Below are 72,089 nucleotides of genomic sequence, written 5' to 3' on the forward strand. Positions count from 1 at the left end.
TCGTAGCTATCGTAGGATGTCAAAACACCAAAACCTAATTAAAATAACGTCTATACAATAACCTGTTTAAATATAGATATTCGCACTGGTCTTAACAGTCTGGGCACGCAGATAACCGAAAAAACGTTTAATCTATCCTCGGAGATTACCCTCGAATTCGACGGATAGACGAGAGTCCGACTATTCATCGAATCTGTGTTTGTATCAACTGCCCCTCTATAGCTGAACCCTTAACTACCGCGTCCATGGTTAGAGATGAGCAACTATTTCCAACGTCCCAGCCAGAATGCTAATAATATATAACTTGGATGATCTTAACAACACCATACTGGTTGTGATAGATGTTACTGGCATAATATAGTTCTTAATAAACACTAATAATTAATCCCCTAAAGGGAAATTCGTAAGGCAGTACAGATAGCAGACAAACAAAGGGCCAAAGTTTGGCATTAAAAGAGCTTCCCATATGAATTAAAATAAATATGAATGCAATCTCTCTTGATGTATTTAAGATTACTAAAGTAAAGAAAAATGGTTTAATTTCTTCAAGCAACATTACTAAAGTAAATTAAAAAAAATATGTATTTACCTCCACCATAAAAGGAATAGTCTTTATATGCGATCACCATTGCACATAATTAACAATTCAGTTGGTTGGTTGCGTAAATGTTTTCTACTTTTTCACTTCCACTGATTTATCAAATTATTACCCTTTTACCATTATATATGTAAAGCTCGAAATTCCGTATATTGAAGGAATTTTCAATAAATTTCCCACAATGGGTAATTGTAGCAAGCCATTTCGGTCTAATACTGCACAGTCCAAAAATCTTATGACTTTTATATGCCCGTCACCATCGTAAATCATTTCTTCTTTCTTAGTGTAAGGAAACACGCTGATAGGCAGAAACAGACGCGGAACCTTACACTACAAGATATACGCCACTACTACAAGTAATAAAAAACAAATGCCGTTTTCAAACAACAAAAAAGACAAAAACTTAATATTTCATAAACAAAACAAAAATAAAGGACCATTATTTCGAACCTTGCTTAAAATAAATACGGTTAATAAACACCGAAGACACTTTTAACTGTAAGTAATTTGGTGTGAAATTAATTTTTATCATTCGTTGTTTAGCGCCATCTTCACTGGACCTGAAGTATATAGCACGGGCGACTTTCCATAAAGTCCGTTTCTTTCACAGGAAAACCTAAGTTTACCTTGCACTGGGCTGGTCACTGAAGTGTGGTGTCTGCTCAGATGCTTCACTCAAATTAATTGTCCTTAGCCAATGGAGGGGGAACCCTCATATAGTTAGGTAAGTTTATTTTTGTAAAATGTCCCTTTTGATGGGAGCTAGTTTTCTCCCACATTAAACCGACCTGGTATCACATTTTGTTTCGTGGGAAAAAAATAACCACTCGGGAGCTAAGAGAACTCCCATCTCGTGAAGTCGGTGTAGTCGCCGTATGGAACACGGGCGGCGAAACGCAATGCACACTCCACTTTCTACTGCTGCCTTCTTCCTGGATCCCCCCACACGCCCGTTACGTGCTCCAGTAGCTACTAACGCCCAGCTACCTACCCCAGTAATCAAGGTACCCAAGACGACATACTATATATGCTCATGATACTTCTTTAATGATGATATTCTTTACGGATAACTACCTCCAGTCAAAAGACGCAATCGTTGCGGTAATAACTTCATGCGCTTGATGCGTACAGATAAATAAAGCTTGTCTTGTACTGGTCGCTTAATGTTAGCACTTAATAAGGAGATGCCAATATAATAATTTTTTCGAGATACTAAACAAGCAATAAACAAACATACTATGTGTTAGAATTTTATTTTAGTTTCATGATATCGTAGAGTGCTGGAGGCAACGACAAAAACGTTATTACTATGGTATAGCCTACATGGTTGATCGTCCGTCGTTCACACCCGTGACACTTTGAGTAATCTCGATTTGTCGTTTAACTATATAATTATCTACTTGCTTTGACCTTCAAAACTTTGATCTCTTATGACACTAGATAATTGCGTCATTCTTTCATTTTTTAACGCAGGGGTTTTACGGTGCTAATGTTATCGATGACACATTCCCTTGTTCCAAATATTGAGTTCGTGTGTGTCTGTGTGTGTTTTTTTTGCGTTTGGCTAAGTATTCTTTTATTTCGGTTCGACTGTCAAAGTTTTTATATTCGATTTTGACGTCTAATTCTCCATCCGTATTTACCTTAAATATTTATATTTATTTAGATAAGCTATGCAATCACTACCATACGAACATGCTGAAAATATATTTATAATCAACTTTTCTTAGAGCAAGGTATTAAGCAAGCAGTCTTTTCTGGGAGTTATCGTCAGTATAAATTTTATTCTCAAATTAATGTTCACTGCAATGCATATTTTCTAAGTGTAATTATGTTTAAATTTGATAAATAATTTCCATGATCAATGTATTCTTAAATCAACTTATGTTGAGATTAGTTCACCTAACAAGCAATGTATTCTGAGATCAATGACTTCTATGAATATAAAATAAATATTTTAAAGAAATAATTCCATTTTATACCTTTATCTTAAGCAGCGATGTTTGGTATGCGGTAAACCAGATCAATCGAAACCAAATTCTGATATTAACATGAAAAGATTTTACGCTTCCCGTGAATTGTAACCTTTGATCATCATACATGGAAATATTTTCTAAAAGGAGGTTTGACCTCGATACTTAGAACAGCTGAAAGTACGTGCTAAGCTACGCTCAACGTATCATATTCTTATGCATAGCGTGTCAATGCTTAATTTTGTCCTAACACATCAAATCGAATAATTGACACCCAGGAAAATTTATAGCTGACATCTAGTTTCTCAATCTACACAATGATATGTCCCTTGCAATTTTCAGTTCTCTCGTGATATCTGTCATCTGCCGGACCGTTACCTTGGAGAGGTGTTAACCCAACAATTACACGTATTACATTTATTTACATAGTCGCCAGGAAGCATTCACTTGACATTTTACGTCCAATGCGTTAGTACTACATTGCTCTCGAGTGGTATCATTCGTTTATATATGGCTTTCTATTCATATTAAGGATAATAAAATATTACACTACGTTTTAGAATTATTAGGAAATACGGAGTGTCTTCATAAATGGAACAACTTGCAATACGAACCTATTTTGTTACTAGTGTGCCAAGTTAATAGTTAACACGTATTTAACGTATTTGAAATCGAATGTTAATTATTTGGTATAACATCCAGTATTCATGAGATGTAAAAAGCAAGAAATATTCGTCCCAGAATAGAGTTCAGAATATTAAAGAAATGTTGCGTGAACTACATAAATAAAAACTTATTTCGAGAAAATGAAATTTGAAAAAAAATTGCAAACATTTTTTCTTATATCTATGAAGAAAATTTTATCGGCATATGACATATTTGAATATTACTCAGTTTTACTAAATATGTACGACTAAAACTGTAAGCACGATCAATGTGCGACTAATTTTCGCTGCTGCAGATTAAAAGACCTTCGACACAGAAAATCAGATTGTTCCATTAGCGTAAGATGCCGTGGAACAATCGTGTAATACACAATAATACGAATTTACTCAGAAGTTTCGAAAAATTATTTTTTGGAAAATCTATATAATTGTAAAACTCAAATGAGCTTGTAACGGGTGCTGTAACCCAACATCCGGTGTACGACTTCCGGTTGCGCTTAGATAATACACATAAGCCCATAGCAGCGTAAAGTAGTAAACATAAATCGCTGGACCGGTTTCGTTCGAACAATCAGACGTTTTTAGAAAAACGAATATATTCAATTTATTGAATAAAAACTTCAAGATATGGGAAGCAAACACAAAATGTGATTACAAATAATACGCATAATTATCGTCCTGTTTTATGCATACGATATATATTATACTACTTAATGAACGCGACAATAAAACATATTGTTTTACTGTGTACGTTTTCAGCGTCCCAAGTTTTTTTTCGCGTTTAAATTATCCAAATAAACAATTGTTAATACTTTCTGCTTTTTTTTACAGCGGTCATTTCCATATTATGTTTAACTTAACGTATTTTCTTACAAATAAATCAACTTTAACCTGTTGATAACCATAAGCGCATTTTACAACGGCGATTTATTCACCGCCTTCCTCTTTTCAATTTGTTCTCCAATTTTAATAGTTCTTTCGTAAAAACATTCATACATTTTCTTCTACAGTAGCAACATAAATAAATAATCCCTAGATATATATATTTTTTTAATTTGCGATACAAAACAATAATCAACTCGTAAATAAAACATAGTGTTTTACTGTGTACATTTTTAACATCCCAATTCTTTTTTTTGCGTTTAAATTAAAAGATATATCAACATTTGAATTTAACTTTAAGTATTATGGTATCTGTTCAGTGAACATTTACCTATTAGTATGGCAAACCGCTCATAATTCAATGGCTGTAAGTTTGTATTTTTCAAAAATAAAAAACTATAAACAGAACGACTCATAGAACTCTATTTATATTATTTGCCATTTGAATATACTTTCATAGAAATGTTTCTGTTATGTCACAAAAAACGATTTTCTTTACGTCACATCTGTCCCGCTTAATTCACTAGCTCATATAACATACTGACCTAACAGGTCACGGGTAGTCCAGTATATTATAATGTCCATGCCTAAAAAGATAAAACTCCCGATTTTTATTAAATATTTCCTCCTATACGGGCGATCTTCTGCGTCCGTTTGCTCAAAATATATTATTAAAATAAACAATAAATTACTTAGGCACTACTATAGTCGGTAAATCCTGAAGGACTGAGACATTTTAACCCAGTATGTCATATTTTGTTTATATTTTGTAAAAAAGTAATGATCAATGTTTTTATTATTATTATTAGAATTAAAAAACGGATTTAGGAACAGTCAAAATTTTCAGCTGAGATTTGTTTGTTTTGTCAAATTAAATTTTACAAATGATGTTTTCTTAAAATCGTGAAGGTTGTTACACAATAACAATGAAACACTAAACAATTCTTTGTAAAAAGTAGAAATTATTATCATTATTATCGATTATTGCTTTGATTTTGTTTGCTAGTTTTTTTTTTAATTAAACTTGAAACTGTCCAAGTTGTGTTGACTAATTGACCCCGTAACGACTTCGAATTATTGTTTCTAATACAATGTGCAAATAATTATCTCAGTTATTTAAGGATGTGATTACACTATATAAAATTGTGTATACTTGTTCGTCGTGCATAATTTGTAAAAGAAAAACAGTAGCACATCGAATTGGAAAATTAATTGTTTCAGCAAATAAAGAGTTCATTATATAAATAAATGCTTATGAATGTATTCACTCTCTTCCATACCTGGTAATATTTAAAAAAAAAACAATTCATTTTTATAATTACTTTGTATCTGAATTTAAAATATATTTACCAAAAAATAACCTCTCGACTGAAACGTGTGAGGGAACTCATTTTGTTTTTATTTTAATGATACCAGGACAGATTTTTACAATATTTACCACTTATAACCCCAGTATTTCGCCTGTGTCGAAGTTGCTTTATTAGTAAATCGACAGCAGAAACGAATAATTGTACATTGTTTAGTCGTATAATTTTAGTAAACCTTGGTATGTACGAGCAAACTCGTATTTTTTTAGTCCTATCATTTTTGTAAACCTCATTATGTACGACAAAAATCCGGCACAACAAATGTCTGCTTCGGCTCCTGCCGATTCAAGCAACTCTACACGTTCTCTTTATACGACAAACAGCAGGAGCAGTCAGTCGTACATTAATCGGGCAAAATATTGATCGTAAATTTATAGTAAAAACCTATAACTACCTATGAAAACTTGACAGCTCTTTTAAATAATCTCGATATATTGAAATTTGGAAATAATTATTAAACAGTGTAATGGCTTACTTTTTTATTAAATAAAATATAACACGTTTGTGTCGTGTGTCGTGTGCCCAGACGAGCGCAGCCCCGATAGATCGCCGACTCACAAGGTCGACTATCGTGGATTTTTTTTATGGTCGCGTCGTCATTTTTTCGCTAGCGACTGTCGATGGGAATACACGCGGTTTCAAAAAAAGAAATATAATAATTCGTAGAACAAAGAAAGGAAAACACAAACGCCAATGTTTCACATATAATTGACTGTTGGACTTGTAGGTGTGTGTGTGGGGGGGGGTCTTCTCCCCATTCTATTGATGTTACGTTCGTCACTATTTTTGTTTCACAGTCAACTCTAAAACTGTCCAACTTCCATCCGCCGCAACGGGCATCTAGTTGTAAACTAACTGTCTCCTCTACGTTGGTTTCTGAGGTCGCTCCACCCCACCCCGGCTACCGGAAACTACCCGCCCCTGTTTTTTTTTGTATGTTTCTATTGTCCAGTCAACTCTAAAAAAACTCGATCTAAAAATACCTAGAGATTCATTTTTTGTTACTTTCTATGTATTGTCTCCTGTTCCTTTGTCTATTCCCCCCTCTCAGCACTTTGTGACTCAAGTCCACCAAAGGCCCACTTTATATTATCACAGTGGAATCATCTTACTAAACGACATATTTTTGTATGTGTAATGATTCTTAAGATATATTTTTTTAAGTTTAGATAAGTAAGACATGATTCATATATTAACTAGTAGCGAGATACTATGCTGCTCGATATAAACTGTGGATCAACAGATATTTCACACTTTCAATTTTTTTCAGTATCATTGAAACCAATGAAATCGGACATTACTCAATCATATCTTTTGTTTGCTCACTTTTGTTTGCGACCTAACGCAGTGCATAGAAGGAAAGTTTCCACTTCCTCCTCGCAGTTCTTTAGTATATAATTGATTGTAGTTTGCATCGTGATGTAGAAAGCTTATTCTCTATGTAATTTAATGGATTCAATTAAAATTTTAATGCAAAATTCAAGTTCCGTGATTCGATTGTGCTCATAATAGTAACATTCATTTCGAACGCGTCCCACTTTTATTAAAGAAAATACGGTGGAATTTACACACCGGGTTTTTCTACTCTGCTTCATAAAACTTCTCCAATGCAATTGTGATGTTAGGCTGTATAAGTATGTCACGTTTGTCCCAGTCGAACTATTCTTTTAAATCGGATTATTTCGATTATCGATTTTCGATACTTTTCCCAGAAATCCTGATACAAAGTATATCTAAGAATAGCCACAGACTGTGAAATGAATAAGAAAAATCGTCTCCGCCATTTCGAATTCCATAGAAAACGAACTCATGCACAGAGACACATACATCCATCTACAAACAAAAGGGATTTTTTATATATAAACGGAGATAAGCTATGGCGGTGTAATGCTTGTACGTACGTTATCACCCAGCACATATTTTTATAAGACAGAAAAACTGAAGATGCAATGACTAAATACTTATAAAAGTATCTAATGTCGTTGCTGTATTCAACGTGAAACCGTAACAAAAATAAACATTTATTAAGCATATGTTATGATTAAAATGTAGTATTTTCCTGCACTAAAATTGTGCAGTAATACCTTGATGATTGCATTCTTGTTTGACATTCATGGAAATGGAATATATCGTGAACTCCTAAGTAAGTTGTAGATAGAACCCTATTACGTGATATCTTTTGAAAGAATCACAACTATATTATGTAAACAAGCCATGCCAGATTAAAGGGACGCCAATTGAACATGAACATGTAACAAATTATGATTAGCATGATCTTACACTAGTCACGGTAGTATCTATTTTTCAAATTGTATGCTAACCGTATATATTTTAATTTTCAAAAAGAAAGTCCACTACAAATGAGGATAATTGAGGATAATAGACATCAAAAATACATAACATTGATATTTTGCCATCGTTCTTAATTAACAAAAGTGTTTCGGCAGGCAACTAAAATTGAATATTTCAAAAACCAAATGCAAATAATGAAAAACTTGCTTATCATGACGTGAAAAAGTAAAAAATATACTACTTTTAATTATAATCTTATAAACCTAAATTGTAATGTAAGATTCTAACGAGTTTTACCCGGAATAGGAATAAAATATATAAATACAATAAAATGCTTAGAAATTAAAAGTGAAAATTATAAATTAAAAAATGAAATCACTGGAATGTATTTATTATCCTTAATATTTATAAAATAAATATAAAAATATATCCAACATCTGAAAAAAGAAGAGATGTAAAAGAAAAAAAAACTACTAGACTCTATATATATACATACAAGTACTAGCAAGACAAACAGTCCTACCCGGTCATCCAATATGCATAAACATCATTTATATAAATTGCGTATGTATTATTATAAAATAAATCCTCTATATATTACTGTTATATAAAAGTCAATTTGTCTGAGTGTGAGTTCCCTTTTCATAGATTCCGAAATAGCTGAACCTATCTGCTGCAAATTAAACATAAATGCAATTTATATGTTTGGCAGTGTGCTAAGATATGGTTGGTAGATAGAGTCTTTTTCGATTTCGATACTTATCGGATGAATTTCTCTAGAATACATGTATAAGAACACTGTCAGACATATAAAGTAGGTTTGTATCAAGATTGCAAATATAGACTCAGCCGTTTCGAGGTCAATGAGAAAAGAACTTTCTCACACACACAAAGTGACTTTTAGTATATATATATATATATATATATATATATATATATATATATATATATATTTCTAAGCGATTAATGCTAGAAACGTATTTACGTATATGTGAATCCAATTTATATGAATGGTAAAAAGAAGTTGTGTTCCCTTATACTTTCGTATTTTATCTATGGACACGTCTAAAATTTAATTTTAAAAATTATTATCCATTGACGTATGTATTTTTTTCAACTACGGCGTTTCGGTGTGATTGTCAATTTGTGGATACGAAACACAGATCATAGTAATTATACCCGGGATTTATTAATATTAGGCTACGTAAACTCGCAGAATTTTCTGGATATGTTTAGTTTATAAATATTTGCACATGCATATAATATATATATATATATATATATATGTATATATATATATATATATATATATATATATATATATATAACATCAAGAAGTAAAAATTAGTTTACCAGCCAAAAGTTTTTGTAACACTAAAAAACATATAAATATTAATATTTATATCGCAATGCAAACCAAAATAAATCAGGTCAATACCACCAAAATGATACGTTTAACTGCGTTTAACTAATGTTGCATGGTAAAATCTAAAACGTAAAAAAATGGGTGTCTACCCATGACTCAGTATCCCTTTATATGCCATTTATTTTGTCTTCAAAGGTTACGTATTAATCACTCTATCTCAGTAACTATAACGTTCGTTAGTGTCAATTTTGCCATGGGACATTTAGTTTATTTCAGAATAATATAATTATGTATACCAAATCGTTCCCAGAAACGTTGGACATTAATTTGAAGTTGCGGGCAGAAGCGGTATACGAGACAGGAATCGAATAATGACGTACCAAGAATGGTGTCACGTTTATCGGGCGAGAGAAAACAACGGTTTTTGGAGAAATCTCTCGGTTGAAGTTATGCGAAGAAGATATGATCAACGATGTAGAAAACCGAATATCTCAGCGAATATTACCATGCCTCTGATGTTTGGCGGCACTCAGTTCATTTAATTAGAAAAGAAAGCTTAAGAATTACATAATTAGATGCAATAAAACTAGCCTTCCGTCGAAATAAATCCATGCAAAAAACTGAGCGCACCTCTCGCTTGTACTTTTCCTGTGTGAAAGGTGTGTTTCTTCTTAGTAAAACAGACGATACTATCCACAGTAACCCACAGAACTCGGTGAAAGTAAATAGTTGCGTACGGAAAACAGAAAAGGGACCACGTATAAACATCATACACATACACGCACCCCCATATATATATATATATATATATATATATATATATATATATATATATATATATATATATATATATATACACTTTTTGTGCTATTTTTAAATATTAAAAATATTTCCTCACCCGCTGTAATTTATCATCGTGCGCACCTTATGTGCATAAAAAGTCACATTGTGCCGATATAATCTTATTAAATATGTATTGTCTTAGGTGATTTAATTTGCTGGCCATTGAGCGGGATTACAAAAATTATGCATCTCCTTACTATGTATTACCACATCAATTTCACTTCTTTACATGCAATGCTTTTTGTTTACAAGAGAACCGAAGACAGACATTTAAAATTTAACAATGTAGAGTAAAAAAAAGGGTGATGGTTATTCGGTGATTGCTACTTCATTATGAACTTCTGGTAATGTACACATATTTCCAGGTCGTATCTATATTTTTGTGAAATAAATAAAAAGCAAACCAAATCTTTCCTCAACAAAATTAATCATCTTGCCGACATGATTTCAGAATAGTATCGATTGCGTTTTACGAGGGAAAGGGCCCGTCAGTCAATGATAAAAGCTATTCAAGCGTTAGCAATTTTAAAACCTTCTTTTGTTCTCTCGCAAAACGAATACCGAAGAATTAAAGGATATCTAAGAGCTATGTGATCAAAGTCGAGTTGGAAGTTGGACTGTCAATTGCCAAATCCAATAAAGATTAGTAGAATAGAGTTGTTCTATGATCAGAACATATTCCGAATATTTCGTTTTATCTTGCCAGTGTTGGGCGTTAATGTCTCAACCTGATTTAAATTCCATTGGTTTATAGTCTCATAAGGAAATATTGAAGTGTCTGTATAAAGGTGTTCTATTATCGTCTCGTATGCGCATCGAACTGACCTTCCTCCATTTCCGCCATAGGAATATGATCTGAAACAAATAGATCGAGAGCATTACAAAGGTTGCTGCAAAGAAGGTGGACTTTCTCGCTCTACCCTGCTAGAAAGTTACTTACACATGAAAGCATCCTTTACATCTACAAGGCGGCCATTCGCCCATGTATGGAGTATTTTGTCACATTTGTGCAGGTGCATCTGCTACTAGTTTCTTATTCCTGGACAGGGTTCAAAATATAGTCGCCAATCTGATAGATCCTGAACTGTAATCTAAGCTTTAACCTCTGTTCCATCGACAAAATGTATCCCTCGGCCTTTTCTACAAGTATGTTAATAAAACCTTTGTACCCTCTGGACATAAATACCCCCCGAAACCCCGACAAACAGCAAATCCCATCCCTACACCATAAAGATATCTAAATACAAGAAAGCTTTCTACTTTAATAGTTTCTTCCCCAGAACTGCTAGACTTTGAAATTCCCTTTGGAATTCATGTTTCCCTTACTATACTGGCATGTAGAAGTTTAAATGTAATGTGAAGAGCCATATTGCTGCTCAACTCCTTACATAGTATCCATGCAAATTATGCCCCTGGTAGTATTTCACTACATAAAAGTGGCGCTGTGGCTAGTTGTGGATGAAAATGTAATTTTAAAAAACGCTCTGATAAATCAGACTTATTTTTTTAAAATGTATTTTGAACGAATTTTAATGTTACTATCAGTAGTAAGGTCAGTCAAATGATCAGTTTTGCTTACGGCTAAAAATATAATTCAATCTGTTTTTCATGAGTTTTAACGCGTATTTTTATTTGAAATTCCTTTAAAATCATAAAACTATGTAAGAGATTCTGTTCGATTATGGGGCTGTAAAGTTTACGGGGAAATTGATTTAGGAAAAGTATTTTTATCGCTTGGCCAGCTGATCTAACAAGAAAAAGTGTCTAAATTTGAAAGAGTTTAAATATTTATGGTTGGTCAAGATTAGTTTTTAAGAACTTTGATAGATGAGGCCGAGTATTTGTCAGTGAGCATATCGTCTATTTTTCAGCTTTTGCTGGTACACGCTTATATTAAACTTAAACTTCCATTTATGAACACATACATAAAATACTGCCATGCATTTAAATATTTCAAAACTGCGTTCTCTCTATTCAGTTTGGATTTTGAACACGCCTAACTTTTCTTTCGTAACAGATGCAGCACACCAGTTACACCCAGTATGGTAATCATCCCTAATATCAGGGAAGGTTAACAGGTGGCATGTCTTAGCGATAGGTGACCTTAAACTATGCGAGAAGGGCGTTCATCTCTCTGAGGTATAATAACCGTTAACCCTTGTGGATACAGCGCCGGGTCTTACCAACCGGCTCTGTTTATTGCTTTGATTTTTAATAGAGCCCTTCATTTTCTTAGATGTATAGACTTCATAATAGATACGGAACTATATAGTTTCTCTATGGTAACATTCCAGAATATCAGGATAAAGTTTGCAGGTACTATACCTTGATCAACGGTTATCTAGGAATGTGCCAGACAGGAACGTACATTTTCCTGAATTATTACAACCCCCTTTTATTCGAATGCATGCAACGACTATAATCCAAAAGTGTCACTCATTATGCACTGGCCAAGCGGAATGTCACTCTCTCCGTGGCCCGGGTGACAAGATGAAAGTGTAGTATCTGTTCCGGCAGATGCTGCACTTAAGATAATTTGTACCAGTCAATGGAGGGGAAACCCTCTATACTGGGACAATTATTATTTTTGGTAACCAGAGTGACCCCTTTTAGGGGAGCTGGTTTTTACCTCACATTAAAAACGGCCTTGTGCCTAATTTGCTCAGTGGGGGAGCAAATAAATACCATCTGTTCCGGCAGATACTGCACTTAAGATAATTTGTACCAGTCAATGGAGGGGAAACCCTCTATACTGGGACAATTATTATTTTTGGTAACCAGAGTGACCCCTTTTAGGGGAGCTGGTTTTTACCTTACATTAAAAACGGCCTTGTGCCTAATTTGCTCAGTGGGGGAGCAAATAAATACCATCTGTTCCGGCAGATGCTGCACTTAAGATAATTTGTACCAGTCAATGGAGGGGAAACCCTCTATACTGGGACAATTATTATTTTTGGTAACCAGAGTGCCCCCTTTTTGCCTACTTTTAGGGGAGCTGGTCTTTACCTCACATTAAAAACGGCCTTGTGCCTAATTTGCTCAGTGGGGGAGCAAATAAACACCATCTGTTCCGGCAGATGCTGCAAGCTATGACTAGCTATGACTAGCAAAGACTAGATGTGGGGGCAACCCCACATGCCTGACCATTAACCAGCTCCCATTTCCCACCTCTCGGGAGCTGGTCCCCTTTTTTCCCTCCCCCCTCCCTTCACCCCTCACATTAAAAATCGGCCTTGTGCCTAATTTGCTCGGTGGGGGAGCAAATAAATACCATCTGTTCCGGTAGATACTGCAATCAAAGACAACTGTCTTTGTGGCAATGAGCTACTGGTCAATGTAGGGGCAATCCTATAAACTAAAAGACGCTCTCATTACCATTTACCATTTTCCACCTCTCGGGAGCTGGCCCCGTTTCTCTTCCCCCCCCCCCCCAACTCTACATTAAAAAACGGCCTCATGCCTAATTTACTCTCGAGGAGAAATAAATAAATACCCACTCTACTTCGGTAATATCTCGAGAATCGGTGTATCAACGCTATTATCATGTTTTTCTTTTAGTTGTCTTGCAACTGTTTGTTAATTCGCGTCATGTATTTGATTGACACTTGTTTGTTGTATGTTCTTCGAGTGTTTGTTTTCCGTTCACTGGAAACATATGTTATTTTTTCTAGCTCTTCCATAATAGTTGCCCTACATTATCCATATTAATGGAAGTTCTTATATTTTCTAATATGTCTGCGTGCATATGGTTGTTTTTTCTTGAGCTAAAACATAAAAAATATATAACTGGTGTTTTGATTGTCTGAGTGTATCATATGCAGAGATACAATGCTTGTTTCAATTAATTAACGGTTTAACTTTGTGCGATTATCTTACAGATATCGTTAGGACGTTTATTTTACTCTTATTCGTCCCAAACCAGGTACAATGAAAAAATAGAAGTAGGGATATACTGTTTGGGGAAAAATATATATAGGGAAATTATATGTGACTTAAGAAACAAAATTTATGTTCATATTACTTTTTAATTTCTGCATGTCATTACAATCAGGGAAATAGAAGACAATTACAATGCACAGTCGTCCGTCGAAAAAAAAAAAACTATTAGAGGAGAAGTCTTCCCGGTATCTATGGACGCGTAGATTGAATAGGAGAGCATTTTTTAGGGTTAGTGAAAAATATTTATATCACTAAATACATAAGTACTACGAGTTCGTCAAAGCGCATTCGTTAACAAACGTGTAGCCTAATATTACGTGTAATTATTAATAACAGAGCTTGTTATATTTGCTTCATGCATATTCGTATGTATGTATATTCTATTTACCTTGACGACAATCGTATACGTTTGAATTATCGAATATAATCATGCTCCCCTTGTTTTTCCTCGAATCATTCTTAAAAATATCATGGTTTATCGAAAAGTAAGGTTCATATATTTCGTTTTTAATAAATTGTAAACATTACTATCAGAACATTAGTTCGGCATAGTTACCTTTCTAGATATTAAAAAACGCATTTAACGAAACACACCTATTGCGTAGGTGCTATCAAACCATTATGTTAAGAATACTCATGCCGATTTTAATAAAGAGCTATACAATTATATTTATTCTGGATAAATATTTAAACTTGGGGGATCAAAATCAAGTGTTTTCCTTAAGTCTATATTTTGATCAATTAGTTTTACATAATAATTAGTCGTATGGTTTTTACATCGGGCATTTTTTAAATTTGTATCCGGCATATATTAGTGTTCAATATTTACAATGTTTCAGGTGTACATTTCTTTACATTACTACACTATTTACTACGAGTGATGAGAAAAGTTATTTATATTATTTTAAAAAATTATTATATATATCCTTAGCTTGGCTACGCGAACGAACGTGTAGGAAGGGATTTGTTCACGTTTACGCAGACACGCTCGTGGCTGACGAATCCAATGTGGTATAAGCGGCTATGGTCTGGTTGTGGTTTGGGTTTTAGATAGTAGGCGCTCATTACTCCTGCGTCTTCTGTCCTCCAAGAATGTTCGCCGAGTGTTCACGATTAAGAAGATTGCTTGATGAATGGTATACACCAAACATCTTAGTCGCTGCAAGGGTTGACAACTTGTGGTAGTCAATGTGACAGGTACCAAGAAGTTTCTTCAGGCAGATTTTGTACAGTTCTTTGCTGCTCCTTTGTGGCGGTGGCTAGTGGAAAGTTCGCGTTACAGGATTATTTGAGGAGCGCGATAGATGTAAATTCTGGAAACTTGCCAGCCTAGTGTAGTTATGATTTCCATAGCATGGCCTGATGATTTTAGCTTGCCCGACCACTTCAAGCTTGATGATGGAATCACTCCAGGGAAAGTTGAAGATGGTACGGGGTCAGCGCTGGTGGAAACGCTTAAGGGGCATCAGGTGACGATAACAGGTAACCAACGACACACACATATACACACAAACACACACAAACACACACACACACATAGAAACACTCACACACAGAGACACACACACAGAAGCACACACACACACACACACACACACACACACACACACACACATATATATATATATATATATATATATATATATATATATATATATATATATATATATATACTTTCTTATTCATGTGTCTGGAAATGGATTTTTAAACACAGCCTTACATATAAGTCAAACACAATATTTAAAAAAGTAAGATGTAATAAACATTATATATAAGACGTTAATAGTATTATGTTATATTTAATGTTTAATCGGAATAAAACTAGGAATGATACAGACAAAAGCCAAATAAGTGTTGATATGCTGCCGAATATACAAAGTAACCCGACAAAGGAAACTTTAAAAAGATACTCTTTTGCAGGCGTTACTTTCACTGTTTTATTTTATTTTTCGAATTTAAAAAAAAAAACATTATTTTGAACGCGTTTTAATGGTACTATTTTCCGCAATTAAGTATTTTTGCTTAATCTGTTTCCTTTACGTCTGCGTCTCTCGCCATTTATTTTCCCATTCTATAGCTCCCAATCTTAATTCATATTGTCTTTTGCCACTTTTATCCACTTTTGCCCTTCCATAATAATCAAATTTTACAATCATCCGAGATTATAGATGTTTATTCTGACCACAGCAGACGAATTCACCGTGTATTCTGTCAACACGAATCAACCTTAAAATAAATCAACTTAGGATTAAAACAACAATTCACGAAAGCGTGCCTGTTTTATTTAAAATTGTATCATTCTTTCCGAAGTTGCGCTTGTAGTTAACATGTTATACTTAAATGAACTAGAGCGATTATTATTAAGATGCATTCATTTCATCTAGACGTGTATTGTTGTAAATTAGAGCAAAAATCTTTATTGTAAACTGAAACACAATTAAATGTTAAAATGTCTTCATTAATGACTAAGCAAAAAAAAAAAAAAACGAATAAAAGTGCTTCATACATGCAGGGGGTGTTTACACTTTGACCGTTTTTTTCTTTTAAACATCGCCTATTTTCTGTTGAATATTATGTGTAATCATTGATCGTTTCCTCTATCTTATTTAGATGAACAAAATGTTTCATGCCTGAAATACATAAGGAGACTTTCGCTGAGTTTTCCTCCAATTATTTTTGAGAGAATAGACATAAGAAAAAGGAGGGAGCTTTTTAACTGAATAATTATACTTTTTTATTTTTTTATCTAAATGAATGAGTGACGCACACGGATATACATAATATTAACATTCGCTCAGATTATTAATTTTCTAACCTCTTGGTTTCCACCATGATACTTACCTGGAAGCCCTCAATTTCTTTTCACTTGTACACGTTATCTCAGTCTTCATATTTTTATATCGCTCGGCGACTGTTTTGTCTACAGTGTTCCATCACTGCTCACCACATCAACCCTCCTCACCAGTACCTGAGAACAGTTCTCTCTGCATATAAATGCCATATTGGAATGCACTGTATGTACCCCTTGTTAAAACTCACATTCAAAAAGTCAACAGCTACTGATGCATCTACCCAAAGATGTGACACAACGATGACTTGCTACACAGAAGCTATAGATCAATAAAATACATTTTGTGGTCCAGTACTGTTCAAAGCTAGCTGGTTAGATAATTCTAGTGGCGAAGTCTGTAATTTACTTCTAAAACTCTGAATCACTTTAATATATATATATATATATATATATATATATATATATATATATATATATATCAAAATATAATCATCCATACGTATTGTTTTAATAATGCAGAAAGTATCTTCTATATTGGAAAATGTTATATCCACTTACGGGCAATGAGAATCAGGCATATATGTGAGCGACATGTAACGGTTCAAATCAAATGAACAAAATGTAGGTTTACATAAAGATAAATGAATATTAAAATTACACATGAACTCACAAATGGGGAAAATAACCGCATATTTCAATAAAAGGTGGGCAATTTGTGAATATATAACAAGAAATAATAGAATATGTAGAAAAATATTAATAAAATACAATCAAATAACCGGGAAAATCAATGGACAAAACGGTCGTAGCTTGGCATCATTATAAGTACAGTCGGTATTTAATATGAAACCGATATCTAACTAAATATCACGTGTGACAATTTACATAGGTGGGTGAATTACGTCAATTTAAGCCGGAATTTTGTAAGAATCACATTTTCCCAAATTTGAATAGTATCGTAAACAAAAATTAAGTCGGAAAGAAAATTAAAAATAAAACTAAAACATAAACCAGCAGAATAGATAAGATAAATTACAGAATTTGACTGTCAGAATCAAATAGTCACGGTGGTATCACCCTCATTTGGTATGACAAAAATGGGCATGCAGGATGATGGATGATGGAAAGACTACAGAGAAAAAGAATAAGCCCGTCACTCACTTTAAGGCAAGTAGAATGTTATAATCTTGCGTTTAATTACCGTTACTAAGATTCAACAAAACTCAACATTCAATATGAGAAATAATATCAATGGTAATTAGATGTTGTTAGAACGCAAAACAGTTTAAAATAGTGAAGCTACGCGTGTTGCCTAGGAATGGGGTCATATTTAAGATGACGCAGATTTTATATTAACGATGAGGGAGAAGATATTTATAGCAGTGAGATGGGAATTCCTTATTGAAGGGGAGTGTGATTAATGTTCTTTTACACAGAGGTGGGAAGACATTTATATATATATTACAGTTCTGTGGATTCTTATATCACATATTAGCGAGGAGAGAGGGTGATCAGTTCTTTTAACACAGGAGGGGAAATCATTACTTATGATGGAGGAGGAGACACATTACTTAGTAGGGGTGTATACAAAGTTCATATTAAGATGATTAACACATTATCTTCAATTGTTTAATGACGACACGAAGACAAACAGTTACAAATATCGATGGTTATTACTTATTTCATTTGACCGGTCGAAATGATTATGACGTTAAGAATTCAAATTCGGGATCCACATAAGTTAATGTGGTTTTCTTCTTTTCCAAAGGACCCTGACTTTAACTCTCTCTCCCTCTCTCTCTCTCTAGCTCTAGCTCTCTCTCTCTCTCTCTCTGAGTAGCAGACTCAATGTTCTGCCTCCTCTGCTCGACCGTCGACTATTCTAAACTGCTAATCCTAGCTCCTATTATTGAGAATTCCCTTTTTGCTATGATGTCATATGTGTGATTCCAAAACGTGACTAACTCACGTGGCTCAGCACACGTTCTCAAACACACTTTCGACAACAAAGAATTCTCAACTAACCTGTTTTTAAATTCACTTTTCATGAAAGAACGAACAATTACATTCTTTTTACAATACAAACAATATATATTTCCAAAAAATAGCTAAATTCTCACATTCAAATATTTGAATTTATTCTGAACCTTGCTCACAAGGTTCGCGTCTCGGCTGATCATAATCTAATTTTACATTTATCTAATGTTCTTCTTATTTACATGGAAAGGCGGCCGCATTTCCTTGTAAAACAGGTAGTGACGGGCATTTTAGAACACTTGGTAATTAGACTCCATGAAACGAAACATGTTATTATCAGTAACGGCTCACTGTGTTTGAGCTACTAGTAAGAAATAATGATGGCAATAATAATTAAATAACGGAAACATTTGAACATAGATGCGAAAAGGACACTATACCCGAGAAACTGAATCCCTAATAACGGCAATACAAGACAACTCGATAAGAATTAACCTCAGAAAGATCGACAAAACACAAGAAAACAGGCAATGCAGACTATGTGGATAACGAGACGAAACGATAAGCAATGCAATAAGTGAATGCAGAAAACTGGCCCAAAATAAATACAATAACAAGCACGACCAAGTGGGAATGATAGTATATTGGAAATGATGATAATAACTGCATCTCGAACCCATAGAAAAGGGGTACAAACAAAAATCGACAACAGTATTTGTAAACGTGAATCATAAAGTCCTATGGGACATGGACATACAAACTGATAAACATATTACAGCAGGAAGACTGGATGTCGTATGAATTAACAAGTAAAGAAAATCATGTCAAATCGTAGACTTTGCTGTTCCAGCTGACCACAGAGTGATTATCAAAGAAAATGAGAAACGGAGTAAATACACAGTGTTAGCCAAAGAGCTGAAAGGGATATGGAAGATGAAGAAAATCAAAATAATACCTATAAAAGTAGGGGCACTAAGAACAATCCCGAAAAAACATTGCAAAACGATTGGGAGAAATTGGAATCAACGCAATGACTGGAAAAACGCAAGGAACAACAAGCATGAAAACAGCTGAAATATTAAGGAACAACTCTTTATTGTGGAAACTAACACACAGGAGCAACAACTGCGGGCGAGACAAACTGCTGCAAAGGAAAAAAAATTAAACACTACATGAAAGCAGGAACATTGAAACCACATATGTATAACTTCTGTAACCCAACCTTACGCCCATTGCAACATCACTGCCCCCCCAAAAAACACAGCGGGACTAAATATCAAAATAGAGTCAAGGAGGAAGTAAAGACCGATGGACTGACACCGCTATTTTAATTTTTTTATCAGGTTAATGCAAGTTTCTCGATATCTTTGTTTTTATTAAATTGTTAGGTGGAAGCAGAGAATAGTTACAAAACACCCTCCTCTCTCCATGTTAAGAATGGCTTGCGAAACAATAACGTCATTATGTCAGCATGGTACATAAAGTACATGACTACTGAACCTTTTTATAATAAGATGGCGACTTTTTCGGGTTTCAAGTATGCTGAAAACGAATATCACATTTTAATTTTCCTCAATTAAGTATTTTTGCAAATATTAAAGAGTATATTTTTTATGTTGAAAGTGGTCGCCATAGTTGTTAAAGAGAATACACGGTAAAATTAATAAATTACCAAATAATTGAAAGAGAATACACGTTACAATTATTAAAAGTCGCAATAGAATACTCGTATTTAATATTAATTTGTATCGTTTATAACTACTCACACGAATTTATTATAATTATGTGATTCAATTTCGAATTAAAAATAAAGCCTTTTACATTGTGTAACATAATTATAATTCTATTTATTTTGTTTAAACTTAAAGATTTTCATAGTTTCAAACGATAAAAAGTGCTATTTTTATATTGCTTTAAAAAGTTTTCATAGTTTATAATTATGGAAACATCTATCAATATTGTTTATATTTTTAAAACGTTCTGATAATTTTATATTTCTATTTATATTAAAATTGTTTATAATTAAAAAAAGGTATTCATTGTTAACAATTACTTTTAAAATATGTTCACATTGTTTTCATGTTAACGTAACTAATCAATTATAATCTTTTGCAAGAGTTGCCAAGGTTAAAGCATGCTTATCCGTCCATTGATATTGTTATTTACGACGATCATGCAGTAGAATTCCCTGTAGAATTTTCAAATTCACTACTACCCCCTGAAATGCCAGAGCATAATCTCATAGTGAAGGAAGGAACCCAGTTATATTAATAAGAAATATTGATCAAACTACATTGTGCAATGGAACACGGTTAGCAATAAAATCTTGGAAAAAAAATTGTTCTGGAAGCCATTATAATAACAGGAAATTTTAAGGGTGAAATCGTATTAATTCCTTTGATTCCTCTTATTCCTTCTTACATGCCATTTCAGTTCAAGCGTTTACAATTCCTAATAAAAATAGTGTTGGTATGTCTATAGATAAAGCTCAAGGACAAAACATAAACATTGTTGAACTAATCTTCATATCCCTCTCTTTTCTCATAGCCAGTTTCCCACGCATTGAACGTTCTGCAACATTTACACGCGCGTTGGTGGTCACATCAACAATGTTGTTTATGTAGAGACTCTTCAAAATTAATGCTACAGGTTCATTTACCAGTTTTCCTGGTGGAAATCGAATTTTTATTATTTCATTAACAGAATAGGTTACTACTGCCATGATTGCACATATTGTCCGTTAAATAGCTAAAACAAAAAGAGATTTAACCTTTCCAGATATGCACTATGATATAAAATAGTAATTGCAACTCTTGCCTCATATTTTGAAAGAATGACTATAAAAAATGATTATGCCAACTAGCGAAACCGCTATAAAATAAAATGCACTGCTGCTCCCACCACAATGGGTGTGTGGAAAAAGAAGCCATTATGAATTTATTTTGTGTAATCTATTTTATTATAATGTATGAGGACAAACTATTCAAATATATCATATACAACTTGGCAACGCCGGATACTTTAGCTATTATTAGAACAAAGCGTGGCAGGCAAATGTCAATGCTAGATAAAACTTAACGAGAAACATAATGGCAAACATATCTGGGCAGGAGCTGCTATAAACAGCCTATCCTGCCTTGACAGAGTACAACATAGACTTCGTGGCTTAGTGGGGGATGCCCTTTTCTCTTCCCTGCAAACTCTCTCCCACAGAAAAGACGTTGCGAGCGTATCCTTGTTTTATCGTGATTTCCATGGCAGGTGCTTGTCTAAACTCCAATCGCTGGTCCCTCCTCGCCAATCTTTCACGAAAAACACCCGTCTAGCTGAATCCGCTGTCAAAAGTTTTCGCCACTCTTTATCTGTGCCTAAATCAAAACGTAGATTCCATGAACAAAGCTTCTTTCTTAGAACTGCACGCCTGTGGAACTCTGTTCCGTCATCCTACTTCCCACCTGACTACAACCTGGATGCCTTCAAGTCCAACGTAAACGAATTCCTAATGAACCGCCCCCTTAAGTAAACACTTCAATAAATCTCCACACTAACGTACTGTAGTTGCAATAACCCTTATCCCTGAGTGGATCCCAGTCCTTGATAAGTGGTGACCACCGTGTAAAAAAAAAAAAACTTAATTGTAACAGAAACAAATAGAAATGTTATTTAAAGCAAAATATCAAAAATAAACACGAGACCAAGGCAATGATAGCTATTTCAACCTTATATGTAATATGGTAAACCCCCGGCATTAAAAATTAGTAACAAAATACAGTACAGTGTATAATACACATGTATATAATCAAATAACATAATAAATAACACTGTAAAGTGGGGCAAAAACTGTTACAAATGGACGGGAAAATATTATATTCCTCATCGTAACCTGAAAAACAATATCCTAGGACCACCTTATTTTGAGGGTTCTACTGTACCTGTTTATTTCAAACTTAGACACAGCGCTATTTAAAACGAAACAAAACAAAGTGATATTTTAAACTTTAACGAGACAAACAGAATGCTATTTAAAACCAAGTCTGCCCGACAAAAATATATTAACATTCTATCTCTATTTTTTAACTTAAACATCACTAGCAGTAAATGAACAAAGCTTATACAGAAACACATACGAATAATCTAAGTGGTTTTGATTACTGACAAAAAAAAAGTTGATTTATAAATCAATGTTTAGTATAAACCGACCGACAGAGGCTTTTCTAAATATCGATGGCCACATTTAAAGTAGAAACAGACAAAAGGAAAAAAGTAAGATTAAACAAAAACACTAGTACAACATCAATGCATATTAAATGTAGTAATAATAAAGAACGTCACGATTTTAAAAGTTGTTAAAATATGAATAGTGTTTGTGCATGCGCTGTCGTGATAGATTGCTATTATAAACAATGATTTCAATAGGACATGAATAGAAGTGAAGATGAAAGCGAAGAAAAGAGGGGAGCCCAGACAAGCAAAACACGTGGGTGGATCAATGAATATGTCGACTGATACACAGCTTGGGTTCTGATCAAAAATGGCTGTCCTGTCATGTTTGATCGAAGGCGTATGGCCGGGCATTGAAAACATGTTAGTTGCGATAAACAGACGGGAGTAGTGTCAGAATCAGATCTGTCATTTTTAGAATGATATATTGCGTTTGAAGAGGATTATCAATGGAATGCTACGGCAAATTATGGAAGACCGACGGGACAAAAAAAAAGAAAAGAATAAAAAGGCAAAAGTTTACAAATATAAATCTGTCTGCCTTTTACGCCGAATAAAATACTATTTTGTCTTACGATGTGTATATTTATGCGCAAGAATGATTACTATAACACGATACCTTTTTAAAACTAATGCCTAACAGACAGAATAAATCCTGTTAACATTAAAATGATGAGATAATAAAAGATATATGCGTATTTTATTTCCACTTTTTTTTAGATAAGAATTCATTATTCGTATTATTTGGAATATTTGGCTTACTGTTCTCATCTGGAGTTTTATTTTTACAACGTTTTAATAGATGCTACGCCCGACCTATTTTAGGTGTGTTTTGTCGAAGTCGGGAATATTTCTGTCGAACGTAGAACATTTTGGGAGAATTCGTGCATTTAGTAAAATTTTCCGACACACCGAGAAAAAATTCCAACCAACAGAAATACTCTCGGGTATGACAAGATAAACCTATGAATGCTGAAGCTTATATCGGCCCAAAAGGCATGATATTAACAGTCAAGATAAAATCGCCAGTCTAAACTTCACATATAATATCAATGGGAATTTATTGGTATACCAGCAAGGAGATCCGATGTTGGTCGAGATTGAGTGTGGATTAACGAATGTTTCCCACTCCTATATTTTATTGTCATCGACATTGGATAAATCATCAATTTTTTAATCAAATCCATTGACTGACTGCTCTAGTTTGAGGCCCATCACGATGCACAGTGGAAAAGCTTCACATACCTCCCTGCGGTGAATTTATCTACAATACATTTTAGTTTACAGTTCACTATAGACAAACTACAATTGATGTATGAAAATTATTTTATATATAATAGCTTGAATAAAAGTTTACAATGCAAAAATCAGGTATCATGGTTTAATAGTGTTCTAAACAAAAACATTCATTTCGGACGCAGCCTTGTTATATTAAAGAACCTACCGGTAATTTTATGGCTGGTCTTACAGTTTGTGCTGTTATAAGGGCTTGAATTTTAATTTAAAATGAAAGAACAACAAGTATCATGGATCAAGTGTGCTTTGAAAAGAAACATTGATTTCGATTGCGTCTCCTCATTTTATATACCTAACCATAAAGCTTATGTAGCAATAACATTTCTCAAATGACTTTTATTTATTTGCAGACTTCATTTTTGTTGTTTTACATCGTTCGGCCCACGCATCCTCTGGCCTTCTGAGTGGGTAGAGGTGTTGTATCGCTACGGTTCCAAGTGAGTATTGTATTAGCATAGCGTTTTCAATCCTACCTAAAGCAGGCCAGATGGTTAGTTAACCAAAACGTGGCGAGACAGCAACAACTATGGAAGGCAGTAATTACTGGAAACACAGTTACAAGACTCAGAATTTCTATCCCGTCGCAGTTAATCACCTGAAAAGGCCAGAGGATGAGTGAGCAGAAACGTGGTGAAACAACAACGGACATGAAGATAAGAATGACAGTCTGTAAATAAATAAATAAATGCACAACTTATTCATCTCAAATCATTTCAATAAAATAAAATAATATAGAGTTATGAAATGCACTTGTGATGTTAGATTGTATAATGTGTTTATTTTAGTCAAAATCTACTGTTCCTTCTTTCATCGGATTTCATTGATTATGGATTATCGATACATATCGAAGACAATCTAATAAAACCCTCTCTTGCTTAGTAAGTAAATCACTTACATATATATATATATATATATATATATATATATATATATATATATATATATATATTTCTTTTAACACAATATATAACGTCTACATTTCACATGAAAACGAGTACCTGCTTCACTAGCCATATTAAAATATTTTAATTCAATACATTTTCCAGATTCTAGCGGTTCTGTGGTTAGATGCGGGCGCTTTTCTTGAAGACGTCGAGATTTCTGTTGTAAGCCCTTTCTTTCGAAATCAGCAAGGATGTTGCATTTGGTAATTTATTTCTATTCCGTTCCCCTTTTTTATGTTTCTTTAACTAAAAGAAAACAAATAGGCGGGGCAATATATGTTCTATTTATAATTTATCTTTCCAAGGCCATTATAAAATCATACAAACAAACTTTTCCCAAATAAAATATATATATATGATTCTTTTCATTTGTTATAACAGAAATGTATTTTTGCCCTCAACAAAAACAATGTGATTGAAAAAAAATTAGTAGTTAGTTCGGTTTTATCTTTTCCACACCCACATAGACACACACATAGACACACACACGCACGCACACACACGCACACGCACACACACACACACATATATATATACATATATATGTGTATATATACACATTCATGGGTTAATAACACCATTTTATTTTTTACATTTCTCTACTGGTCATAATGTTTTAATGTTAAATTTAAACTTGTTAAGTCTGTGGTATATGCTGTGCAGATCATAAGAAATCAAACATATTTTCTTTAAATTTTGGCACTCGATTAAATTCGCAGTTTCTTCTAAATAATCATTTAGGAAAAACATTGTCTATTATGAAAATATATAATCAAAAGAAATGTATATAAATGATATGTATTCGTTAAAATCTTATAAAACATAATTTTATCTGCCTATTTCTATGTCTATTTGTTTGAATTTTATGAAAATATTGTAAAAAACGTGTTTTCATTTTTATTTATTGGCGCTTGGTATTCATTAAATGAAATAAATGTGACGTTTACTTTATTTATATCAACAGTATTGTTAGGTTTGCCCTAGCTATTGTTCTTTATTATTTAATATATATGCATTAATCAAGTTTCCATAGAGGGTTATGTTATCTTAATTTGAAATATCATTTTCATAATTAACTACGCACATTTATCTAACACATACTTTATATTATTTCATAATTTAATCCTTAGTCTTTTTTCTTCTCTGGTTTCTGATTTTGTTATAATCAAAGCAGTCTAGATTATCGCCAAAATATTATAAGCAGTAAAGTATTGAAGTCACTGCAATATTTTACTTCTAAGGAAACGTCAACATACGTTTTCACCTGTGTTAAATCTCCTTAATTGGCTATCAGGTCTATTATTACAGACATCGATGGTCATGGCTCTCCAGTCCCTTCATCATTTCGTATTTTTGTAGTCATAGTCCTGTTTCCAGTTACTCCGTTCAGACTTTCAGCGGATTTTCTTCGTTGTCTGACTTTACATTATATCCGAGGATTTTTCCTAGTATCAATGGCCGAAGAAGTATACTTGTCTGGCATGGACGGTATTGAGTAGTGATCTGCATTACGCCGTGTTACGCATGGCTTCTTCGTTTGTTATCTTTTCTGAGCACGAGTCTCGTAAAATTCTTCTTAAAAACTATATTCTCGATTATCTAACATTCTCAACCGTAAATGAGAATTGACCATATTTACCTCTTCAAAATTCTGACTTTTGTGTTCAGGGTTATGTTTCTATTTTGTATGATGGACTTCATGCTATGGAAACCGGATAAGTTTCATACATGAATATATTGTTAAATATTGCATTTATTAAGCAACGGTCACAAACACAGTTGATATATTTTGTTCTTGTAACCCGTTTCATCCACACACTATTTTCTGTTTGCATTAGTTATTTGGCTAACTTATGATCGGAAGTACCATCATCGTCTCTCTATTTCAAAGTATGCAGAACGCCGACTTTAAATCTCTTATTTCAACATAAATCTCGTATTCTGCACGTATATACCATGGTTACTGATATATAAATATTTATTTGAAGTGATGGAAATATATCATGAGTGACTAACAGAAATATTGTTTATTTTTATAATAAGAAACAATAAAGTTTATAAAGAAATGCCATATATCTAACTTCTTACACACACGATAATTTCCTTAGGCTTTATGACATTCATTATTTTCAAAGTATTTGAACTAGGTGATACCAATAATTGTCTATTAATTGCTACAACATTTCCTAATCAAAAAGCTAATAGATACTGTTAACGAAATACAATCTTATTAGTAGTGATAGCAATAAAAGAAATGTTTACGTAATATGAACCAATAAGACGAATAGATGTGGCGTTTTTATGTAACATCAAAAGCTTATGCCAGGAAGAGCTATAAAATTAATATATAAGCAAAAAAAGGGGGATCAGAAGTGAAAGAGGGAAGAAATTGATTTTTCAATATTTGTCCATAAAGTTTTATTAATTTTAACTGAAGATTTCTATTTTGCAGATCATTATTATTATAGCATATAATAATAAGCGGAGAGATTGAATCTAAAAATGTTAAGGCTGCATCTTGAGGAGGATATAAAAAACCGAATTGCAGGATTAAGGAAGTCCAAAATTATTTACAAGCAGAATTTTTGATATTTTAAGAAAAGAAACTTTTTGGAGTGGAGCGCATTCGAAATCGAATTCTTGATAAAAGGGAAATCTGGATCTGGTCGCCCTAGAGCATGAACTCTGAAGGACGACCATAGGCTTAAATAAACTGTTTTGAAGGATTGAAAGAAAACTTGTGTTGACCATAGCAAGGAATTAAAAATAGGGTATAGAAATTCTCTTTCGAGATATACAATATCTAGAAAAATGAAAGAAATGGAATTTTAAGAAGCCATTTTTATCCAAGAAGAACATCAATGATAGAAGGAGATTTTTCTCGTGTTATGGTAAGAAAGATACAGACTGGTTCAGGAATGTTTTCTGGTGAGATGAATCCACATTTTGTCTTGTTATTGATGCTCCTGATGCTCCAGAATGGTGCAATCGAAGAACTAGGGAAATATTTTTACCAAATTGCATAAAAACGACAGTTAACACGGGAATGGAGGGATAATGGTATGGGGATTTTTTACTGCCAGAAGAGGTAGGGAACTTATTAGATGTGCAAAGTCATAAGAATACATTCGAATATTAGAAACAAGATTGTTACTAAGTATCCAGAAGCTGTGAATATCTCCGAACATTATTTTTCAACATAATAAAGCCCCTGCACACACTGATAAAGTCACAACAATGGTTTTCTGATAATGCAATTAATGTGATATTTCGGTCAGATTAAAGATCCGATTTAAACTCAATCGGGAATATTTTGTCCATAATATCTCGTGCATGTGATGGAAGAACCTTTTCGAACAATGTCAAACTGTAGGAAGCTGTGTAAAGCGCATGGAATAGCATCTACTATTCACAATGTTCCAGTTTGGTTGAGAGCATATCTTAAAGGATTGCTCTTTTAAAGAAATCAAACGGGAATGCGATTCCATACTAAGTCTTTATTAATGTAAATGTATTGTTCTGTGTTATTAATATCGTTTAAGTTTCCTTGTTCAATTGTTCTTTGTTCAATATAACTTTTAAGTGCGATAAAATGTATAAAATTTGTTTGGTCCAGGTTTTTTTGCTTACGAGTGTATATGATGAACACTCCTGTCCAATTAAGAGGTACGAGCTCAAACTCTACCACGAAGTTGCTCGGTAACCCAAAGTGAAAATGTGTATAGTAGTGAAGATTGTGTGTATAACATACAACACTTTTTAGTCCAACTTCTAATTTTTCTTGACAGTCACAAGTGCGAACAAACAGTAAAGCGTAGCATTTTACATGAGAGTGTTTGCAGCTTCTAGATATATGTCTTTATGTAGACTGAAGGTTTATCTCTCTCAGAGATAGCAATTTATACGTCTCTGCGCGATACATAGAGCGCCTAACCTACCCAAATTGTTACCCATCTTGGTCAAACACGTTTGCTTCACTTCGCTATATATATATATATATATATATATATATATATATATATATATATATATACTCCTAAAATATTTATTGTATATTGATATTCATATAAAAACAACCCTTTTTCTATTTATTTAAAATGAATATACACCTTTCTTATATATGGGTCGTGGAATAACATATACTAACAAAAAATCTAGCTAATTTGCATACTCTTTTAAACATTCATTTTATTATATTCCCTGTGAGTTTTTTTTTCAGTTTATCATGAGATGATCAGCTTTAGTTTACTAGTACGTGTAATTATATTAATGCAGATATTCTAAATAATTTATACTTGCATAATATTTGCGTAAAAAGTTTAGAGTAAAGATAAGCTTCTTTCTTTATGTATACGCGTATGTTTTTGCTTAAAAAACTTTTGCCAAACAGACTCATCGTAAATTTTTTGGTATGCAGACATGAATCTCCATATATGATTTATTTGGACGTGGTTATAGAATTTTTTTTGCATTTATCAGCTATTCGTTAAAAATAATTAAACGTGATTCAATTTAATCCGTCCGCTAAAATATGAAGTTGTTTTAAAAGAGTTATTTTAAACAAGCCGCCATTGTAAAAACAATATGCAATGCTGCAATCATTCATACAGAATGCCTTCAACATCGTAGCTGACATTAGCCATAAAAGCCAAAAAACCGGAAGATCAAGAGTTGAATCCTCATTTGGCACAGTAGTGGGACACTTCCTAACTCTCGATTCGAAACCCGAATCGCTTGCATGCGAGACGAGTAATATACCTACCAAACAACTGCGCGACACACAAGAAATTCTATCACCTTATAGAGATCAAGCAAACCACGTCCCAATCCGATTATGAAATGTACCTACTTCGTCACAAACAATGAGTGCGATCATCAAACTATTGAAAATCCAAGACTTTATCTCAAAATTAAGATTATTTTGCTTTCATGGCTCAAGTAAACTGCAAGGAGTTTTGGACTCTAGAAATGATTATGTCAACTATCATATCCTGAGAAATTCAAACATTTGCTTGCGAAGATTGCTTGCTGGATGCCTTCCTAGCAAGTGTATTTGCGAGACATAGGCTTGTGTTCTCAGTTGTTGCATGATAAAATCTCTTGTTTGAGACGAAGTAGGTACATCTAATAATAGGAATCCGGCGAGCTTTGTTTGACTTTTGAGAGCTGACAGATTTTCCTGTGAGTGGTTCAGTTAGTAAATTGGTAGAGTACACGCCTTTCATGATAGAGGTCCGTGTTTCGAACTCTAATTCGGATGTACCTAAGTGGTGAAACTAACTGAGGGCGAAACTCGAATCTTAGTATCGCTTTTTTTGGCTTTTGTTGCTCATGTGATCTGCAACGTTGTTTGGAAACAATTATGTCATCTCTTACATTTTAAATATTCAAATATATATATATATATATATATAAGGTAAATTCCACAGCCAAACACGTCGCAACCCACAAGAGCCATGACAGTTAACGAACCGGAAGTCCAAGACTCGAGTTTCGCCCTCATTTGGGCTCATCAGTTAGACACATCCGAACGCAGGATTCGAAACCCGAACCTATTGCATGCGAGGCAAGCACTCTACCAACTGAGCAAACGCCCCGCACACAAGAATTTCTATTGCTATTAACCAACACATTAGTTAATAGAAATCCTGAGTTCGGATGTGTCTAACTGATGAGCCCAAATGTGGGCGAAACTCGACACTCGGACTTCCGGTTCCTTGACTGTCATGGCTCTTGTGGGATGCGACGTTGATTGGCCGTGGAATTTATTATATACAATCTCTCACATTCTGAAAAAATATATAGTAAGTTATAAAAATATGTATCGCAATTAAGCTACACAGGATATTCCACGTTCCAGTCTCGTGAGAATTCGTCAGGCTTATGCAAAGGGTTGTGGTTTCTACATATTATTTCTTTCCACATATTTATATATAAACAGTACAGTCTACATCAATATATGCAATCAAGTGTTATCTTTCCTAATTTACTCTAACATATCATTGTCTTTTCTTTAAAAGTATAGATTCATTTTTATATGTTCTATTTGTTTGTTTTGGCGTTTTGAATCGACTATCATATCAGTTTATGTTCATTTATTACGTATGCTTATAGGGCTACACTCCCCATTGGGCGGTCTCGAGAGGAAATGTACGGACCAGAAAAAGATAAACAGGTGCGTTATTTGACGATGTTGAAGTTATTTCATTTATAGCGGAATACAAATATATCTGTTCGAGGCAAATGTGATTCTTGTAAAACATGAATATAATGTCTGAAATTAAAATGTGGGAAATAGCCTGACATGGATTGCTATTAAAGCAATTATGCGTATAAATATTAATAATTATGTTGGCGATTAGAGCATTGAATTTTTGTGGTTCCGTGTATCTGTATCGCAATATTTGTTTAAATTCCACGCGCCATTTTGTAATTTTAAATTAAATAGTCACATTAATTTCCATCTTGAAACAAATTTATCTGGACATTTCTCTAAGTTAATCACAATAATGATTTTATGAAAATAAATAATTGGTGTTATTAATACAGATAACCGTAAACTCAGGAAAGGTGATGTAAATTTGTGACAAAATATTTTAAAAGAATAAGAATCATTTAATAAATTAATAAAAGCTTATATAAATTCCGATATGAAAAAAAAAAAGCAAAGAACGTGAAATAATAAAGACAGGGGGCGTGCGCTATCAGAGTTGAATATTGAAGCCTTATCAAGAATTAAATGATAATAACCATTCAAAGAGGTCGTAAACGCCATGAAATGATCTGTCATAAAGGCTGGAAAATTGCCAAAAGAGAAAAATCATGTTTGCACAAATACACCATTATAATCTTCCCGTGCTTATTACTTAAAAAATTGCACATTTATTATATACTGGCAAGAGTATCCCGCATAATTGTTTAGAGGGTGTAATATCCGCATATGTAACAGCATATTATAAAGAGGTGATTTTAACAGCAACTTTAATGATTTCAGTAAGATATCTTAAGCACTGAGGCCTTTGCATGCGTGCAAATACTATAAATATATTTGTGTCCTGATTAAAAAGTATTAGAAGTGTTTTTAGAGGGAGAATTAAATTAGGTGAAATCCCCTGTTCAGAATCTTATGAGTCTACAAGATTGGCATAATCTTCCCACATTCCCGTAACGTCTATCTATCTATCTATATATCTATCTATTTATCTATCTATCTCTTTCTCTGTATATATATATATATATATATATATATATATATATATATATATATATATATATATATATATATATATATAATAAACATGCTTAGCATATTTTAGTGAGGCCGAGTTTATGGGAGTGCGAGACCGTGCATCACAAACCCTGTAAATTTTTGGTCTTCAGATTTGTAACTTACGTCATAGGGCATTTGGTCATGTGGAAAAAATCCGATTTTGTTTTTAGTCGAGATAAATAGCTGCTAAGCGATTAAAATTTTTAATTTAGAACTCAGCCGGTTGAAGTCGATTATAGTGTTCTTCTACGCATGCGCAAATATACACTTATACGTTCATTTCTACAGTGTTTATATTCATGTGCCCTTAAATAATATGAAAGCAGATATCGCTTGACAACTAAATGGCATTGGTTTTTATTCAAGGTAATGGCACTCAATTCATATATATTTTCACTTAAAAATTATTACAGTATATTAGATACAATATATATTCATACACTGACTTTTTCTATAATAATAAATGCAATAATAGATCAAATTATCATACATAAGCGTACTTTACGGTGGAAGCAAAGCAGATCAGCCTGCTAGAAAAAATATATATTCATGGAAGTAATACACTTTAATATATATATATATATATATATATATGTTTCTGTGTGTATATATATATATATATATATATATATATACATATATATATAATCAACGATGAAGAATTAGATAAGGAGAAAGAGGTACATTTGTTATTATATAAACAATTATATGAGTACGTATTTGAGGTTTTAAAATAATTCTAACTCCCATTATTCACGTAGGTTATGGGGGCACCAATAATTTTAGGATCAGCTGTACACTATCCCCTAGAAAATTGCCTAATACGCTATGAACTTAATTATCACAGGCTCCTTCAGTCCTTGACAAACTATGGATACCCACGTAGGGGTGCCCACGCGTGAAACTTTTGCGGCAGAAGGTGCGCAATCTCCAACCACACCTCTCCTGGGTCGGTATTGTTTGATACCAGTGGCCAGTGAAGTTTCTGTACAGGACAACTGGAAACAAATGCCGAGATAAGCGCAGAGCACATACAGCGCTTAGAATTCCTACATAGTCATCCACCTGGTACTAACCACGCTCAACATTGCTTAACTTCGATGATCCTACGAGAACCGACGTGTCAACGTGATTATACTGTATATATGAGCTTAATTAAACTAGTATCTAATCGGAGTTTGGAAGCTGTTATGGCATTATGACCCACTGACCAGTTCCCATATATGCCGACAGACTTCCATTCTCTTTTTCTGTAGATTTTACATTGGAATATGACAGAAAAAATTAAATTGAAAATAACATTTTAATTTTATTGAAATGCGCTAAAATTATTTTATATACTGAACACATACACATAGCACACATATGGATCTTTGTCTCCGTTTGTTTTTCGGGCATATCAAGCGTTATTGTCTAATATTATATTGAAATCCTATCCTACATATATTTACACGATTATTTTACAGATTAGTATGTTGTGTGGGTGTTTATTTTATACAGAAATAATCTGAAACAATACATTCTGTTTAAACGATAAATTTTGCACGTTTCTGTCCAGAGCGATCAGTAGTCATTAATGGATACTGATATATACTTAACATAAAGAGATTTGAAATCATTCTTGAAGCTTGCTTGCTAAATATTTAGCATCTGATCAAAAGTATGGAGACTTTTTGCAAAACAACATGAATAAAAATATTTATGAAAATGTCATCATTGACATGACGTCCATTTAGTCAGTTGGCATTTTTTTCATGTACAGAGACTGCGAGAACACCATTTCCATCGACAAATCTTAAACTCAACAGGAATTGTAAGGGTACACGGGTAAGGAAGTCAGGAAATTAAATGGTAATTGAGTAATCCCACACCTCTTCCTGGATAATCTAATGCCAAGTGTTTGAAATTGTTGGGTTGAAAATAAAAACCATTTAAATACTGCTATAATTGATAAATAAATATTTCTGCTGTTCGTTTTTATTCAAAATATATTTTCTGCACTAACATTTTCATAAGTTTGTTTTTAAAGAAATATTCTACTAAAGACGAAACTTCCTCAGTGATTAACCTATTACTCCTCTGCACTAGAACTATATATCAGATTGAACTAAGAATACTGATAACTAATGGATCTATTTATACTTCCTTAAACTCTTAATTTAAAAGGCAAATAGTTAATAAACTTTGCCTTATACAGTTCACACAAATTATATTAGGTAATTCTATAGTTAATGGTTAGTTGTCCAAATATCACGCGTGAGTTTTAGATTAGGCGTAAAATAGATATATAAATAGGCATGTAAAATATACAGTAGATTCTTTGATACAAAGGTGCGTCTGGTGTATATTTTTCTTAGAGCTTAACTAAAACATAATACTTGGCTTTGCATTTTAAAATGTACTTCAAGCCGTTATAAATAAAAATAATATTATAAAGTCAAAAGTAATTCTTTACATTGCAATGTAGACTACAATATATGTAGGAGGAAATGACTGCAGACAGACATGTAAAGCCTCTACCAGGTGCAACGTTATAGGTTCTCATCTAGGCAGCAATCGATTTGATCGAAAAATGAGCGATTTCATCGATTTGGATGACAATAAAAATATAGATGTATGACACCTACGTTAATCATATGCATATATATGTATGTATGTGTGTGTATGTGTGTGTCTGTGTGTGTCTGTGTATAATCATTCACAAACAGTACTGTTTTTCGTTCTTTTCACTGCTTATCAGCTACCTCAAGTTCGGATCTAAACCCGATCGCCCAAACGACAGTCCAAGCTTCTAACCGTTGCGCTATACGACTGCTGCTATGCGGGCAATGAATTAACAATGTTTCGACTAAGATCTATTTGTTTACACAAAGCGCATCGCTTCATAGTCTAATAGTAATTTCTATATTACTTCCCAAATGCTCAACCTAAGATAGGGGAAACAAAATACATTATTGCAATTTCATCCTATTTCTCGCTTTTTTTTCTTTTTTTCTATTTTTTCTTTTATTTCTCTGTTTCAGTTTTGTTCTACTATGCTCTTTTATTATCAATTTTAACAGTGTCCATTTTCTTTTTATCTCATTTTCTCTCTATTTCTCTAATTTTACTCTTCCTATCCATTATTTTATATTTCTTTCCGTTATCTCATCTTGATGAAAACAAGGATTTTGTCGATATTGTAAATCAAAATTACTTTATTGCATAATCAGTGTTCGTTTCTCTAGATTCCACATGTTCCTGAATGGATTTAGACATGACTAAAAAAATAAATATATCTAGGGTGTCAATGGAGCAAATTAAAAGAAGCACAAGTAATAAACAAATCTGGTTTGGTTTTGCAGAGTTTCCTTAAAATCCTCGAGCTAATTATTTTAGAGTTGGGTGATGAAAGAATTCGTGTATCGTGTTAAATAATGATTGATTACGCATACACTTCAACATTGTCAAAATTTATCGGCGTCTGATTAAATAAGTATGGGCTGTGAGATGGATGCACACCATTCCCAAGTACACGTTTATTAATTGTTCAAATATTTCACGAAAACATATGAACTATCTTACACACAAAATCTTATACACCACATCGTTTAATCACGAATTTGAAAGCACGTGTAGTTCTGCACAAGCATACTCTCACACTCACGCATATGCATATATTGTATCCATATATAATAAAGTAAAGACTATTATTCCCATCTACACAAAAACACAAGATTTGCAAGCGCTGATGCCATATATAAATTACAATTTCCCTACTATTACGCAATATAGGATGTAGATGATGCAAATATTACCAGTCGCTTTCATTCTGTATCATAAATTAGTATATTAATTTCTAAATGCGTCGCTTTCATAAACATGTAATCTTCACAAATTGTAGAACGATAATTACTGTCTAATTATTTTCTTCTCTTTATTCTCCGATGAGACCAGCAGCATTAAAACATATGCTACATCATTTTATCAACAGTGCAGTCTGTGTTTTCTTCTTATGCAAATAAATTTAGCATCAGTTCTTTAGTTTTAATTTCTTAAAAAAATTACCCTCTCTTTAATATATTCCAGTCAATTACATTGGTGATTTTCTTACATTTCGTGAATGACGGGTTATCGCTTAATGATATTTTCCGAACAGGTGGCGTTCTCTGTTTCGTATTTCGTATTTTCTCTCTCTTCTTCCTCTTCCCAGTCGAGTCGTTGAGGTGACAACATGTCTCGTTTGATTCGAACCTCTAATATGAGTGGCACGCGAATTACGTTCACGCCTCGACAGGGCGTTGACCTTTCTCAAGGTTAGAATGAAACTCGTATAAACACATTCGCCCACAAACAATGAGCTTCCAACGTATGGTTCGACGAACTTTCGTAAACATTCACGCACGCATACACGCAACGAACGTTTATCTAAATGCATGCTAGTTTATAAACACACAAGACTCTCTAACGCTCTGAACCTTTCTATGTAAATAATATTCCTTGTAAATATGTATATATGTAACCCTGTTTAAGTATGCCTCATTTCCTGCTCTTCTTAAATGAACTCATAACACATGTTTAATTGCTGATTTTTTATGACACTGTCCTAGAAACAAACGATGACCTCTAACTCTCCTAGTAATAAACTGGTTCCTCAACCTATCCTTCATATTGGGAACTATAACATATAACCGGTAACTAAAGACTACCCCGGTGTCCCCAACACATTGGTAGATATCCACTCTAGTAGTCATATATGCCCTTCTTTAAAATCGTGATCTTTCAGGACAATTTCGTTTACACATCAACAATCGACAAATGAACAAACTCACGATTCATATACAATTATTAAACTTCCCTCCAACCAGGTACAACGAGAAATTCAATAAAAAATAAATAAAAGACCAAATAAGAAACTTTTTTCTGCGACACATCGAAAACTATTCAATGGCCGATATACGCGTGTAGCAAAGTAAATGGCGTCAACCTCACGCACATTGGCACACACACACACGCACACATACACACACACATTTCTCGCCACAGAAAAAAGGGAAATAAATAAATAATAACTTCTTTACTCCGGAAAAAATATTAACAGACTAAATAGTATTTTTGATCGCCAGAAATCTATATAATTATAAACTTAAATGACCTCGTAACATGGATTGTAACTACACATCCGGTTTACAGCATCCGGTTGCGCATGCGTACAAAAACATTAACCCATGAGAGCGTAAACAAATAAACACAAATCGCTACCTTTAGAGAAACGTATAGTTTTACTGTGTACGTTTTCAGCGTCCCAATTATTTCTTTTCACGTTTAAATGTTTCAAAATAAATAATTGTTAATACTTTCTGCTTTTATTCTACATCGTTCATTCCAGTATTACCTTTAAGTTATTTCAAATGTTCTTTTTAATTGCGTTACAAATAAATAATCAACGCGACAATAAAACGAATGTCTTTACTGTGTACGTTTTCAGCGTCCCAATTGTTTTTTTTTGTTCCTCGTTTAAATTATCCAAATAAACAATTTTAATACTTTCTGCTTTTTTTTACATCGTTTTTTTTTCAGCATTGTCTTAATAAGTTTTATTGACCTTTATAGTAACATATCATTTACATATTTGGCCCAATGGGTTATGAATGTTTGTTTAAAATAAATGAAAAATAGTTACATTTTATTTTTATTTGCTATTTCAAACCCATTCTTAACATGGGGAGAGTATTTTAACTATTCTGTACTATCAACTAAAAATGTCATTTAAAAAAGCTATATCAAAATTTTAATTTTACTTTAAGTATTATGGTATCTGTTAAGTGCACGTTTATCTATAAGTATGACAAAACATTTATAATTCAATGGCTGTTATATTTTTTCAAAAAAAAACAATTATAAACAGAACGACTCATAGAAATCTATCTATATTATTTTTTTCATTTTAATATCCTTTCATAGAAATGTTTCTGTTATGTCACAAAACTATTTTCTAACGTGTCACGCTCATATATTAATTTCATACTATTATAATATACTGGCCCAACGGGTCACGGGTAGTCTAGTTCTTTATAAATTTAACTGTGAAGCATCAAAAGATTCTATCGCACACGGTATTTTATTTACGTGTTACAAACTATAATCTTTCTTACTTCTATACAAATACTTTTTCCCGCCATGTGTGCAACATGAAAAAAAATATTCTGCTTTTCAATTTCATAATAGAGAATGTGTTGCAACAATACCACCAAAAATCCCAAATAGCAATTCTTATGCTGTTTTAAAACCAATTTTGACATAGAGTGGATTGAGAAAGCGACAACAAGCAACCACGTGATTAAAAAAAAAACAGAGAATCATTCAACAAACGTGGGTGCACACGAAGAGGTATAGGGAATTACTATGTGCCTACACACACGTGACTTGCGTTGTCTCATGAACATATCAACTCAAGAACACTGAGTTTTTAACTTCATATCGATGTTAAAATAAGTCAAACTCTACATGTTACGGCACATCGACTCATTACAACTACATGTTACGGCATATCAACCTTCAACAACATGTTATGACAGCAACGACATATAAATATAATGGCATATAAATCCTTTCCAGCAAGACCTTAGGGAATATCAGCCCTTTCTGACAAGCAACTCACTAAGATGCACACGTAGCACTGCAAACTCCTGGATCTCATAAGGACTACACAGAACAGAAGTTCTCCCAGCTAATATGAGTATGCTGCAACACGTACAATTAGACACTACTCACTTGGAGTTCATGATCTGACAAACTCACTGGTTACGCCGATCACCTTAACAACGTCGGCACACGTTTTCTAAGGACGCAATTTTTTCCTCGCGCGTGCTTTTTAGATATTCGTTTTTTTTTCGTCCGTCTAAAACACATCCTCATGCCAGAACAGTTTGTTCAGTTTTAAAACCGTGGACCTTAATTTTGTTACGTCTAGTGGTTATTACCTTTGGTTGACCCTTCAGCTGTGTTTCCGTGGATGTTTTATTCTTCAGGACCGAATTTATTTCCATGCCAGAAACATTTATACTGATCAAAAGGCATCAAAATGTACACCTATAGACCGGCTACTGACGTGTGACCAACCCACTAGATGTCTTGGGAATGGTCCGCGTAGGAAGATCTATCGATTAGATGGATTTCCTTCTTGTGGAGGAGATAAAGCATACCTGATATGTTTGATATGGATGTCTCTTTCTCCTTCCAGAATGACTTCTTATTCCTTAACGATTTGACATGATTGTAATCTTCCTCTCCAGGTCTGTGGTCTGTTTGTCGTATTGAGGTCAAGGAACTCACCTCTGATCTTCTTTGGAAACTGTGTCTCGTGATGTCTGAAACTGATGACTGTGGTGTCTAGTCGTTCAAGAGACCTCCACATTAGATTCTAAACGCCTATGTGTAGAATTTTACTGAAAGCGAAAAGTGTAGCTGCACACGCTAAAAGGAAGGACAGACAAACAGGATTCTATCTGCTAAAAATTAATTTCAGAGAAAATTACAGTCTTCTTTACATATATATATATATATACATATATATATATATATATATATATATATATATATATATATATATATATATATATATATATATATATATGTACACGTTCAGTTCTAAACATTTTAAATTCATAAATCTCTCTTCTTCGTGGTTGGCACTCAGGCGAGTGGAGAGAGGGGCAGGCGTTCGGATCTGGTTCCTCTCAAGATTGGCGCAAATCTCTCTCCAATCTGGCTTGAAAAACTGGGCGCTTGTTTTTATATATAGGAACAGGGTGAGTCGGATTATCCAACCAACCGATCAAAACTAGCTACGTATCTGGGAGGATTGCAGGTGTGCAGTTCAGTCATAGTCCAGACTCCTGTAACTCTGAGGCCAAAATGAAATCAATTCCACAGTACCCAGGGGTCAACGCCTATCATTCAGAAATCCCTGTCTGAAAACAGGTGTCCTTCTAGGTTAACCAGTACACCTCTCGTTCAACAATAAAATATATAACTGGCTGTAACAATAATATATATATATATATATATACACATATATATATATATATGTATTTAAATTCAAGTATTTTTTTATATTTGCCGTTGTCCTGGATTCAATTAAACAATCTTAACATATCTATTCGGTCTTCCTCAGGTCCCAGGGGGGTCTAAGCCTCCCCAATGGGGAGCAAATTTCTCCCTCAAGCCAATCATGTCACATTCGCCCCCATTAGACCCCATTTCTTCGACAGAACCAATGAAGTTTAATTCTCAACGCACCGCTCTGCCATTCGTCACAGATCGCCACCAGGTTACTCACCCCTCCATCTATACATCGTTGGTTTCCCTGTCAAGAAAAGATAATATATACACAGTCCGCTTCGTTTATTAATGTTGACATTTAATGCAATCAAAAAACGACGCACGACACGAAGGTGATATATGAGAAATATAATTAACTATGTATTTTGTTACAAGAAAATATTACAATACTTTTTTCAAAAACAATTTACAAGTGATAATAACCTTAACTAATACCCCCTCCACTTATTTACGGAGTGAAAAAATACGTGCTCACCTGACGTGACAACAAGAGAGCGAGAAAAGGAAGTGAATTGAGGGCGTGCGTTCTGTGTATCCCTCTGCTTACGGACAAATGACCTCCTGCCCATCATATGTGGAAAGAGGCGCTAGCGTTGGAGCACGATTGCAATATAATGATAATATAATATGCAGCAGAATTTGAACTGGCAGCAGAATAAGACAGGAAAAAAACTGGTTGTGCTTTCGGTGGAGAGGTGTTTCTAATTGAATGGTTTCTTGTTAGTGTGTTAGAAAAAAGGAGTGTATATGTATTGTGGCTTTGAGGTGAGGGGGTCATTTCAAGACTGATATGCTCACGAAAAGACGATGGAAGGCAAGAGGTGGAGCAGGTAGGAAATAACTATGGGTAGGTGTGATTTTGTCTCGTCCTTTCTATGTCAGTGGAAAATTCTAATTTCAAAAAAATGTTGTTGTGCTATTAGCATTGAATAAATATGTAATCTAGCCATATTATTGGATTGTGTCATTATTGTCCACGACTATATATGTGGAAATATTATGGTTAAAAGAGTTTTAGTTAAAGAGAATTAATTCAAAGTATGTTTTTAAAAATCGTTTAAATTAATTCTAATTAAAATAATGATTGAGAGAGCAGTATATCCCAGGATTATGGTTCTCATGGATGATGTATAGAGGGGTTTACAGGGTAACCAGAAAAAACGGGCCCCAAGTCTAATTAGGCCTCATTTCTTAGTGTTTTGTCCGAATTAAATTAAACTTTGGTCATAACTAGTTTATTATATTCCAAACATTACATCATACACTAGGGGTTTTGGCATTTTTCTCCGTTCTACAGCATATGCTCTAGATATACTTTCTATGCATCTTTTGGGGGGCATCCTGTATGTGTTATTTAGATAACAGAGCATTAATTATATATATATATATATATATATATATATATATATAAGAAATGTGATGTAACTGCCTGCTCATTGACTGATTAGGAAGGGTGTGGTGGAAACTAGACAGCTGATTGGCTTACTAAAAACTCAATAGAATGTGCGTATATAAAACCGCGAGACAACAAAAACTCCTCGCATAAGCCTGACGAATCATAGCGTGGATGAAACGCGGAATATTTTGTGTAGTTAATTGGCATATATATATTATAACTTACTATATATATATATATATATATATGTGTGTGTGTGTGTGTGTGTGTGTGTGTATGCGTGTACATGTATTTATGTATGCGTGTACAGATAAGTTATTTCCTTGCGAAAGGAGTGAGATTGTGAAATATTTTATCAATCTGAGATAATTGTGTATATTATTACATGTATAAAAGCTGTTCATATTTATTGAGTATTTTCGAAAAAAATAATTTAAATCGTTACATTGGGACTTATTTTACTATATGTTATTCTTAATACATATTTATATTAAATACTTTAATGCGATAGACATGTATTCTGTGTTATATTAAGATACATTTTAAAGAGATTTATATTTTGAACTCTTATTTAGTATAATAATATATGTATGAATGTTGTCAATTGTGGATGACAAAAAAGATGAAACAAACAGTCCTTTTTGTTTATGCTACGTTAATTTATGTTATTACTGGATATATTTATAAAAGAATACCCCTGATTTTCTCCATTCAGTTTAAAATAGATATAAAATGGATTTTCCAAGCGTTAAATCTTTATAGATAAGCTGTAAAATTCTAGTTATGAGATAACAGCTCAGTAAGTGTAATTTAAAACATGAACAAAGAAAGAACTCGAAATGTTTCTTTTACTTTTTCTCTAAATAAGAAGTCCAGTTTTTTATTCACTTTTGTCTTATTTATTCATATACTGTGAAATTATTAACCTAATTTTAATAGGATTCTAAATGCATTTTTTTAAATTTAGATATGGCATGAAATATGGGTCGCATTTATTTTTCTTTCTTTACTTGAAGCATAATATTTATTAGACCTACGTGCAATGTGAATGGCAAAAAACGTGTTCAGGAAAAGTATTGATACGCTTCGTTTTTTTAAAGCCATTTATATTTTACTGATATTTATTTTCTTTTTTAAATGGTTCCACGTGTATATTTATTTAAGTAAATGATATTCTTCTCACTAAACTTAAACATGAATATGTTTAGATCCTTTTAGATGAAAGTAAATTTATAAATCAAAATATGCTAGATATATAACGCTTACATTATAGAAATTTAAGAAACTTCTATATTAGTATTACGTTATCACACCCCGTCCCCTGTTAAAACAATGGCATCGGTCTATAACCGAAAATGCGATCCAAATGTAGTATTATTAATTATTTTAATCAAAATATCGCATGTTTCCTGCTTTTATTCATTTACATAGTATCGTGCGGTCCCAGTATACGCCGGACATTTCCACGTAGAAAATAAAGGTTGCAAATTCTATTTTATGACATGTAACTTAATCAGATACTCTATTATCTACATAAAAGAGAATTAAACAGATTTAAGATTTGACAATAGCTGTGCAATATAAACATACGGTTTGTATACATGCACTACTTATTATAAACAAACACGGTTCTGCATGAAATGATCACGCGCCCCAATACGCATTATTATTTTATGTCGATGTAGTGTTATTATTTTGGCAACTTATGGAGTTTCATTTGTTTGTATGGTAAGATAGTTTTAAGTTTAAATCTATTGTGATCCTCAGGAGGCATTGCTGATAATATGGTCGATACATTATGCTAATCTGTTTGATTACTGACGCAATGATTAGTACTCTTATTTTATTAGTTTAATGATTAAGTTTAACTGATATTTTGTGATATTGAAGCGTCTAACTATTGTGAGAGATATGAGATCTACTAGGCTCAACGAACAGAAATTAAATTGAAGTATAATAGAGCTCCGTCTTAGTTTACAAATTATTGTCTCGACGAGTAATTGGGATTCAATTGGTACATGGTGTAATTCATTGCAAAATTGTGACGTCACATGATCAGATTACTGTAACCGATTGTGAATAGTCAAGTTATTTTTCTTCTTATGAGCAAGGGAAAACGACACATTATTACGATGTAGCCCTTGCAATCAATACCGCGGGGCAGGCGAAAAATTTGACGTCGTGTTTAGAACCTCTTTGTCGAAGTCTAAGAAACACAATTGCATACAAGAATCACAGTAGACTCGACGTTTCTATTATTACTGTGGTTTTATTTTTGTTTAATTTAGTTTTTTCCTCATTAATGTTAGGATTAGAATAGCCTTGTAAGTCTTTCCCACATATGGTATCATTTCGTCTGCACGGTTTTCGGTGCCTGTCTCGACACTTATGCAGTTATGTATTCAACTTGATTTTACCTAATTTTAAATTATAACGTCTGCCTGCCATTAGACGCATAACTGGTGATGGGTGATATTTTCATAGTTAATTTGGTGACTGAAATGCGTTTAAAGTCATTCTCTCTGATTGTATGCTGGTGTCTATATCCAGTCTTTATTAAATTTCTTCTAAAAATTCAGATTATTTTCACTTGAGACTTACTTTTGCTTTTTGCCGACATTAAAATTCCGATTATCTATCTATCTATCTATCTATCTATATATATATATATATATATATATATATATATATATATATATATATATATAAAAGCGAAAATGACTGTACGTATGTATGTATGTATGCATATATGTATGTATTTCAGGTCATGTCATGTGCTACTGGTACCATGTAACCCAGTACTACCTGTCTCATGGTCGGGTCACCTGCGACTAAAGTGGTTCCCCCACCAGACTTGTTTGGTGAGGAGGGCGGCTAGTCTCCCTGAAGGATTAAAAACAATACCTTCCAAAGGGCGAATGAACTCTTTTCTGGGTCAACGGCATACTAGCACCGTGTATATGTGTGTGTATATGTGTATTGGGGTGGAGAGGGCTCCCGTAAGCTGCGGTGAAGGCAACCTTTCTAGGAGAAGCAAATCTCTGATTTAAAAAAACATAAAGCGGAAGACCATTACCGCATTAAGCTGGTCTGCAGTTTAATTTGTTGCTGGCTATCTTGCTCTTGCTTGTTGCTGGATCTCAACATTTTGAACCGAGAGAGAGACTTAGCTGTCGTAAAAAGCTAAGACTCTGTAACATCATATTTGTATAGATACTCCGTCAGGCATTTGGGCTCATGGATTTTAAATTTCTGAGGGAGTGGCACTCATCTGACAAGACGTTGCAACCATCATGTATGTATGTATGTGTGTATGTTTGGATGTCTGCTAAAAACTTTCGACAAACGCGTCGAAAATTCCAAAACTTCATATCACATTGAAGCTCCATCCTTTGCTCGAAAAATATCGAAAAATTGGCTAAAAACGTTAACTTTTTCACCCTGAAATCGACAATTTTCTACAGGGGGGGTCAACAAAAACGGTCCTCTCGTGACAATGACCGATCCCACGCATGCCTCAGATGACGTCGTGACCTGATTTACTTTAAATAGTTGAAAAACCGAGCAAGCTTAATGTACGTCGCTATAGCTCAGTTGGTTAAGGTGTTGGTTCATTATCTAAACGTTTTGGGTTCGAATTGTGGTGTGAGATTTTTTTTTCGATTTTTTAAATTTAAATATTTAATCAGTGTTATTTAAATTTTAATATCGAAACAGGCTTATTCACGCCATTTTTCACGTGTTCGTTTTCTGTTTTTTTTCGTTCGTTTGCCTTACGTTAGCTTTTTTGTGTGTTTTTCCCCGCTTAAGTGTTAACGTTGTTTTCTGTTTTACTTCGCTTATAACAAACAAACCTACGTCGTCGTCGTCGTTGTCGTCGTCGTCGTCGTATCGCTCGACGACTTCCGGCCGCGCACCTGTCAATTTGATTCTTACTTAAATAAATTCAAACATCTTTCACTAACTCATTCTGGCTGGCCGATTTTATTTTCTAACTTCGCCTCAGGGCGTCGGTTCGATCCTCCCCCCGGGGGGTTTATTTAACACCACACACACCTACACACACCCGGGAAACGCCGGGTACCCCCGCTAGTTAAAAATAAAAACAAAAATTTCCTTTGGTTAGTGAATTAACAATTCAAGTCTTCATTCGTTTCTATGATCGATTTGTTTCCGATTATAACATGTTCTAATCTATATAAACATATAACAATATTTTTTTTGTATTTTTGATTAACTACCGTAAAGGCCGGTTTTATCTAATGCCATACTCAACAAATTTTTGCGCGGCTTTACTAGTGACTTGTTAATATATTTCTTTACACTTAAGATGAGAATATCATTCTCTGAAACTTCGCGAACTAAGGACGACTTAATATTGTTTTAGTATTATGTCGAACAATAAATTTCCTCGTATATTTTAATTTACAGTCTTCATTTCTTTCCTTATATATATATATATATATATATATATATATATATATATATATATATATATATATATATATATATTATATACATACAATGTATATATAATATACATGAGACAGAAAAAGCTGTAATTCATGAAAAACTCCTGGTTATCCTTAATATGTTTGACACTGCTTGAACCACAAACATATATATATACATGTATATACATATATATATATATACATATATATATATATATATATGAAAAAATGAAAGATCCATTTGTAATTTAACTTCGTTTTATTATTTTAGTTTACTTATTTACTGTATTTTATTTTACCCCCGTCTATATTTTTAGACACCATTTTATCACTTTCTATTCTTATTTTTAGACGCAATATTTCCAATCACTACGTTAGTTTACTCCAATGCATTTTAATATTTTCTTTAATCATAAAATGTATATATGTAAATAGGCATCTAATTTACATAAGAAAACACGCTGCTCTCCCCCATCATTATATATAGCCCTAAATATTCCGACCTTTTCGTCAATGACCATCCCCTTTGAAAAAAGCCCGCATAAATCAGGCGAAATGTGGATTGTTCAGATCCTTCCACCTCTAATCTATTTTTCATATATATGTATATATATATATATATATATATATATATATATATATATATATATATATATGTGTGTGTGTGTGTGTGTATGTGTGTGTATGCATTATATCATTTACAGCTTTTTTAATCTTTCAATTTATTTTATCATCTTTTTGTGTGAAAATCAAAAATTGTTAATAAATAGTTATCACAAAATATATAAATATTGGCGAGGGAAATAATTATAAGTAAATAGTTACGATTCATAGGTAGTTGGCGTCGTGGTGTTTTTGTAGGCCAATAGCAGAACAAATTCTGGAGTGATTAATTTGATCGCGTAGGAAGAGAGAAGTGAGAAGCAATTACACACATTTTAGAATAATTTGACTGGTTCTGAATGCGACATGGTTTATTTCAGTTTTTATTCAGAAAAACGACTTCAACGTTAAAAAAAGCATCGTCAAAAAAGAACTAAACAGCGAAAAACTAATCTCCTCCACAAAAAATTACTTCGTGATCTAAAAGAAAATACAAAACAAGTCCTTATTTATAATGGATTTCGCAGATGTATTTTTGACAGATAAATGAAATCAATGTTTCTTAGCTTAAACAAATAGGCAACAAATAATAATATCGTGATACATCGCTACTCGAATCCTTTTAACATATTATACTGCAATATGTGCGTATATTCCTAACAGACATTAACAATTAAGTTAGCTTCATTATTTACTATCAGAACATTAAACACAAAATATGACAGTAAAAAGAAACTATCACTAACTAACAAACAACTTTAGAAATAGCTAAGGTTACTATATGTTTAAGCGCCGTTGGACAAAATGTAACTCATACAACAACCTTAATACAGACAGCTGCATAAATACATAACCACTATTATATACCGCCGTCTCGCCATGCGTAATGTAGGTACCAGTGTAATTATCCAACATTTACAAACACACATAACTGCTCCTATTCGACGTAAAACAAATGGTAGTTTTTAACGAGAACTAATGCGCCATGAAACAAATTTAAATATACTAACGGCATCTGAAGCCACTACATTAAAAACAAAACCGAAAATAAACCATGTAATCTTTCAGACTATTGTTCGCTATAGTCTAAAATTCTTATCGTAACCCTACATTCCTTTTTCTCGCATACAACTCAATAACATCCATTATTTTCGTTCTGTAATGCTATGAAAATAAGAAACAACACCATCTACTTATGAATAACTACTAATTCTTTCTCTCAGTAGTCTTCCTCAGCACACCATTTTACTGTCACCTGAATATGCTTACAGACGAGGAGAAAATGTTAAATATATATATATATATATATATATATATATATATATATATATATATATATATATATATATATATATATATATATATATATATATATATGGGAGAGTTTTTTGTCTTACTTTTACACAAATATATAGTAGGATTTTGTTTTTTTAAGTTTAATTTAATAGAAGCTGTCTTTTGTCTTTAATAATTTTTGGTTAAATGAAAATATGCAGCTTAAATCCACACAATGCATGTATATATATATATATATATATATATATATATATATATATATATATATATATATATATATATATATATATACTTCTTAAAATAATGCAATCCACTTCATTTTATCTATATCATATATGTTTTTGTCAAGATAAATTAATAAGAAAGAGATAAAGGTGGAGAATCACACTGCTATAATTCTTTGTTTAGCGAGCATGTAACAACTGATGGACTCAAGGAATTGTACAAAATAATTTATAACAATTTTAAAGAAGATGCGACAATATTAAAATTACTTAAATACAATAAAAGTATCCCATTTCGCTATGAGGAGCATTAAAATACAAACAACAGAGAAGAATGTAACTCATGTAGCACAGAGTCGGTATAGAAACTAACACAAACATGTGATATAAATAAACATGAGATAATAAGCGGTCGCTAGCTTACGGGCAAATATAAGCATAATGAGTATTATAGTGAGAAGATTTATAATTAAACGATTGTATATCTGTCAAGCATAAAAAATCAAGAAGCAGATTATATATTGACTTTATATATTTTATCAGAAGAAATTACAGTAGATAGACTTTGAAACAAGTAATCTATATTAAGTGATAAGTTAATCATGTCGTGTTATTTCTTATTATATTACGGTTACATTTTCACTTATGACACGAAGTAGAAATAAATAAATACATGGTTATTTTTTTAGTGTTAAATACTGTAAACCATGATTATAAAATGCATGACTTATGTAGGATTATATTAGAGTAGGAATAGGATGTAGGATTATATTAGAGTAGATATAAGCGTTACTACAATACACGATAGACAGTTTACAGTACATTGCTAAGTCATGATTAAGCATATAAAACCAATCGTACTATATAAATGTGTTAGATTAGAATGACTAAAATGTTAATAGTAATTAAGTAGAATAAAAATGAAATAATTACACATATTATTTCATAAACAGGATTCTTGTTTTTCAAATTAAGATATAATAACATAGCACAATAATCTTATAATAGCCTTACTATATTAGTATCAAAAACACTGCTAACACCCCCTATTGATGAATAATTAATATTTTCTTACCAAATCCTTCTATGCTAAACGTTTCAAAGAATAAAGAAAATGAATCGTAATAATTATTTTTCAGTTAGTACCATTAGTTATTTATCGATTTTACAATGAATTAACTAAAAGTATAAGGCAAATATGTAAAAACTGCGACCGAATAAGGATATATGTGTTTATAAACAGCAGGACTCATGCATACAGTTTCAGATGAAGTGATTTATGTCGAAATTTAAATTAAGAGTTTGCGATAAAATCTTGGAAAATTAAAAACGTGCTAAAAGAGGATTTAAAACAGGAACATTTTTTATTTGGCTGAGGACAATATTGTAGTATTTAGGAAATGATTTTTATAAGATCTCTATTTAAAATTAGTTTCTGCAACGTAATTTATTAAAATGCTTTGTGATCGGAAATTATTTTAATTTGCTTGAAAAATACATCAAATGATTCGGTTTACTAACAACAACATTAAAATGATTTAAATGCATGAAAAATTACACCTCTGCAAGCCTTTGTACATATAACATACACACACATATAAATATATATATATATATTTATATATGTATATATCTATATATATATATATATATATATATATATTACCGTATCTTTCTGTTAAGTTACATTATTGTTTCAGCTACCCGGCCTTTTTTGGGCCGTCTGTAGCTTCCTCAGACTTTTACAGAAATGTTCATCGGTAATAAAAAATAAAACGCATATTTGCTCTTCAACAGTATTAAGCACTTTCTCCAGTTTCTCTCTCTCTCACTCTCTCTATCTATCTCTCTCTCTCTCTCTCTCTCTATATATATATATATATATATATATATATATGTGTGTGTGTGTGTGTATGTGTGTGTGTGTGTGTACTAGTAAACCGGCCGCAAATGACCACATCAAATGTCCATTCCCACCACTTTTACGGTGCTCGAGTTGCTTGTTCATTTACAAACAAACAATGGCGAACCTTGTTTTATAGCCAATTTAATCAGCGAGCGGGATACATTAACGACAGTGCGCTACCGAAAGATACGGGCTTAAAATAGTTATAGTCATCCAATTGCAATACTGTTTCGTTGTATAACAACTTATCTGTGCGACTAGACTTACACTATTTCCCTAGCCGTGGATCGAACCTCTAACTAGCGCCTTGATTGTCGGCAGTTCTAACATCTCGCCCATGGGATCGGTGTTAATGTCCATTACGCACGCACAAATGTACACAAACACACACACACACACACACACACACACACACACACATATATATATATATATATATATATATGATCAACCTATCTCTAAAATTGTATCTATAATAGAAATCTCACCTGTCTGTTCAAAGTATGTATGCATGTATGTATGCATGTATGTAGGTTTGCCTAAAACTTTCGACAGAGGGGACAGATTTACTTGAGATCAGTATCGTTTTGAAGCACGAACCTGCGGATGACAAATATCGAAAACTGGGGAAAAAACATTGATTCCTTCAAGCTCAACTTGGCACATTTCTACAAGAAATCTCCCTTTTCGTCGATATTTTCGAAATTCATTCCCTCTTTTCGATTGATTAGCCTTGATTTAGTTTTCGCTACTTCCGGTTTGGCGATGGACGAAACAAAAAAGATGTCACTTTTTTTTTCAAGTTATTTTCCTCTTTTACGGTACGGGTTCGAACCCGCCTGCCTCCGGCCACTTTTTTTTTCTCAACACACACCTGCAAACACCTGGACAACTCTGGTCACTCAGGCTAGTAGATATTAAAATCTGTTTCTTATGCAGAATAGATGTTTTATCTTTTCCATTATCCTCTACGTATTCTCACTCTACACATGTTAGTACAGGCAAGAGAGTTTTTTATCTGAACGAATTAGGTGAAATAATCACAGTTGCGCCTGTTGTTGGCTATCTTTCATCAGAAGTGTAGATTCTAATTTTGCATATTGCTAATTTGCCTCAAGGTGAATTTTGTTAGAGCTTTCTGCACTGAAGATCTCATATTTTTTTTATTAATATGTAAAGAAAGGCTCGCGCCCGGATAGGGGCGAGAGAAAACCAGGGGGTGTTTTTCCTTATGTTATATATATATATATATATATATATATATATATATATATATATATATATATATATATATATATATATATATATATATTCTCTCGGTTGATTTACAGGAAGCTGATTAATCAGTGTGTAATCAAATTTGATAATACGATATTCTTTATTGCTATGAACAACATGTGTATGTTTCCTTATCATAAAGAGAGAAAGTATTCGAATCATATGAACCATGCAGACGACTAATTCCTAGAACACTGAATTTTTTTATATAATTCACTGGTGATAGTTTTAAAATTGACGGCAAACCCGATATTTGGATAGGAAATCGAGGGGACAAGTCTAACAGTTTTCACATCAAAGCAATTGAATATAAAATTGTAGGTAACTAATTCAATGAGTAGCGGTAGATCGTAACAATCTAAAATAATATTTCTGAAAACGTTTTTAAACGTAGAGAATTAAAGAAAAAATAATGTTACTTTACATAAGGATACATATTAAATATTGCTTTTAAACATATGCGTTCGATGTACGGACGATTTTGATTTGAACACTCTTATCTTATGTTTGCATTTGATTAAAAATTATTGTTGCTTCTTAAATAATTTATTTTCTTTTAAATTGTATTTTATATATTAATAAAATAGGATTTCGCTTTCTTTTATTTGTATTAACAATGAGACAGATGTATTCTATTCTAATCTATATATTAATAGGATAGCTTATACGTTATTCTCTGTGTCACGCTTACATCTTAGTCGTTTAATTGTTATGGCCTCCCATCTCTTGTAATAATAATTTCAACAATAAATCTTCATACGCTTTGGTGGCGGTTTCGATTAGAGCTGATGGCACTCCAGTAATCTATACTTTTTGAAAATAATTTATCGTGAATTCTTTATAAGTCTTGGTTTTGGTTTCGATTATATATATATATATATATATATATATATATATATATATATACATACATATATATATATATATGTATATATATTGGAAATAACGACCTTATAACCTATAAAAAGCGATGGAAGATTAACTCATTATAATATATACGAAATCTAAAAATATTAAAATATCATATTTCAGCGTAATTTACGACCCGCACGCCCATGCTAGCTTAGATAAATACTTTTTCAGTTGTAGCAAAAGACCTACAAAAATATCAGAGCTTCTCATTTTAAGTTGAACATCTACAGAATGCAAACATCAATATATTACATATGAATGAATCCACTGAGGAATATCAACATGTCCCGTTATTTTATATTATTATTCTTGTTCTTACTTTTTTTTACACGGTGGTCACCACTACCAAGGCCCGGAAGCCACTCAGGGATAAGGGTTATTGCAAGTACAGTACATTAGTGTGGATATTTAATGAAGTGTTTACTTAAGAGGGCCGTTCATTATGAATTTGTTAACGTTGGACTTGAAGACATCCAAGTTGTAGTAAGGTGGGAAGCAGGCAGACGGAACAGAGTTTCACAGGCATGCTGTTCTAAGAAAGAAGCTTTGTTCATGGAATCCAGGTTTTAATTTAGGCACAGATAAAGAGCGGGGGAAATGTTTCACAGTGGATTCATCCAGAGGGGTGTTTTTCGTGAAAGATTGGGGAGGGAGGACCAGAGACTGGAGTTCAGACGAGCACCTGTCATGGAAATAACGATAAAACAAGGATAGGCTTGCAACGTCTCTTCTGTGGGAGAAAGGTTGCAGGGTGTTCTTACTTGCTAGTGCTGATTTATATTTATGTAGGAATTTAACATGTTTCATATTAGCTATATATTTTCGGAAGTTACTAGATGGACTTTCTCTTAAATATAAACACCTTTATTTAATCGTACTTCGTATAAATTATTAAGTGTTAAACTTTTATGTCTTAATTAGAGCAGCAGCGTCGGTTTCACCGAAATGTAAGGATTCTCTTCAGTCCCTGGCATGTTTCGGTGAGGACGAAAACATGATACCATCTTAAAATCGACCAAGAATCCCAGTTTCTACATTCTATACACGTCCAGAGAATTCTAGGCTATCGCTCACAAAGACTATTTTAATAAACTATATAATTATAAAACTCAAATAAACTTGTAACAGGTGTTGTAACCCAACATTCGGTTTACGACTCCCGGTTGAGCATGCATATATAAACAAATAATCAACGCGGCAATGAAATGCATTTTTTTACTGTGTACGTTTCAACGACCCAATTGTTTTTTTTTTTTTAATTTAAATTATGCAAATAAACAATTGTTAATACTTTCTGCATTTTTACATCGTTCGTTTCCGTATTAAATTTAAGTTATTTTAACGCAATTTTCTTCCAAATAAATCTACTTTCACCCGTTGATAACCATAACAGCATTTTATAACGGCGATTTACCAACAGCTTTCGCTTTTTTAAAATGTATTCTTACATTTTCTTCTACAGTACCAGCATAAATAAATAACCCCGAAAATGTTTTTGTTTTAATTTTCGTTACAAATAAATAATCAACGCAACATTAAACCTTATTGTTTTACTATGTACGTTTTCAGCTTCCCAATTGTTTTTCCCGCGTTTAAATTAAAAGATATATCAAAATTTGAATTTAACCTTTAGTATTATAGTATCGGTTCAGTGCATATTTACCTACATGTATTGCAAACCACTTATAATTCAGTGGCTGTAAGCTTTTTTTAAAAAATAAACAATTATAAACAGAACGACTCATAGACATCTATCTATATTCTTTTTTTTCATGTTAATATACTTTCACATAAATGTTTCTATTATGTCACAAAACACTGTTTTCTTTACGTCACAAGTGTGACGCTCATACATTAATTCCATAGCTAATATCAGATACTGACTCAACGAGTCACGGGTAGTCTATTCTATTTATAAAACTGTTTTCAAGTTTACAAAAACCTTTAGCATTAAGAGAAGACGCGACCGTTAATATCCTGATTTGTTAAACAATGTATACATAAACATCTCCACATATCAAAAGTGCGTACATTTCTTTGTAAGTATTCATGTGTCACTATGTATCTTCTTATCCAATAGCATCATTTCATGGAAATATCGTCTTGCAAATCCAGACAGTATCCAATATTAAGCGTAAGGCTGTTATATGCGACAGCAATTATTCATAATTATAATCGAATGGACAATTGCATTTGCTTTTCTGCCTGAAACAGATCGGTGACACGCGCTTAAATGGGTTGACGAGAGCGAAAAGTAATTAGTGAATGTATTGACTTGCAAGTTAATCACAACACTTCATAAATATCTCTATTTTTTATCAACGCAATAATATTACCATAGGATTGTTTCCTTTTATGTGAAAAGAGGATACATACATGATTGCTGTTGGCGTCCTTCCTTGGCGGAATAATAGAGAAATGTTATTTATGAAGGTGCAATTCAAGAATAAAAGACAGGACAAAGCATACTATAATTATCACATGTCCGAAAAAAAAAGATGCATAATGTCTGAATGCATAAAATATAATCAGTATCGCATTAAAATACATATTTAAGATTATAGGAATCCATTAGTCAATACACGTGAAAACAGTTTGAATCTGCAGAATTATCAATAATGCTATTTAGTCTGTTTTTTATTACTTGCTAATAATTTCTAAAACAACAAAGACAGAACGGCATAAAATGTAATATAAAATATTCTTAGGACGTGCATGATTGAAAGTATATCATATTATTACACACATGACAGCTGCTATTCCTATGGATGCAACAACTGTTAACATTAATCAATGTATAATTTAAATTAGAATGTCCACCTGAATTCCTATAGTCATAGGGTTTATATTCGTTTAAATTCTTACTGTTGAATAAAGTAAAATGTATTGTTCATATAATGAAGTATTAAGATTGTTTATAAAGGCATTCAAATGTGTCGTAGAATCTTGAAAATTAAATATAATATTGCTATACAGCTTGTGAGATGACTGCCCGATTTTTATAATTTGATAATTTCAGGTTAAATTGTACAGCTACGGCAGTAATCCGAAAGGGTAATTGTTACGGCTTTACCTTATCATTTATTCATTTCTTTTCTCTCTTACTTTCCCTCTCGGTCCTACTCTAAGTAAATCTCTCGAACTATTCCACAGATTCCAAAATACCATCATGAAAAGTTTTCAACAAATACACGACTAAACGCGGATCTCCAATATCCAATGTAGACAGCCACTCTCATGGCTCCTCCACCATTAAGGGTCTACTTTCCAACCTTCCAGAGAGTGAAACCCAGTTACAGGAGATAAACCAGATGTATTATTTCTAATAAAACTGGCATTGGACCGAATGTCTCTCTAGATAGGTTCTTAGTTGAAAGATACTCTAACTTAACTTCCAGATCTGACCCCCAAGATCGCTATGGGCATGGAATATGTGTCTACATTAAAGATGGCTTTCCATGTGATATGGATATATTCAGAGAAGATTTAAATTACCCTATGTGTGTTTCAAGGTTGCACATGCTCATACTACTGCCTGTATATTTGTTCTCTATCGCCCCCACAACAACGGAGTTACAATCTTTAAAAGCATATGTGAGAAAATTGATCACATCCTGTCTACTAATCCTTCGGCTTACATTCACGTCTATGGAGACTTCAATGTTAACAATGTAGAATGGTTAACCCACTAAAACTAGACGCATGACGAGGGAAGGTTCTGTCATGATTTCTACATTGCATATAACCTCACGCAGATTGTTCACGAACCCACCGGTGTGACCTATATTGGCGGTCAGTATTCAAGACTCATAGACCCTTTTCTCACAGCTTGCCCTGGTATATGTTTATATTCCGCTCTGTCTTCATTAGAATCTTCCGACAACACAGATGTATGAGTTAAGATAAAAAAAATGTAATAAGTCCTCAGACGTACCTCTCAATCGTACGGTATATCGATACTTTATGGCCAACTGGGATAGCTTTCGTACATTAATATCAGATCTATCTCTGCGTTCCATGTATCCTCAATAGCATCAGACCTGACGAAATGGTTAATTATAGGTATACACCGTTTCATTCCTCGAAAAATTTCCAGCAATAACCTAACAGTCAACCGAGGTTCTTTCCAGAATATGCTGGTGCTATTGCGCACCGAAATCACTTTTTCCATTGCTTCCAACGTAATAGATGTACTGAGACTAACGACGCTTTCAGGACTGCTAGCAACCTCTTTACAGTGTTAATAAAGAACGCGAGAGAGTTGTATGCCCAGTCGTCAAGCCCAAAGTAGCTGAGCAGCGGCTTGGTTCCCACCAGTTTTGGCAAATAGCGAACAGGATCCTGAACAGCAGCGTGTGCTCGATCCCAACTATCATCAATGGACCTGAGGTAATCTCGTCAACATCAGACAAAACCAAAATCTTTGACAATAACTTTGCAGCTAATTCTACACTATGCGACCAAGGCCGCCAATCTCTTGTATTTCCTCCTCTATCAAAAACACTCTATGCGATATACAAATATCTGTACGAGATGTGGCCAAGCTAATAAAAACCTGGATTCCACTAAAGCAACAGGCCCTGACGGCATTCCTGTTATAGTGTTAAATAAACTTCAACCAGAAATAGCTCTCATATTTAGAACGCTATTAAAGCGTCTTCTTACAGGAGAATTGCTTCCCAACACCCTAGAAAACCTCGTCAGTATGACGTCAGAATCCAGTTGATCCGTCATCCTCTCCCAGTACAGACCCATAAGTCTACTGTTTGTCATGAGTAAGTGTCTAGAATCTGGGTTAAATAGAGTAGTCAAGCACCTCAGCAAAAGTAACCTTCTTAGTCGCATACAATATGGTTTCCCTTCTGTTAGAGCTGCAGCAGATTTGCTTACGGTTTTATCCCATCCGTTTAGCGAATCTCTTGACGGAGGATTTTCTTTCTGGACCAGTTGCTCTTGACATATCAAAGGGCTTTGATAAGTAATGGCATAGAGTATATTTCACAAGATCTTCAGTTAGAGTATAGCTGGAAATGTCTTCTCTATTATTAAATCATTTTTCTCTGCTGGGGCCATAAGAGTAGTGGTGGATGGGCAGACATCAACACCTCACATTATTAATGCTGGAGTCTCTCAGGGGTCCATCCTGTGCCCTACTTTCTTCCTAATCTGCATCAATGATCTTTCAAATTGCATACTTTGATCATTCATAAAATGTATGCTGAGGTAACTACCATCTATGGTAGTGCATTAAAGATCGTAAACGACCAATTCTCTCTCCTCTTATATTGAGTATGTGGTGCAGTGGGGAAAGAAATGACTGGTTACTTTTAATCCATCTAAACCCAGACTTCTGTCTTTATATTATCAACGTTCTGATCCCCATCTGGAATCAGTTGAAATGAATAGCTCTCATCTTTGGGAGGCTCGATGTTTTGCAAATTCCTGGACTTGTGATTAGTCCTGATCTGAAATGGAACACGTACATCAAATCAGTTGACAAGGTCGCTGAGAAAATGATGGACTCCTTCTATCGATCCAGTAGATATCTCGTTGCTGGTGCCACTCTCTATCTATATAATAGTCAGGTTGCCACATCTGGCCAAGAGCCGCTAGAAAGAAAATATCATGCCCTGACTATGTTTAAAACACACTTCGTAGCCTAGTCGGGAATGCCCTTTCTCTTCCTTGCAATGTCCTTCTCACAGAAATTACGTTGCGAACCTGTTTCTGCTTTATCGTTATTTTCATGGCTAATGTTCGTCTGAGCTCCAATCTAGTGTCCACCCTCGCCAAACTTTCACTCAAAACACTCGTCTAGCTGAAAACAATATCAATAATTTCCAGACTCTTTATCTGTGCCTAAACCTAAACGTAGATTCCATGAACAAAGCTTCTTTCTTAGAACTGCACACCTGTGGAACTCTCTTCTCTTTGCCTGCTCACCGGTTGACTATAATATGGTCGTCTTCAAGTCCAACGTAAACAAGTTCTGGATGAGCCGTACCCCTTAAGTAATCCAATTTTCCAAATTTCAACAGCTAATAATTTCTAAAGCATTGTCCCATTGACCACTGTTCGCTTATTAACCCTTATCCTCGCGTTGCCTCTAGGTCTTGATTAGTGGTGACTATTTTGTAAAAAAAATTATCACGCCTTAGGAATTTTAAAACTGCAATCTTGACCTAAAGACATTTTACAAGAACGATATGCAATAAAATTCGTTTTTTTAAACTTGGAAATCATGCCACAGAAATGTATGGAATACTTCAGACTGCTTTTGGACAGTCTTGCATAAATCGAACAGAAGTTTTTGAGTGACATAAGAAATTCAATGAATGCTAGGAATTTGTGAGATATTATGAGAAGTCTGTGAGGAATAAGGAAGTCGCAACACCAGAATTGATTAGTCAAATATAAAATATAATATAGTCATAAGAACCGGCGTGTGTTTATCGAAACCATGATTAAACATTTTATATCAGTGTGCTAACTGTACATGCAGTTAATCATGAGCAAGGGAAGATGCGATATATTTGTGCGAATGTACAAATTCACAACTCCATCTTTGTCACAAACTATTTTTGCAAGATGCGCATCAAGACAGTTTCTTTCCCTTCCTATAGTCTATACTTTGCTCTATATGACTGTTGGTAATTCACTAAGTTCAAGGACATCCAAAAAGGTTTTCTTCGTGTGACAATTGGGGAGATGAAAAAAGCTGTGCCGAGAGTCATTGACACGCTTACCGAAGGGGACTTACATGGATGTTTTTTCAGAAGTTGTAGGTACAGTACAAAAAGTGCATGTTAGTCGGTAGAGCTTACTTCGAAGTAGACTAGAGTTCAATGGGTGTACTATCAATATAATTGCCCATACGAAAAAAAGTCCGGAAAAGTATTACAGGCACCTTGTTATAGGATAACTTGTTTAATGCCGCATTTTCCCATAGAAACAATTCTAATTCTGCGCTTAAGACAAACAGTCAAAATTTTACTACATTTGATATAAACCAAGATTGCCATGTATGTATATAAAGCGGAGTACTAAAAATGAATTCTTCTCTTTTCCGATTCCACCTTTTCATTCTTGTTATTCATTTACTACTGTAATACGGGTATTATTAACAATTGTTTTCAAATGGTACGAATTTCTTTGTTCGTCTAAATGTTACGATAGTGATCTGTATTTTCAAAGTGCTGTCATGGTTGCTTTAGTCTTCCAAATCTTTATAGTGTGCTCTTCAGAAAACAGGAAATGTCAATATGCCTTTGTGCGTGTAAAAGAATAATTTACGCTTTCCCACGTAGATCTTGAGGTCGAACGAAAATATCACACTTCTCTCGCAATAAAATCAGGTTTTCTCAATGACAGAAAAAAAGTAAAATTGAAGTTCTTATTCTCAGGACATTTACTTTCTCTTAGAGAAAAAACACACTAAGCAAGAACAACGAAAACCAATGAGTCACCTTTCAAAAATATGTTTGTCCCACAAAATAAAACTACTCTTATAGATTTTTCATTTATAATATTTTTTTTACAAACACAAGTATGCTCCTTTGATTGAATGTTAACCAGAAGACCAGTTTATAATCGTCATAATTTTGCTTTGTTTTTTTTAAAACTTCTTAAATAAATATACTATTCAGAAGATTGTAGAATGCAGTGCAAATTAAAGAATTAATTTTTGCTGATTAAAAGCTTCAGTCCTCAGGGTCTAAAATGTCGACTCTCGGAATGACTTGTTGTAAGTGTTTTAGGAACACTATTCAATCGAATACTACATTACAAGATCGATGTTGTTTAAGTGGATCCTATGAATAACACGTAGGTTTTCGAATAATCAGACGCAAGTTGGTGTAACTATATGAAAGAGCAATGGAAAAGACAGGCCATTGGTTCAGGTAGAAGATAATATATTGTACAAAGAGGAAATACATAAAGGTTATTGAAATTTTCCGACTGTCACTTGGAGAGTATGTTGTCTTGCATTGTGTCGCGATAATTCGATATTAATAGACTCGAGATTGTTATAAGGATTAGAAAAGTCGATTTCGAGTGACGAACCCTTTTTACTTTCTTTGGGAGTAACTGTCCTGATGATTTCGGACGTTTGTATAATTCCTGTGGAAGTGCTCGTAGCATTCACCTCTCCCGGCATTTTCATCTTCGTTTACCATTTTGAATAGTTGTTTCATTAGCGGCGAGTATAATATTATTGAAAATTTCTCTCCTGAGCGTTTCATTTCAGTTTGATTTAATATTGATTTTCATATATGTCTATTTTCTAATTATCTTTAGACCCACTCTTAAATTATGGATGCCACCTGAATATGAAAGGCTTTTTTATAGTTAAATTAAATGTTATTTTGTCAGCTGTTTTCATTATGGTGTTTTTGTAGTCACTCTTCATATTTATTTTAATTCTAAATTTTTATTCCTCAAATTTTTGGATATTTTCTCCACTATATTTTGGCTAGATGTTTGATGTCTACAAAAAATTGTTGTATATCAAAAGTGGTGCAAATTTAAAAAACAAAAATTATACTATTATTTATGCTATAACTCGTAAAATATTTTAATGATCTATTTATTCCTTCGCTTTTAGGTGTAAGAAGTTGTATGTGAGAAGTTGTATGTGAGAAGTTGAGGTAGAAGGGAAATTTGCAGTTACAAGTTGTTAATATACTACTGTCAAAATTGCACTTGACTATTTTATTGGACTGGAAGAACATATAAATTTTGCACAAATGAGGATGCTGGCGTACGTCAGTCACAGTCTTTAAAGTATATTAAGGAATCTGTCTTATTGTGGAATGTGAGAAGCAAGGACTATTCATATATATTCTGATTGTGTATTAACAGGAAATAATGAAGTTTTAAAGAAAATGCGCATTCTATTAGCGGAAATCGAACAAAACATTACGATTTTCACCTGAGTTTTGACTAACTGACATATTTGGATTTAGAATTGAAGTTTATTAGAAATCAACTACTGAGAATTAAATTACTACCGAAACAATAGCAGAAACTCACAGAAAATGATGCGGATAACCGAAGATTTTGTGGTTTGAGAAAAAAACAGCTTACCTGGTAGTCTTGAATCATTTAAATACCGTATTGGTTGGATATATTTGAGTATAGTTTTACTCATTTGAGTATAGTTTTACTCATTTAAAGTTAACCGCTCACTTATTTTGCAACGAAATTACAAACACTTTTTATTTTTATTTTTTATTTATTTTTATTTTCTCAGCTATATTAAAAAAAATCAATTTTCATTCAGGACAACAAGAGTTAAAACAAAATTATTACGTTCAAAGTTTTCAGAAAATGTGAGAAACATACCGACGTTTTTTCTCATAAGTTGTTGGTTTCGATAGCAACTTTTTCAACATTCACGTTTTATAGATACAACTTCTTCCAGGAAACGGTTTCTTGTAATAAGCTGTTGCTTACAATAGTATCTTCCCAAACATTCAGCCGGAGGAGCTTCTTGTGTTTCAAGCCCTGACTGGTCTTCCGGTGAATATTCAACCAGAGGAGATTCATGGTTTTCAAGCCTCTGACTAGTCTTCCGAAGAACAGTCATTCAGAGGAGGTTGTTGTGTTACAAGCCCGGAGAAGTCTTCCTATGAACATTCAACTAAAAGATTTTCTTGTGTTTCCAATATCATAAAAAAACTAGACACCTTAAAAGCATGAGGACCGGGTCTCATCCCGCGTGTGCTATTAAAAAAATGCTCCGCTGAGGTTGCTCCAGTTCTTTACAAACATTTCAATAAATGCCTAACCGAATCTTGCTTTCCTGACTGCTGGAAAACTGCTTGTGTGGTACCAATTTTCAAGAATTCTGGTGAAAGAACTGACCCAATAAATTATCCCCCAATTTGCCTTCTCCCGCTTTTCGCCAAAATATTTAAGTCCTTTATTAACCAAGCTCTAGTTCATAACCTTACAACTGCTAAACTCCTGACCGACAAACAATATGGATTTAGGCAAGCACGTTCCACAGCAGACATCCTAACCGTAATCTCTGAACGTATATACCGTTCACTAGACAAAACAAGGGAGGGTAGAGTGGTAGCCTTCAATACATCTAAGGCTTTTAACAGGGTGTGGCACGATGGAAAATTAGATCATATGGTATCACTGGAAGAATAAATAATGTAATTAAACCCTTATTAAGTAAGAGAAACCCCAGGTTGTTCTCAACGGTCGTACATCTAAACAATATGGTATACATGCGGGAGTACCTCGGGGGTATATCCTTGGACCTTAATTATTCTTGATATTCATAAATGACCTCCTTGGTAAAATTGTTTTAGAGATATGTATATTTGCTGATGACACCACTTTCTATAACAGGCACAAGGGGTAAACAAATGAACATATATCCAAGGAAATGGCAGAAACACTAGAGGACGACGTAAAGTCTGTAGTGGAATGGGGGCAAAAATGAATGGTCATATCCAATGCTTCCAGGACTAAGCCTGTCTCCTTCAATAATTACAGGAAACCTTCTCTATCACCAATAGCAATGGCCAAGAACACATTACCCGAAATTACTTCCTTTAAACTCCTCGGCGTAAGGTGTACAGGGAACATGAACTGGAATTGATACATTGAGAGAATTGTCAAGGCTGCTGCGAGGAAGGTGGGCTCTCTCTACCGTGCTATAACATTACTTACGCCTGAAAGTATCTTGTACCTCTATAAGGCCGCCATCCGCCCATGTATGGAGTACTGTTATCCCATTTGGGCTGGTGCATCTACTACTTGTCCCTCACTCTTTGATAGGGTTCAAAAGAGAGTCGCCAACCTTATAACTCCTGAACTGTCATCCAGGCTTCAGCCTCTGTCCCATGAACGGAATGTTGCATCCCTCTGCCTGTTCTACAAGTACTTTAGTGGTGAATGCTCTGACGAACTACAAGCACTTGTACCCCGTCGACGTGAATACACCCGGCAAACCCGACAAGCAGCCAAATCTCACTCCTTCATAGCAGAAATCTCTAGTTGTAAGAAGGCCTTCTACTCCAATAGTTTCTTCCCCAGAACTGCTAGACTTTGGAACTCCCTTCCGGATTCTGCTTTCCCAACTGTGTTGACATGCAGAAGGTCAAGTTTAATGTAAACAGAGATCTTACTACTCATCTCTCTTCATAATATCCCTGCAACTTATGTCCCCAATAATAGCCCCCTATTTCAAAGTTGCACTGTGACTTGTTTGTGTGAAAATTGAATTTAAAAAAACACAACTGAACATACAGTCAGAGGAGCTACTTGTCTTCCGAGGAATATTCCGTCAGAGTAGTTTCTTGTTTCAAGCCAAGATTGGTCATTCTGTGAAAAATCAGCCAGAGGAGTTCTTTTCAAGCCTCGACTTGTCTTCTGATAAACATTCAGTTAAAGGAACTCTCTTGTGCTTCAAACTCCAACTGGTCTATCTATGAACATTCAACAAGAGGAGATTATTGTGTTTAAACCCCGACTGCTCATCCGATGAGCATTCAGCCAGAGTAGCTTTCTGTGTTTCAATCCCCGACTAATCTTTTTGTGACCATTCAACCAAATCAGATTCTTGTGTTTCAAGTATCCAATTCTCTTCCGATGAATATTAAGCCATAGGAGCTTCTTGATTAAGGCTAACATTGGTCTTTCGACGAAGTCAGCCAGAGGAGCTTGTGTTTCAGGCTCTCACCAGTCTTCCTGTAAACATTCAGCAAAAACAGATGCTTGTATTTCCAATGAATATTCAGTCAGAGTATCTTCTTATGTTTCAAGCCCCGACTCGTCTTCCGATGAACATTCACCAAAGGAGCATACTTGTGTTCCTAATCTCGATTGGTCTTCTTATGAACATTCAGCAAGATGATCTTATTATGTTTCAAACCTCGATTTATCTTCCGATGCACATTCAGCAAGAAGAGATTCATTGTGATTCAAGCCCAACTCTTCTGCCGATGAACATATGAATTGGTGTTCATGTTTACGCAATCATCAGTGTAGGTAAATAATTCTTTGTCGGTAATGTTATTTTTTTCATTTAATAATATGTACTTACATATTTGTATGATAATTATAAATTTACACCTACACGCACTAGTGTACCATGCTTTCGCTATCATCAATGTAGGTAACAATTCTTGCCGGCTATATATATATATATATATATATATATATATATATAATATTTTTATTTTATTATAGGTACATATATATTTATATAAAAAGTATTCATTTAGACTAATATACAGTTGTTTCATGCTTACGAAATCATCACTGTAGGGTAACAATTCCTGCCAGTAAAAAATATATGCATGCGTTTTTTACTGATTATATATATATATATATATATATATATATATATATATATATATATATATATATATATATATATACCTAAAACTGGTAAATAGAAAAAGTTGAAGAAGGTGCTCAATACTATTGCAGTGTAAATATATGTTTTATTTTATTTTATTACCGTTTTATCTGTTAGATTCATGAGGTTTGTTTAAAGATCGTGGAGTTGGTCAACAGTTGGGGCTATATCTTGATAACAGATAGTTTCTGTTGCTTGTCGTGGGTATGTTTTTGAGGGACAAGTTGAAGTTCACTTTTTCCATAATAATGGTAATACTCCAAGTTTTAGGGTATAGTGTTCAACTGAGTAGGAGCAATAATTTAGCAAAACTGGTAAATAGTAAAAACTTGAAGAAGGTGTTGAATACTATTGCAGAGCAAATATATAGTTGTTATTTTATTACCGTTTTATCTGTAAGTTCCATATATATATATATATATATATATATACATACATACATATATATATATATATATATATATATATATATATATATAATTTAGACTTACATACACTAATGCTTCATGTTTACGTAATCATCAGTGCGTGGTAATCATTTCTGTTGAGAATATATATATATATATATATATGTTTTTACTTGATTATATATGCATATATATTTATATAATGATTATCAATGTGGAACTATCTACATTGGTCTTTCATGTTTCCGCAATCATCAGTGTGGATAATAATTCCTTCTGAAAATATAAGATCATATTGAACACAAAAACGAAATATTATTATAAAGCAAACCTGGAAAAATCATGGATTACATATAAAAATGCAAGCATGAAACTTAATATGGTTAAGATCAAACTTGAAAATGTTTTTGACATTTGCCACACTGTAGTTCCCAGTATAGAGTTTTTACTAGGTGCTTTCATTTTCTGCAAGCATTAGGTTGTTGCATAAGTTCCCAACGTTATTTTTATTTAAGAAAATCAATGAATCTAGTTTCTGTAAGAATTCCATCGACTGAAATTGATGTGAAATTCTAGCAAAATTACACTTTATCTTTTCACCCAATTCTCTACATGGAGCGCCATTGAGGTCAAAATTACCGTGTTTTTATTTGGTTACCCAATCTCGAACATTTCTTTAAGCTATAGCGTTTCTCCATATACGGCGCAAATATCTTAAGTCACTTCACTCGCTTTTTCATTTTGATTTAAGGCTAAAAGAAAGAGATGTCAAAAATGTATTTTTTTATCGACTTGCTTTCGGTTCTGAAAAAACGGAAACAATTAAATGAGCAAAAAACAATGAGCTGTACCGTGTAGAACAGAATCCCTGCTTTCTGATAATATATAATACTTTGCGAAATATCAAAACATGTTTTAGAACCATTCTTTTATGAAACGAAGGGAACTTATATAACAACTTGATGGAATGGGTGCAAGTAAAAACATGTTAACCATAGGTGATCAAAGGTGATCAAAGTACGTCTTTTTCCCCCTGATTCTTACGGGTATTTGAGGTCATTTGTTCGATCTTTGTATCCGGATGTCTAAATCTATCCATTCTTATTCTTACCCGTATTTTCTATTGATGGTTTGAGTACGCGGGTCAGATTACGTTTTAATGCTTTATTCTACGGCATGGCGCCACTATCGCATGGAAACTTGCCAAATTCGTTAATTTACATCATTAACAAATAAATAAAGCATCCAATGGAAAGCAATTCGATTGAAAAGACGATTCAAGCCTACGTTCAGGAAATCCGGATGCCGTCTTATGACAACCCTTGTATCCAGTTCTGATGAGATTTTATGTGCGTCGACCTATTGAAGAACTGGCTTATATAATCACACAAACTTAAATATATGTTGAAAGATAGAAAATAGAGGAATTGTGTAAATGCACTGCAAAGACAGTTAATAGTCGGTTGTAAATCGGAATAACAGGAGAGCACGTAGGGGTCCGAACATGTTTGTCTACCATTTTACACGTAACTAAATTAGTAGAATTCAGATCTTTGAATAGAATCGAACTGTAACCCGGTTTCTTTGATAGAATTACAAACAGCCTAGCCATAAAAACAATAAAGTTAAAATTCAGTCGGTGTGAACTTCGTATAACAAAAAGAAAATAGACGGTGGATGTAATACACATATACAAAACAGGTGTGATGCAGTCTACCTAAGATTTAAGAATAGTGTTCATCCTTTTTTTCACATAAAGAATGAGATACCCGACTACAGTACGCTGTCTTTGTTTATTAAAAAGCCTTTGATGAAGGTCATTTATAAATAATTCTCCAGATTTATCTCTATAAAATTAAAATTATTCGAAGTGTAAATGGTATTTGTGTAAAATACAATCACTAGGGCTATGACAATCAACTCCTCTTTTCTTTGTATTGAATGTCAAGTATATATCTGACACAGTTAGACACAAGTAATAAACCGAGAACCACACCACTCTATATAAAAGCATATAAGATATCAACGGATAAACACTCGAGAGTCTAAACAATAAAAAGAATATGTAGTTTTCTTAGCCCTAATATTAAATTACATTTTTTAGTGCAGGTAATTTTAACGAGTTTTAATATTAGCATTCCCGATCTCTTGAAATATGCAGTGTTGTCTATGAGAGAACATAGAAATAGATTTCGGCGAAATAAGCGTATACAAGTGTTGTATTTTGATTTATTTGTTTTGCCGTGAGTACTTTTTTAGCTTGATAATATCATTATCAGACAAGGTAAGTCATTGTACGCTTACAACATATCTTAATTGTACAATGCTGTACCGTTTATTATCTTACGAGCGTCTGTAGTAATAGCATAATACATGAAAACATGATTACGTGCGAAGCGATTGAAAATGAAAATCTAAAACTGGTTATTTTAATTACCACTAAGAAACCTTCTAAAATATTTATACTTGCTTTTTATTAACAATGTTGATTATGTAACTTATAGGTTCAATATAAATAGCTTCGTGAATGTTCAACCAATCGACGTCGGTATCTCTGTGTTTTATTGTTAAATGTGAATATCTTGAACAATTAAAATTACCAATAATATGGTATAAATATAAATCATGATATTAAAATAAATACTGATACATCAAATATTTCCATTAAATTAATATTTTACATTTTACCAAAATGCATTCGAAATTAAGATCGCGCCGAAAATACGTTTGTAATGCAGGACTGTAGTTCCGCAAATATCTTAATAAAAAAATACGCAACCATTATGCTGCACTCAAATTAATTGTCCTTAGTTAATAGGGACGGGAAGCCTTTCTTTACTAAGGCAAATTTATTTTTGCAGAATGTCCCTTTTTAAGGAGTCTGGTTATCTCTCACATTTAACCGACCTTGTGTCACAGTTTGTTTCGTGGGAAACAAATAAATAACCAGTCTCAGTGGCTATGCATTATAACCTCCCAAAATATACATTTGCAGGATTTAATTCAGTCTTATAGGATTTAATTTCAAGACACAGCGATAGAAACAACTGCAAAAAAATATTCTGACAGGAAACACACACATCCCATAGCTGAACAGAGATTTTCGTCATACTATGACTACACTTTCCACACAAACAGCTGTTGACCATCAATATATTTTTACAAAAAGAAAGACTGTTAAGGAAAGGGCGGATAAAAGTTGTGTTTTTTCTCATTAGTCATCCTCCATTTCGTTTCTATTTTTTCTCAGTTTAATCTTTCTCACAGTTACACTCAATTACTTTTATACAGAAAAGCTCTCGATCCTTCCTTTTCAACGAACCCAGACTACATTTTATGACCTTCTATAAAACAAAACCTATCGAGCCTATTTGGATAAAGCCAGTTAATTTACTATCTTTTTCTTTCTGTCCTTATATCCTCGTCTCCGCCTCTTTATGTTCATAAGGGTATACATGTATATGTATGCATATAATATAATATATATATAAAATAATTAAGTGTGTATATATATATATACATATATATATATATATACATATATATATATATACATATATATATATATATATATATATATACAGAGAGAGAGAGAGAGAGAGGGGAGAGAGAGAGGGGGGAATAAAAATAGAAGGAATTAGTTTTTGAACACCCCAGGGTGTCCGTAAAGTTACTATCAGAGAGGCGGTAGCACTCTCTATATAGGGATAGCCAATACACACCTATATACGCCTACAAAACAAAACTATCCAAATCTCAACTAAAATCAACTTATAAGTTTCAAAAAGCACATATTCTTACAGAGAAGCGTCTTATGAATCCAGCGAGTGTCAGAACGTCGGTTAAAATGTCAAAACAGAGCAAAAAAAGGGTACAAAAATGGCCAATTGTTCTTCTTTCTTCTTTCTTCTTCTGCTTTCTTCTTTCTTTTGAGACGATGTATCTCGGTGTACGAACGGTCTCTGACAACAGTTCAAGCATCAATCGACTGCTCTTTACACGGAGAAGTGCAGTGACCCATCGCTTTTTAGCTACCTCCATAATTATATAAGATTACGTGTAATAACAAGTTTTAAACACTATATACCCAATGTAGACAGACCACTTCGAACACGAAACTTCTCTCAAAAGGGACAGCTCCAAATAATACACCGGGTGCTCACAGACGTTCCAGTTTGCCAGTGGCCTATATTTCTTGGACGCTGAATATTTGAGGTGAACGTTAAGGTTGTTTCTTTAAACAGTAACCCACCAGCGTTAATGAAACCACGAAATCTTTATCTCAGTTGATCACAATTGTTATAAGAGTAACCTATCAGGAAGTACGACGTCAAAAAACAATGTTATAAAAACAAATAATTCTTCAGATTTTGGACTGTAAAATATGTACAAAATGTCAATGCTGTGACCAGGATTCGAACCTAGGTTAGCACGGCCACAACGTGGGGTCCTAACCTCTAGACGATCACGGCTAACACTTACGTCTGTCGCTCTTAGCAGAAAGACACATGACTACTGTCAAACTATTGAAAAATAAGGAGGAAACTTGAAATTCTCACGCATGCGCAAAAATACACTATAGCAACCCTTGTTAAATGCAGCTGAATCTCTTCGCTCGCTAAGAAAAGTAGATCAGACCAGTTCTTCTAAGAACTCACCAAACGCCAATGGAAATAAGTTAAATTAACCGCAAAAGAAACTGCAAGAAAGTCATCTTCTAAGAACTCACTGGAAGCTGACCCAAAAGAATCAAAATCCAAGCCCTAGCCACAAAAATAACTAGATATTGTGGCTACTATACACAATCTACTAATAAAAACAAGTAAGTTTTCTAAAATAAACTACAATAAATTAACCAAGTAACCTCACACTGTCACTGATTAGGACTTCATATAAAGATAACAACTGCACTATTGGTATATATACCGTTCCACACTTTAACTATTGGTGACGGGGTAGTATCTCAATTCGACGAGAGTTGTCTTGCTATGAGATAAGTGATATTATAGTAAGATACACATAAGTGTTATATGTTTACATTTAATAAAAAATGCCAAAGTCAGCACGTAGTAAAAAAGCTCAGAGAAATATAGACTATGAAAAAAAACAAAGTCAAGGTATTATCTGAGAAAAAAGAATACTATCAGAAAAATGCTGAAATAATAAAAATTAAGTATCATGCAAATCCTGAGGCAAAGAAGGCTGCCTAACCTGATGACTCAAAAGCACGGTATAACAGGGATCCCGAGGGGAAAAACTGCCTCACGTGCTCTTTATGACAAAGAACCAGAAAAAAAGAAGGCTGCCTCACGTGCTGACTCAAAAGCACGGTATAACAGGGATTCTGGGGAGAAAAAAGAAGGCTGCCTCCCGTGCTCTTTATAACAAAGAAGCAGAAAAAAAGAAGGCTATCTCACGTGCTCTTTATAACAAAGAACCAGAAAAAAAGAAGGCTGCCTCACGTGCTGACTCAAAAGCACGGTATAACAGGGATCCCAAGGGGAAAAAAGCTGCCTCATGCACAAACTATTATAAATATAAATATCAAAAACTGCCAAATCTTTGCCAAAACACCAAATAATGAACCAAGAAAAATTTAATAGTGAAGGTATGAACATTTTAGAACTTTATAATACTCTAACTGTTTTATCAGAGAGGCGGTAACACTCTCTATGTAATATAGCGCCGATGGAGGACCAAGAGGCAACTCCTAAGACCCAAAACCAAAGACCTAAAACCCAGCAGGAAGCGACCTGCTACTAATTGAGGCGGCAATGAGCCGCCTCCTAAAAAAGACAATACTATCATGAATGTAAGTTTAAAAATAAGACTGTAAGTAAAAATACAAATTAACAAGAATAAAACAGCATTGGAAATGCAAAAGGATATAGGGATGGTATGCCAAAAAGTATACAAACAAGATAGCTATGAATGGCTAGGCACATGGAAATAGAATTGCATCCAAAGTATAGCCCTATAGCTTTTCTCCAATCTTCATTCCCTGCCATCATTACGGTTGTAAAAAGCTATAGGGGTATACTTTGGATGCAATTCTATTTCCATGTGCCTAGCCATTCATAGCTATCTTGTTTGTATACTTTTTGGCATACCATCCCTATATCCTTTTGCATTTCCAATGCTTTTTTTTTCTTTACAGTATTATATTTGTATTAATAGTTAATATTTATTCTTTTTACAGGTTTATTTAATCAAGCATGCCACGCAAGCAGTATAGTAACTTTACGGACACCCTATATATATATATATATATATATATATATATATATATATATATACATTACATATATATTAAATTATATTATGCATGTATACACACACACACACATACATATGTATGTATATATATATATATATATATACACATATATATATATATGTATATATATATATATGTATATATATATATATATATATGTATACACACACACACACATACATATGTATGTATATATATATATATATATATATATATATATATGCGTTTAAGTGTGTTTGTGCGTATGTAGGGGTATTATATTTATTTAAATTTCCTATATGTACGTCTGTATGCAGGAGTCATCCTGTCTCATTATTTTTCATGCCTGTGCTTTGAACAACTGTTTTTCTTGTCCTTCATCACGTAACAAATTATATACAACAAACAATCAGTTGTCATTCACAAGGGAAACTATTTTAGCTTGCGT

Source organism: Euprymna scolopes, chromosome 13, assembly GCF_053919585.1.
Source record: "Euprymna scolopes isolate OS-2025 chromosome 13, ASM5391958v1, whole genome shotgun sequence".
NCBI classification, from domain to species: Eukaryota; Metazoa; Mollusca; class Cephalopoda; order Sepiida; family Sepiolidae; genus Euprymna; species Euprymna scolopes.